Source organism: Loxodonta africana, unplaced genomic scaffold (assembly GCF_030014295.1).
Source record: "Loxodonta africana isolate mLoxAfr1 unplaced genomic scaffold, mLoxAfr1.hap2 scaffold_34, whole genome shotgun sequence".
Taxonomy (NCBI): Eukaryota; Metazoa; Chordata; class Mammalia; order Proboscidea; family Elephantidae; genus Loxodonta; species Loxodonta africana.
Window position 1 is genome coordinate 780 of NW_026975055.1, and position 72,089 is coordinate 72,868.

At 37.7% G+C, this 72,089-nt stretch overlaps 3 protein-coding genes and 1 pseudogene across 3 annotated transcripts; 1 reads left to right on the forward strand and 3 right to left on the reverse strand.

Annotated features, from left to right (window-relative positions):
* Positions 1 to 18,220: 18,220 nt before the first annotated feature.
* On the reverse strand, positions 18,221 to 24,040 carry LOC135229534 (olfactory receptor 4C6-like; annotated as a pseudogene).
* A 6,630-nt stretch (positions 24,041 to 30,670) lies between these two features.
* LOC135229530 (olfactory receptor 4C3D-like) lies at positions 30,671 to 32,671 on the reverse strand. Its single transcript, XM_064279044.1, has one exon. The coding sequence runs from the start codon at positions 31,937 to 31,939 to the stop codon at positions 31,013 to 31,015; it is 927 nt and encodes a 308-aa protein (XP_064135114.1). The 5' UTR covers positions 31,940 to 32,671; the 3' UTR covers positions 30,671 to 31,012.
* An 8,796-nt stretch (positions 32,672 to 41,467) lies between these two features.
* LOC135229537 (olfactory receptor 4C13-like) lies at positions 41,468 to 42,949 on the reverse strand. Its single transcript, XM_064279047.1, has one exon. It carries the CDS (start codon positions 42,394 to 42,396, stop codon positions 41,479 to 41,481), a length of 918 nt encoding a protein of 305 aa, XP_064135117.1. The 5' UTR covers positions 42,397 to 42,949; the 3' UTR covers positions 41,468 to 41,478.
* Positions 42,950 to 61,753: 18,804 nt separating this feature from the next.
* On the forward strand, positions 61,754 to 62,323 carry LOC135229519 (olfactory receptor 4A47-like). The gene has a single exon (XM_064279036.1). The coding sequence runs from the start codon at positions 61,754 to 61,756 to the stop codon at positions 62,321 to 62,323; it is 570 nt and encodes a 189-aa protein (XP_064135106.1).
* The last annotated feature ends 9,766 nt before the right edge of the window (positions 62,324 to 72,089 follow it).

The following is a 72,089-nucleotide window of genomic DNA, read 5'->3' on the forward strand; positions in this document are numbered from 1 at the left end:
CAGAGAATGTTCCCCATTGCTTCTCAACTGCTGTTTCTAATTTGCTGTCATGGAACAAAACACAGAGAAGCAAAGGTCTCCTCCTTTATTTCCAATTGGAATTTAAAAAGGTTTCCCTGAGAGGACATGAACCTGTAGAACTGCCTCTCAGTTGCCCCTGGGGATTTGAAAAATTTCAGTCAGCATGATTATCCCAGGCACTTTTACGTGGTTTGAAGTATTTAAGCATTGGCAGCATCCCGAGGTCCCAAATCAATTGGGAATTTTTTTTTTTTTAATCTCCTTCTTTCATACCTACTCCTGAGATTCTATGTGAAGATGTTTTCACTTCCCTTTATGTTGAGGAACATAACAATGTGTATACTGGAATAGAAACGCCTATGTTCTTACTAAATTCAAGACCTCAGTTCTGGAATAAGGCACAGCATCTATACATGAGGACAACATGTGCTGTTCTTGGGCTGGGGTAGCAATGAGTGCTTCTTAAGAAATAACATATTTCATATAGAAATATGCAAAACTATATAGACTAACCCAAATGTTATTTTTTTCTCTACATACCTGATCTTGATATTCCATGACTTTAAAACTATAAGCCTGATATCCGTCCCTGGGTGGTATAAATCTTTAATGCACACACCTGTTAACTGAAAAGATGGATGTAAAAGTCTACCTCGAGGTACCTCAGAACAAGGTCCTGGCCATCTGCTTCCAAAAAATTAGTACTTAAAAGCCCTATGAGGCATAGTTCTACTCTGACACACATGGGGTCCTCATGAGTCAGAATCAACTCGACAGTAATGGGTTTTGTTTGTTTGTTTGTTTAATATTTTCTTCTCTTCCCATGTTATATGAAAAGAATGAGTGACAGATCAGTTTGCTCTGATGAAATGTAGTATTGTGATTGAAGTTTGAAGGAAAACCTGGAGATGCCCCAACAGGCCGCTTCAGAAAGGGGCTAGACCAAACACTTTGTTACTCCATTCACTATTTAAACATTTTACTTTACCGACTTCTATGGCAATTCATACCTCACAAAGATGTAAAATTTAAGTGATTCATCAGAAAAGTTAAGGCCCAGAGGCACCTTCACATCAAGCACCTATGGGAACAAAGAACAAGGGTTGCTTTCTTTTTATTAAAATTTTAGAGGTTTACTCTGACCAGAAGAACTGGCTGACATGGGCCACATTCCTTGTGATTCAAGGACAGAAAGCCACAGACAGCTGCCTGATACAGGGCCTGGAATCTGTGGAAAGACTGGATGATCTTGTTAGGTACTGTCAAGATGGACACTCAGGGTAAAGGATGTCTTCCTTCACTCTCAACACCCTCAGTCAGAGCATAGACAGATGAGAGCTTGATAAGGCCCCCACAAAGGGCCCAAGGCCAAGGATCAGCAGGGGAATATTTTTATCCCAAAGCACTGAACTTGTGTCTCGAACTGAGCATTGTCAGCACCACTCTGGTAACCCAAAGTAGTGCAATCCTGTAGAAATAAATAAATAAAGATCCAGCCTGCTGAAGCCATTTGGATGCCAGACCATATACCTTGAACCGGGGTCCCAGTTGCAGGACCAGTCATAACTTGATAGGGGCTGAATAAGAGCTCCTGGAGGATTCTGGTTGACTCCATGGATGGGATAGAGTATGGAAGAGCAAGATGAAAAGTAGAAATGGTCAGGGGTCCATAGAGTCATGTCCAAGTTGGGATGTTGTACCCAGAAGGCACTACAGACTTCCCAGTCACAGGCACTGGAGAATGGTGGACATTTTGCAGCAGGCAATTCAAAGCATGCAAGCAGGGGCACGGTTCTGCTTGTCCAGGTCCAAGGGTAGTTTTATGTAAAATATCACTTCTTCAAATTTGTGAATACAAAATGAGATTGTAAGTCATTTAGAAAGTTCAGGGGAAGGAAAAGTATTCCAGACAGAAGGAATAGCCTATGGATGTGAAGGCCCTATGACAAGAGTATACCTGGCCAGCAAGCAGAACAGAAAAGGGTCACGTGGACTGAAGAATCAGTGAGAGGTCAGCCATGAGTGAGGAGTTCAGAGAGGTGGGAGGGTAGCAAGATTACTGCTGCCTGATCTTTAGCAATTGTAAGGTTTTAGCTTTTATCCTGAGCACCAGTGCAGTTGAGTAGAGTCATAATATGATCTGACTTATGTGTTTAAAGAATAACTCTAACTTTCTTGCTAAGGATAGAATTGGAGTATCGTGTACAAGTTAAAGCAGGGAGACTAAGTAAGAGGGACTTGCAATAATCGAGGTGAAAGAGGATGGTGGCTTGGAATTAAGTGACAGCTCTCAAAATGAAAAGAAGTTCTTGAATTTGAGATATAGGTTAAAGGTGAGAGGATTTCCTGATAGAGTGGATGTGGGCAAGGAGAAAAACAAATGAACCAAATGAGCCATAGGTAGAGATGGAGGATGACGTGAGTGGAGACTGCTGGGGAATTGGGTCAGAACAACCAGAAACACAGCTTTGGATTTATTCAGTTTAAGAAACCAACTTGTCATTTAGATGGAAATACCATAGAAGTAGTTGGACCTATAGATCTCAACCTCAAGGAAGAGGTCTGGGCTGGCAATATTAATTTGGGAACCTTGGTCATGTAAAGAGATTATGGAAAGAAAGAGGGAACAGATCAACTGGCTTAAATGATGTTAATGGATTTAATAAGATGAGAAATGAAAAACTGCTGTTAAATTTACCAATGCAGAGGTCTGTGGTGACCTTGAAGAGAGGATTTTCAAATAATTTTAATTATTGACATGTGACTGAAAGGATTTTAAAGAGAGGTGGGAGATGGGCATTATAGAGATCTCTTAGTTTTGCTGCAAAGGAGGGAGAATGAAATGGGGTATTAGATAAAAAGGAAGTAGAGTCAAAAATATTTTTAACGATGAGAGAGGTAACAGATTGCTTCTTTGACTATGTAACTCATTCAGTAGAGAGGGAAACATGGATGAAATAAGAGTCAGAAGAGATTCTTAGACAAGCATCCTTGTGTAAGCAGGGTGGAGATGAGGTACCATGTAAAAGTAAAGAGAGACTGCTTGTCTTTGGTAAGGGTCGCAGACACTTCATTTACAGTAGCAGTTAGAAGGCAGAATATAACTGATTGGATGCTGGCAGATTGATAGATATAGTTGTGGGAGTCTGGAAATTCTCTTTTGATGGTTTAAATTATTTCACTGAAATAGGGAGAAAGTACATCAATGCTTCCCATTAAGTTTGAAGCTTGTAGTAATTTTTTGCTCAGATACCTTTCTTCAAATGGAAGTATCCTTCAATTCCTACTTTGCTAAACCTCAGAGTCATGAACAGGTGAGAATTTTTCAAATTCTAATACAGAGGTAATCATATAATTTACCAGTTAGTATTAGTAACAACAAGTCTCCATAACAGAACAGTATGAACAAAATTTGTTTCAGATGCCAAGGTGTTCAAAAAAAAAAAAAAAAAGTCAGACATTGAGCTGTTAAAAAACATGTTTAATGGGTAAAGGCTATTTAATGTGAACTACTTTGGGGATCCTACAGAACTGTAAGAAATTTGTGAGAACAAATTAACAGGGAATATTACAACATTAATGAACAGAACAGCTCATAAATGTAATAGATGACGTAGATTCTGATATTACTTTATTTTTTTAGCAGTGACTTAAACAAGTTGGAAATTTATTTACCTCTTACATATAGGAAGTCTGAGCCAGGTATTATGGGGCTGCTATTTCAACTCCACAACATTAGGGTTTTAGGATCCTTCAGTCTTGCTTTTCCACTAACCTTAACACACATCCTCAATGTCCAAGACGGCTGCCTGAATTCCCACCACAATTCCACATTCACAGAATTACCATTTAATATACCACTTTCATTTACATTTTTTGGGCCATAATTTGTTCTCATGGTCACACCTAACTACATTGGATGCTGGGAAATGTCTTTTAGCTAGGAAGCAATATTTCTTAAAAAAAACAACAGCAGCAACAAAAAACAAACAAACAAAAAGACAATTGCCATCTCCTGAATTTGGACTCAAAAGGCCTCCAGATTTTTGATCTTTATAAGGAAAGGAGACTGCCACATCTTTCTGCTGTAGAGCAGGTGGTGCTTTCAAACCACCACTCTTTATGTCAGCAGCTGAGGGCTTACCTGCTATGCCACCAGGGCTGCTTGACTGGGATCAGGACCTTAAAAGTAAACTTTTTTTTTAAGTTAAAATAGTTTCAGGAAGTTCCTATTAATGATATTTAAGATTTTTTTTCTTCTTTCCATAAAGGTGTTTCAAAGTATGGTGTCAATGGCAAAAAGTTTAATAGATAATCTGAATCCTCTTTTGTAGTGATTTCTTTTCATTGCTATATTCTAGACAAACATAAAATTCAATTCTCCTTAGATTACCTATAAGGATACTGAGCTGCCAACTCCAAGATATGAGTGATCTGAGGGTGGTAATAGCATTTCCTGATCTACTCGTTAGTATTTTTCTATGGCAGTACGTTACGTTCTGCCTTACAAGTTCCAGCCCCTATAAAGTACTTGGTTACGTGCATTTTATTTCTTCCCACTTCAAATTTAAATTTTTAAGTTTTATTTTTCACCAGAAACCCAGCAATCTGGTCCATAATTTCCTCATGACATTTTTCACTTCCTTATTCCTGAAAGTATAAATCAAAGAATTGAGCAAGGGAGTTACGAAGGTGTAAACTATGGCCACCATCTTGTCGAAGGAGAAAGCAGATGGAGGTCGGGCATACACAATTATGCATGGGACAAAGAATAAAACCACAACAGCAATGTGAGATCCACAGGTGGAGAGAGCTTTCCACCGCCCTTCAGAGTTATGGGTTCTTAGCAAGAGCAAGATGACACAATAGGAGATGAGCAACAAGAAGAAGATTATGGTGCAGATAAGTCCACTACTGGCAACCACAAAAAGGCCAAGGATGTGAGTGTCAGTGCAGGTAAGCTTCAATAATGGGTACAAATCACATAGAAAGTGATCGATAACATTGGAGCCACAGAAGGGCAGCTGGAAAGTAAAGAGACTTTGTATCACAGAATGCAGGAAGCCCCCTGTCCAGGCTACCCCCATCAGGATACCACAGAACCTCCAGTTCATGATAGAGGGGTAGTGCAATGGCTTGCAAATGGCCACATAGCAGTCATAGGCCATGGCGGTGAGGATAATCACCTCCACTCCAGCAAAGAAGTGCTCAGCAAAGAGCTAGGTCATACAGCCCTTGAAGAAGATGGTTTTCTTCTCATAGAGGGAGTCCACAATCATCTTTGGTGCAAATGCAGAGGAATAGCAGGCATCCAGGAAGGACAGGAAGGCCAGAAAGAAGTACATGGGTGATCTCAGGAGTGTGGGGCTGCTGACAATGGTCACCACAACTAGCAAATTGGCCCCAACAGTTGCAATGTAGCAGAACAAAAATACAACAAATTCTATTTGTTGAACACTTGGATTCCATGAAGGACCCAAGAGGACGAACTCAGTTACAAAGCTTTGGTTTTGCATATTTCAGAGGAAAAGGTGGAAGCTAACACAGTGATCATATAGAATTTGAAATTATGAGAAAGATTTTTGTCTCAAACCAGTTGATGATATTAGTTATTAGTATAGTCATCGAATTTTTGGTGCGTCCATAATCAAAATTAGTTTAAGTGCTTCTGTTGTTTTTAAAAATACAAAATTAGAAATTTCTTGAGGCATCAGTCAGAACTGAGGTTAAACTCTTTAAAACAGTCAGGCTTTCAGTATGGGGGAAGGGAACCATTCACATGTGGTAGGGATGACAAATAGTTTTTAAAGTGGGTGCCAGCTTTGACTTGTTAGGTGTGGCTACCTAGAGTGAAATGTTGAGGAGGATTCTGAAGCACATCCAAGCTCTGAGGAAAGGAGGACTATAATGTATTAGTTATGCCTCCCATTGACATGGCATGGGAACCAGGATGACTTGCATGGGAAATGCATCTCTCTCCAGGAGACTGCCTTACCTACAAATAAAAGAACAGCTAACATGCATTTTAACAGGCAATTGGAAATCATGCCTACTCCCCCAAATATTTCTTTAAAAATCTGATCTGAACTGGGCCTTTAAGATGAATTAATTCATTTCTTATCAAAAATAAAGACCAACAGAAAATTCCCTAACTGTATGTTTAACAAAAATAAGGATGCATTCAGTTTTGGGTTGTCTTTGTTTTTGTTTTAGTCATCATTTTAAAATATAAACAGAAGCCGACAAAAATAATAAAACTCACTTCAAAGTGTTCTGTTGATGACTGAGTGAAATAATGCAAGGAAAAAAGCAATTGCTCAGTGTCTAGTGTCTAGGATACTGTCAATGTGAAGTCTTATTATCCCTATTTTACATTAGCTAAGTTATGGTTTGAGAGTTTAAGAAATTAACAAAAGGTAGATCTGGGATTTTCTGGTACCACAGCCAAAGTCCATTCCACTGGATCCATAAAGAAAGCAGTGAGAATGTTTCATTTCTGGGAGAACTTCAGAGTAAGGATGGCTTTTCTATGCTCACCACACACCTCTCAATGTTAAAACCTTCTGAGAAACTCCACATGATTTATAACCAGAAGGTATTGTCCCGACTCTATATATACACACATACGCATGAAATACATATACAAAGGGCAACAACCATAGAAGTAAAGAATAGAAACATGTTCAACATAAGCCAGTCTTTATTAATTCTTTAATTAATTAAGACTGTATTAATTCTTAACCAATTACTTAAAAAATGTGGCTCAATACGATCAAGTGCAAGTCCTCACGGTTTATTTGTTTCACAATTATATAACATTATTGTAAAATAGTTCATGCATTGCTTAACTAAGCATCTCCTAAGACTACGATGAGGGCTAATTCTGAAAATGTGAAGGTGTTGCTTATGGTAAAGAAGTGTTGCAGATTGTGGTTATTATTATCTCACTCAGTAAACCAGCTGCTTTCCCCATAGAAAGCATTTCCATGACTCAACCACATAATTACTTCAACTTCTGACTTCATTTTCCATAGGTAGACACAGCTTTGAAGGATGAGTGTGTCCTCCTTTATACCTATAACAGAAATTTATCACTCAAATCATTTAAGTAATTACATGTTTGCTAAAGAGATGAATAAAATACTTGCGGGGCTTATATCAGTAAATTGATTTTGTTGAATGCCACTTAGAATTGACAAATAAAATTAATGTCATCTGTTTGCTTTTAAACAGCCATTTTCCTTATGTTCCCAGGGACCTAGGCAATCCTAAATTGTGCCCGCACAGATAGCTCCATATCTAGCTGCAAGTGGTTACCCAGAAAACAAAACATAAAACAAACCCAAAAGGGTCATTGGGTCTGTCAACAAACATATATTAAAATATAAAGATTATCAGTAGAATAAAGGGTTAACCTAACCACAGAAGGCCATAACCACAACAGGCCAATTTGTTTCTCAGGATCCATAAGGCTTCAAACACTAAGAAATTGTACCAATGGGGTAAGACTGAGTGCTCTAACTTGTTCAATGGACTGAGGAAGTGCTTACCAAAAGTAAGTAACAATTTACCCCAGGAAGCGAGTTGGAGATCTACCCTATATCACAGGTAGCCCCCACCACAGAAAGCAATTATTATATGATAGAGCCAGGACCCCTGAGCCAACAGACCAAATTGTTAGAAAAGAGAAACAAGAAAATGCCTCCCAATCATGATCTTAGTTCTTTGTCTTTCCCTTAACCAACGATAGTCTGTAAGTCACTTATAGGTAATTATTCCAAGGATTGTAAAGAGCCAGTTGAATCTCCCTGACTCTTAATGAATCTGCACCTGTCAAAATTGTATAAAAAGCACTTATTGATTATCCTTCTTTGGATTTTGGTTTGTTTGTAGCCTGAGTGCTTACAGTCATTTTCCCTTTTTTGTTTTCTGATATGTCACAATAAAAAACTCTGTTGCAGAAGGCATTAGTGAAAGTTATCACTCTACAACAGATATAGGATACGACAGTGGTCAGTTTAGCCTAGGACAAAAGTAAGGGAGACAATGAAGTGAAATAAGTAAGAACATCAACTCCAGAGTCATACAGGCTTGGGTTCATATCCAAGCTCTTCTATTAAGTTATGCCTAATGAAACAAGTTACTTCAAATCCTTGTTTTCCACTTCTGAAAAGTGAGCTAATAAGAATGCCTATTGATAGAATCAGATAACACAATACACATAAATACATTCAACAGGAGATCAAGACCCCAGAGCACTGACACGGAGAAGAATTGTCAACATTTTTACTTACACTTAATTCTCCCGTAATCATGAACAGGGCCGACAAGTGCTTTTACTGATAAGCTCTTTCCCTTCTTCTTTTATTAATTTAAAAATGGAAATCATTTTACTTGGTCACAGTGTAGGTATGCCAATTTTTTTAATGCATAGAACTTTTGAATGACCTTTGTAATCCTTTAGTAGCTCTCTAACCCACATGAGTCTACGTCTACTTCAGGCAGCTTCTTTATACAAAGAAAATCAAGTCGTCTGTAAATTAATTGATGCCAATTTATATTAATGATTAAATAATTCTGAAAATGCAAAAAAGTGAATTATAAATCTCACCATATATCATGTTTTTTTGAAAATTCTGATGTTGCCAATCTCCTATTCTTTGTGGAGAAAAGTCCATTCAGTGGCTGGATAAAATGTGAATGCCACTTCCAAGTCTTATTTCTACATCTAAGAAAGAGAGAAAGTCTTACAGGCACACTAGGCAGAGAATGTTCACCACTGCTTCTCAAGTGCTGTTTCCAATTTGGTGTCATGGAACAAAACACAGAGAAGCAAAGGTTTCCTCCTTTATTTCCAACTGGAATTTAAAGAGGTTTCCCTGAGAGGACATGAACCTGTAGAACTGCCTCTCAGTTGCCTCTCGGGGGTTTGAAAAGTTTCAGTCAGCATGATTATCCGAGATACTTTTAGATGGTTTGAAATACTTAAGCATTGGCAGAATTGCGACGTCCCAAATCAATTGGGAATTTTTTTTTTAATCTTCTTCTTTTATAACTACCCCTGAGATTCTATGTGAAGATGTTTTCACTTCCCTTTTTGTTCCGGAATATAGCAATGTGTATGCTGGAATGGAAACCCCTATGTTCTTACGAAATGCAAGAGCTGAGTTCTGGAATAAGGCACAACATCTATCCATGAGGAGTCAAAAAAATATTTTTAACAATGAGAGCAGTAACACATTGCTTCTTTGATGATGTAACTGATTCAGTAGAGAGGGAAATAAGGATGAAATAATAGACAAAGGAGATTCTCAGACAAAAGTCCTGTGTAAGTGGTGAGGAGATGAAGTCACATGTAGAAGTATAGAAAGACTGGTTGTCTTTGGCAAGGGTCACAGATACTTCATTTACAGTAGCAGTTAAAAGGCAGCATATAAGTGAATGGATGCTCATAGACTGATAGATACAGTTGTGCGAGTCTCAGAAGCTTTCTTTTGATGACTTAAATTATCTCAGTGAAATAGAATGTTCATCTAGTGTTTCCAATTAAGTTTGATTTTTCTGGTAGTTTTTTAGGTGGATATCTTTTTTCAAATTAAACTATCTGTTTTCACTTTATTAAACATTTTTATCATGGGTAGCGGTGAATTTTTCAAATTTTAATATAGAGATAATCACGTATTTTACAAGCTAAGGTTAGGAAACCCAAATCCCTATAGGAATCCTGGTGGCACAGTAGTTAAGCATTTAGCTGCTGTCTTAGTTATCTAGTGCTGTTATTACAGAAATACCACAAGTTGATGGTTTTAGTAAACAGAAATTCTTTAACTCACAGTCTAGGAGACAAGAAATCTGAAATCAGGGCACCAGCTCCAGGGTAAGGCTTTCTCTTTCTGCCTGTTCTGGGGGAAGACCCTTGGCATCAATCTCCTCCTGGTCTAACAGCTTCTTAGCACAGGAACCCCAGGTCCAAAGGACGTGCTCCAATCCTCATTCTTCATTCTTGGTGGTGTGAGGTCCTCTTCCTCTCTGCTCTATTCCCTCTCTTATATCTCAAAAGAGATTGAATCAAGATACAGTCTAAACTTGTGGATTGAGTCCTATCTTACTAACATAACTGCCCCTAATCCCGCCTCCCCGCCCCGTGCACCTGTCAGTCTGTAGTATTGTGGGGGCCTCCATGTTGCTGTGATGCTGGAGGTTATGCCACCAGTATTCAAATACCAGCAGGGTCACGCATGGGGAACAGGTTCCAGCTGAGCTTCCAGGCTAAGACAAACTAGGAAGAAGAACTTGGTGGTCTACTTCCAAAAAGAATTAGCCAGTGAAAACCTTATGAATAGCAGCAGAACATTGTCTAATATAGTACCAGAAGATGAGTCCCTCAGGTTGGAAATCACTCAAAATACAACTAGGAAAGAGCTACCTCCTCAAAGCAGAGTCAACCTTAATGACAAAGATGGAGTCAAGGCTTCTAGACCTTCATTTGATGATGTGGCATGACTCAGAATGGGAAGAAACAGCTGCAAACATCCATTAATAATCCAAACATGGAATATGCACAGCATGGATCTAGGAAAATTAGAAATTGTCAAAAATTAAATGGAACACAAAAACATTGATATCCTAGGCACTAGTGAGCTGAAATGGACTAGTATTGGCTATATTTTGAATTGGACAATCATATGGTCTACTATGCTGGGAATGACAACTGGAAGAAGAATGGTGTTGCATTTATTGTCAAAAAGAACATTTCAAGATCTATCCTGAACTATAACGCTCTCGGTGATAGGATAATATCCATACACCTACCAGACCAGTTAATATGACTGTTCTTCAAATTTACCCACAAACCACTAAGGTCAAAGATGACGAAGTTAAAGATTTTTACCATCTTCTGCAGGCTGAAACTGATCAAACATGCATAGATAAATACTGATGATTGGAATGTGAAAGCTGGGAACAAAGAAGAAGGATCGGTAGCTGGAAAATATGGCCTTGGTGATAAATATGGTGTCAGGGATAGTGTGATAGAATTTTCAAGACAAATGACTTATTCATTGTAAATACCTTTTTTTTCAACAACATAAACAGTAACTATACACGTGGATCTCACCAGTGAAATACATGGGAACAAAATTGACTACATATGTGGAAAGAGATAATGGAAGAGCTCAATATCATCAGTCAGAACAAGGCCAGGAGCCAACTGTGGAACAGACAATCAATTGCTGATATGCAATTTCAAGTTCAAGTTGAAGCTGAAGAAAATTAGAACAAGTCCACGGGAGCCAAAGCATGACCTTGAGTATATTCCACCTGAATTTAGGGACCATCTCAAGAACAGATTTGACTCACTGAACACTAATGAACTAATATCAGACTAGCTGTGGAATGACATCAAGGACATCATACCTAAAGAAAGCAAAAAGTCATTAAAAAGACAGAAAAGAAATAAAAGACCAAAATGGATGTCAGAAGGGAGTCTGAAAGTTGCTCTTGAATGTTGAGTAGCTAAAGAGAAAGGAAGAAATGATGAAGTAAAAGAGCTGAACAGAGGACTTGAAAGGTTGATTATAGAAGACAAAGTAAAAAATTATAAAGATATGTGCAAAGATCTGGACATAGAAAGCCAAAAAGGAAGAATATGCTCAGCATTTCTCAAGCTGAAAGGACTGAAGAAAAACTTCAAGCCTTGAGTTGCAATATTGAAGGATTCTACAGGGAAAATAGTAAGCAATGCAGGAAGCATCAAATGAAGATGGATAGAATGCGCAGTCACTCTACCAAAAAGAACTGGTCTATGTTCAACTGTTTCAGGAGGTAGCATATGATCAGGAATAGATAGCACTGGAGGAAGAGGTCCAAGCTGCACTGAAGGCATTGGTAAAATCAAAGGTCCAGGAATTGAGGGAATACCAATCGAGATGTTTCAACAAATGGATGCAGTGCTGGAAGTGCTCATTCATCTATGCCAAGAAATCTGGAAGACAGTTAACTGGCCAAGTGACTAGAACAGATCCACATTTATGCCTATTCCAAAGAAAGCTGATACAACTGAATGCGGAACTTATTGAACAATATCATTAACATCACACGCAAGTAAAATTTTGCTGGAGAGCATTCAAAAGTGGCTTCAGCAGTACATTGACATAGAACGGCCAGAAATTCAAGCAGGATTCAGAAGAGAACATGGAACCAGGCACATTATTGCTGATGTCAGATGGGTCTTGGCTGAAAGCAGAGAATATCAGAAAGATATTTACCTGGGTTTTATTGACTATGCAAAGGAATTTGACTGTGTGGATCATACCAAATTATGGATAACATTTTGAGGAATGAAAATTCCAGAACACTTAATTGTGCTGATGAGGAACCTGTACATAGATCAAGAGTCAGTCCTTTGAATAGAACAAGGGGATATTGCTTGTTTTAAAGTCAGGAAAGGTGTGCCTCAGTTTTGTATCTTTTAACCATTCTTATTAAATCTGTATACTGAGCAAATGAAACAAGAAGCTGGACTATATGAAGAAGAAAGGGGCATCAGGACTGATGAAGACTCATTAACAACCCACAATTTGCAGATGACACAACCTTGCTTGTTAGCATGAAGGAATCTTGAAGCACTTACTGATGAATATCAGAGACCACAACCTTCAGTATGAATTGTGCCTCACCATAAAGAAAACAAAAATCCTTACAACTGAACCAATAAGCAACACCATGATAAATGGAGAAAAGATTGAAGTCAAGGATTTCGTTTTACTCGGATCCACAATCAACACCTGTGGAAGTAGCAGTCTTAGAAGCAAGGATGGCAAGACTATGTCTCACATACTTTGGACATATTATTAGGAGGGAGCAGTCTCTGGAGAAGGACACGAGGCTTAGTAAAGTAGAGGATCAGTGAAAAAGAGAAGACCCTCAACCAGATGGACTGACACCGTGGCTGCAACAATGGACTCAAACATAAGGATTTTGAGGATGGCGCAGGATTGGGCAGTGTTTCGTTCTGTTGTGCATAGGGTTGCTGTGAGTTGGAACTGACTCGAGGGCACCTAACAACAACAACAACTTGGAGGATGCATAAAAAAAAAAAACAGATAAAAATGTGTGAGATCTAAACGATAGGTAATATTACATGAATGGTCAGAACAACTCATGTAATAGAAGATGTAGATTCTGAGCCCACTTATTATTTTTTTTTTTAACAGTGACTTAAACGAGACAGAAATGTATTTTCCTCTTACATAAAGGAAGCCTAGGGGAAGTTGTATGGGGCTGGTATGGCAGCTCCACAACATCAGGATTACAGGCTCCTTCTGTTTTGCTTTTCTGCTAACCTTAACACACATCCTTATGATCCACCATCGCTGCTTGAAATTCCACCAAAATTCCACAGTCACAGAATTACCGTTTATACTATGACTTCCATTTACACTTCATTGGCCAGAACTTAGTCATGTGGCCACACCTAGATACATGGGTTGTTGGGAAATGTAGTCTTTCAGGTAGGCAGTAGTATGTCTTAAACAAACAAACAAAAAAGGACAAAACAAAACAAAACCTGTTGCCATCACATCGATTCTGACACATATCAACCCTATAGGACAGGGTAGAACTCCCCCTTCGGTTTCCAGGGTTGTGGTCTTTATAGAAGCCAACTGCCATATTTCTCTGCTGTGGAGCAGCTTTGCTTCATAGCCAAGCATTTAACCGTGGTGCCACCAGGTTTCCTTAGTTATGTGTCTGTGCTAGTACTATAAAAGGGAGTTCTATTACTAAAAGGGAAGAGAAGAACAGGTGTTATGGACTGAATTGTGTCCTCAGAAATAAGTGTTATAAATCCTAACCCCAATACCTGTGATCATAATCCAATTTGGGAATGTGTTTTCTTCGTTGTGTTACCGAGGCTGTATTAGCGTTTGCTAACCCGGATTAATCTGTTGCCCTCGAGAGGATTCTGACTCATAACGACCCTACAGGACAGAGTAGAACTGCTCCATAGAGTTTTCAAGGAGTGCTCAGTGGATTCAAACTGTCAACCTTTTGGTCAGCAGTCGTAGCTCTGAACCACTAAGCCATCAGAGTTTGCATTAACGCAGGGTATGTCTTAAATCAATTTCTTTTGAGATATAAAAGAACACATTGAGCAAGCAACAAAGCAAATAGTTGGGGGAAGATAAAAGCCATGCCACATGAGATGTCCAAGGAATAGAAGCTGAAAGACAAAATGACCTCCCTCTAGAGCCAGAAGAGAAAGCCTTCCCCCATAGCCAGCACCTTGAATTCAGAGTTCTATCATCCTAAATTGTGACAAAATAAATTTCTCTTTGTCAAAGCTGTCCACTTTTGGTATTTCTATTATAGCTGCAGCAGATAATTAAGTCAATAAGACTTCTGCCTCACCATGATTGCCTTAGACCAGAGATTGGCAAACTATACACTAAAGGCCAAATTTGGCTTTCCACCTACTTTAGTTATTTTTTCTTTCTTCCTTTTTTTTAATTGTGACAAGTATATTTATAACAAATCATTTGCCATGTCAACAATTTTTACACGTACAGTTCAGTGATATTTTTGTTGTGCAACAATCACTATTATCCATTTCTAAATATTTTCTTCATCCTTAACAGAAACTCTGTGCCCCCTAAGCAATGACTTCTCATTTTCCCCTCCTTTCTGCCCCTGATAACACTAATAAACTTTATACACTTGCCTATTTTGTAAATATTTCATATAAGTGGGATCACATAATATTTGTTCCTTTTGTAACTCACTTATTGCAATCAGCATAATGTTTTCCAGCTTCATCCATGTATCAGGACTTTACTTCTTTTTATGGTGAGTAATACTCTTCCTTATGTATGTAACACATTTAGTTTATCTATCTGAGCCTGCTTTTAACATTAGGAAAATTATCCAACAGATCAAAAATATTTAAGGTGAGGAATCTCATTTTGGTCCCTCCAGTTATTAAATTCTATAAATGAAATAAGAAAATGATCATCATAAGGTTCTTACACAGGCAGACATATCATGCTGTCACATACTTTTTCTTCTTCTTCGACATGGAGCAAGGCGAATAAGTATAAAACGAATCCAGGTATTTAATTCTAAAATATTGTAAGCAGACAGCAAACATTATATTCTACTATTTTTTTATAGGTATAACAAAAGTTAAATGGAAGCTATGTGCAAAGGTCTCGGTACTAAGTTTCTAGAGTCATCAATAAACCCACGAAAGATTTCTTTTTTAGTTGTTATTCCAATAGAGTCATGCTGATGTCCGTGTTCTTTTTGGACTTAACGGTTAAAAAATAATAGGACCCCGCTTAACAAGACCCTGCCTGGTTTCCATATCTCATCCTGTACCAGATTCCCCCTTACCCTCTGTGTACCAATTACCCAGATCTTAACTTCAGGTTAGTTGCTGCCTTAGGATTTCTGCATAAGCTTTTTTTTTTTTTGGCCTGGGATTCTTTACCCATTGATTTGTTTCATGCTCCTTCTATCTCATCATTCAGACCCTAATTTAGAAGCCACCTCTCAAAAAAGACCCGTGTCCACCTAAATAGAATGCCCTTCCAGTCACACGTATACCACTCTATTATAATTTACTAAGAGTCTGTTATCACTATATGACTTTATTATCATCTTACATATATTTTTGTCTCCTCTATTGGAATGTAAGCTCCAAGAGGAAAGCAAAGCTGATTGTCATATAGACCACTGTATACCCAACACAAACTCAGCAATTATACGTCAATAATGAATAAACCTGGTGGTTAAGAAAAATTGTTGGTGGTTGTTATAGCTAGATAACTACTGTACATATCAATTTTGTACTTAAAAATGTTGATTTAAATGCTGTACTTTGTTTCAAATACTATAACTGATCATTACAATTATTGTCATCATATATATCACATATATTTGTCTTAATAAGAAAATGATAACAATGTAAAATCATGCTATGACCTTTGACTTCCCATAGACCTAGTCAGGGGAGACCTTTAGAAAAGAAACAGTGTCTCTCTGGTGACAGCTTTTCCACAACAGGATCAGGGAGAAAATAAACAAACACCCTTTGTATTTAGAAACCCACATCTAGAAGATAACAGCAGGAATCATTCTCCCACAGTTAAAAATAAAATAGGACAATATCATTTCTCTTGTCCTATATCTGTTGCCGTCAAGTTGATTCTGACTGACAGCAACCTTAGAGGACAAAGTAGAATTGTCCCATAAGATTTGCTAGGCTGTAATCTTTATAGAAGCAGATTGCACATCTTTCTTCCCCAGAGGAGCTGGTGGATTTGAAACATCAACCCTTCAGTTAGCAGGTGAGTACTTAAGCAATGTGCCACCAGGACTTCTTTCTTGTCCAATAAAGAATGAATAACTTCATGACACAGGCACTGTCGTTGTTGTTTGTTGTTGTTAGGTGCCGTCAAATCAGTTCTGGCTCATAGCGACCATATGCACAACAGAACGAAACACCACCCAGTCCTGAGCCATCCTCACAATCGCTGTTATGCTTGAGCTCATTGTTGCAGCCGCTGTGTCAATCCACTTCATTGAAGGTCATCCTCTTTTCCACTGACCCTGTACTCTGCCAAGCATGATGTCCTTCTCCAGGGACTGATCCTTCCTGACAACATGTCCAAAGTATGTAAGACGCAGTCTCACCATCCTTGCTTCTAAGGAGCATTCTGGCTGTACTTCTTCTAAGACAGATTTGTTCGTTCTTTTGGCAGTCCATGGTATAGTCAATATTCTTTGCCAACACCACTTTTCAAAGGCGTCAATTCTTCTTTGGTCTTCCTTATTCACTGTCCAGCTTTCACATGCATATGATGCTATTGAAAATACCATGGCTTCGGTCAGGTGCAGCTTAGTCTTCAAGGTGACATCTTTGCTCTTCAACACTTTAAAGAGGTCCTTTGCAGCAGAGTTACCACGTGTCCGTCAGATTGTCATACTGTGGGCGCTTGCGTGTTGCTGTGATGCTGGAAGCTATGCCACCAGTATTCAGATTCCAGCAGGATCACCCATGGAGGACAGGTTTCAGTTGATCTTCCAAACTAAGACAGACTAGGAAGAAGGACTGGCAGTCTACTGAAAAGCATTAGCCGGTGAAAACCTTATGAATAACAGCGGACAAAGACACTAGATTCTAAAATCTCTTGACTCCTGCATGAGTGACTCTTAGTCTGTTTCTGTAAATGATAACAAAAGGCAGTGGAGAGTTAACCACATGGGGCAGCTCTACTCTCTCCTGTCGGGTTGCTATGAGTTGGAATAAACTCGACAACAATCAGTTTTTTTTTTTTTTTAGAGAGGCTTCCATATTAAATAGCACACCACTAAAAACTGAGATTATGCTTGCCTTCAAAAAGGACACTTTGTAGCACAAAAACCAGGAGAATTCTGAATTCTAACTCCTTAGCTTTTTATATGTATTTATCTTTCCCAATTTTTCCCAACCATTGAATTTAAAAAGATTAAAAATCAACAACTAAGTCTCTTTTAGACTGACATTTATTGAATAATATTTATTAAGCATCTGCTAGTTGACTAGAGGAGTCCCTTAGTGGTACAAAAGGTTAATGCTCTCTGCTATTAACCAAAAGTTTGATGTTTTAAGTCCACCCAGAGATGCCTCAGAAAAAAAAGGCCTGGCAATCAACTTCTGAAAAAAATCAGCCGTTGAAAACCCTACAGATCTCAGTTCTACTCCGACACACATAGGGCTGTCATGAGTCAGAATCAACTCCATGGCAACTAGTTAGCTAACTGGAAGCGTATGAACCACTAGGTTTACAACGTGAATGAATAAACACCACCCCTATCCTAACAATTACAATTTTGTGGAGAAAACAGAAAATAAAAACACACTTACTTATAAAGTTAAGTACAGTTTCTGCTTATTTATCGTTAAGGATATAAATGGGATGGAAAGCTAGAGAATAACTGAAATTACTAGAGACAAGACTTCTTGAGGAGGTGGGTGGTCATCTGAAAATGAAATTATATATATATATATGATTGAGGCAGATGAAGCATCTGGAGAAGGAGATGCCATCAGACAGAAGTGTGAGAACAAAAGCCATGAACTGGGAAAATGTCGAATTCTCCAAAAATCAGTTAAAAAAAAGAAGAAAAGACAAAGGGGGCTAGAGCCTTGTGAAAATGATGAAGTACAAAATGTACCGGAGAGGTAGGCAGCAATGTGGTTAGGCAGAGTACTGCAGTGTCTTGAGCAGATTTGTATGCTTAAAAGATGCCACTTAGTATTGTACATGCAAGAGATTTGATTGAATGGGGAGGATGAGACCTCACGGTACCTATAGGAGAAATTTGTTCTTGGCATGGAAGCTAGTGACAATCCAGGATTTGTTGCCTCTTCCAGAGTTTCTTCATAGCATTTTTCACCTCTGCGTTTCTCAGGGTGTACATCAAGGGATTTAACATGGGTGCAACAATGGTAAAAGACAGAGCCATTGCTTTGTCTATGGGATAAGTGGCCACAGGTCTCACATACAAGGAAATGCATGGCACAAAGAACAAGACAATCACTGTGAGGTGGGAGCCACAGAGGGAGAGGGCTTTGCGCCGCCCTTCAGAGTTGCAAGATTTTAGGGAGCAGACAATGACCACGTAGGAGGCAACGAGGATAAGGAAGATGGCCACACACACCACCCCACTGTTGAGGATGACCAAGAGGCCCAGCATGCACGTATCCATGCAGGCCAGTGTCAGAAATGGAAATAAATCACACTTAAAGTGATCAATGACATTGGGACCACAGAAGGGTATTTGGTACATGAAGAGAAGCTGTACTGTTGCATGCATGGACCCGCCTACCCAGGCCCCTCCCAGCAGCAGGCAGCACACCTGAGAAATCATGATAGTCATGTAGTGCAGGGGCTTACAGATGGCCACGTAGCGATCATAGGCCATCATGATGAGAAGGATGATTGACACCCCACCAAAGAAATGTTCTGCAAAAAGCTGGATCATGCAGCCTTCTAGGGAGATGGTAGTACTGTCAGAGAAGGAATCCACAATCATCTTGGGGGTTATGACAGAAGAATAGGTGGCATCCATGAGTGAAAAAGAAGTAAGGAAAAAATACATAGGTTACCTCAGACTCTGACTTGCAGTCATAGTTACCACAATGAGTAAGTTTCCCAGTACAGTGGCCACATACATGATTAGAAACACAGCAGAGAACATTTTCTGTAGCTCTGGGTTCTTTGTAAGACCCAAAAGAATGAATTCAGTCACATTGTCTTGATTTTCCATTTACTGTAGGCTGATGTAATCACACAACTATGAGCTGGAAAATCTGCAAGAGCAATTTTTTTTAATTATTGTAAAAATGTTATAATACAAATGCAACATTTGTCAATTCAATATTTTTCACATGTACAATTCACTGATAGCAATTACATCAATTGTGTTGTGCAACCGTTACCAATATTCGTTGCCAAATTTTCCATTCCATTAAGAGAAACTCAGTGCTTCCTAAGTAATGATTCTCCCTTTCATCCTCTCTCCTGTCCCTAGTAGCTACTGTTAAACTCTGATCTCTATGCATTTGCCTATTCTGGGTGTTTCATATTAGTCAAAGGATGTATAACATTTGTCCTTTGTAAAAGCAATATTATTACTTCTTTTTACTTTGCTTTAGGTGAAAGTTTACAGCTCAAGTCAAGTTCTCATTCAAAAATTTATACACATTTGCAAACCTCACAATATGACAGCAATATTATTTTTAATTGATGATCACCAGGTGTTAGGCATTTTTTGTGCCCCATCTCACACCCTCTTGACCTATCTTTCCAACCATTGCCCTCGCAGCCAGCTGTTCACAATTATAGCCTGACAGTAGCTTGATTCTACAAATTGATCCAACACTACCTCCTCTCACAGTCACATCTGTTGCTTTCTGTCCATGCACTTGCTACTTGAGATATTTTGGAGACCCTGATACATCATTCTCACACAAACACACACTTAGAAATATGAGGGATTTCACATTCCAGAGGGAAACTCTTGATCATTTGGATATAGGAGCCAGAAGATAAATGGTAACCAGCTCAACTCAACCTTGGGTTAACTTGCTTTCCTTCCCTCTTTCACTCTTCCCAGTTCCTCTATCCTGTTTCCCAGAATAAATCACCTACATACAAGCTCTTCTCTCAGCCTCTTCTTTGGGCCCAAGCTAGAACGCTGACCTTTAATAACTTGACATCCAAGAACTTGGGAATTTTCTTGTGAATTTTCATTCATTTATTTCACATATTTATTGAGCCCCTAAAATGTGCTATTTGGAAAGCCTACAAGACAGAGAGGCTATATCCCAAGGAATCTCTACTTATTAAGGCCTATCCTCTGCTCCTCCCACCCACATTTCTTTCTTTTCAAATTGGCTTAGTGTTGTCATTGTTATTATTAATATCATTATGTATTTATAATATTCAATGAGTCTTTACTATGTCTCAGGCAGTAGAATATCCTATGAGATATTTTTGTCATTTTAGAGTTAAGCTACTGAAGTTTAAAAAAAAAAAAAAACATTGCTATCAAGTTGATTCTAACTCATAACAACTCTGTAGGACACAGTAGAACTGCCCCATAGGGTTTCCAAGGAGCCTGGTGGATTTGAACTGCTGAACTTTTGGTTAGCATCTATAGCTCTTGGGGTGAAAAAAATGACATCAACGTCATCATACAACTAGTAAACACAGAAGCCAGATTTTTCTGGTTCTAAAATCATTTCCATTAACAAATTATATTGTATTTCTTACTCTAGTATCAAGTGCACAATACATGTGAACCACTGTTTCATGATATAATCTCACTTTTCTAATAATCCAATGAAATAGATATATTCTTCCTGTACTCACCAGAACATGCAACAAGTCTACTACAGTAAAGAACATGTTCTGCTTATATACATTAAGTATCTAGTCCTGAAGCTATAAATTACAATGACTGCCTGACTGCCCAATTGTTTCTAGTAATTTCCCAGATGTGCTGCTTACAGAAACTAAAACTTAGTTCTCTTTCTCTGTTCCAGGAAGACCCAGGTTCACAACGTGATAGACACCATCTCCACACATAAGCATAGTGTATATCATTCCTTCCATTCTTCCTTGGGAAGGGGGACTCTCAGATAGAACAAAGGGTTCTAAAGATGAGCCAAAGTATCAATAAATCAACCCATGTATTTTTTTTTTTAATTTATTACATGCTAGCAATGTGCTTGGTCTGCTTTTTGCATTATCTCATCTTTTTTTTTCATATCACACGAAATGGTGCTATCATGAATCCCATCTTGTGGATAAGGAAAATGAAGCTTAAAATTATTATCTTATCTATGATGAGTGTGGATTATGGATCCAAGTATCTTATTTCGAAGCACAAGTGCTTCACCGCTAGACTCTACCATTGAAGAAGTGATCAGCAGCCTCTATTAGCAAGATGCAATTGTTTCTGTAGCAAAGAACAAATGATATGGTAAAAGCACTGTTTCAGTAGGCAGCAAACTCCCCTTTACTAAGGGTACTTGAGAATAGGCTGTCTTTTCCTTGGCAGGAATGTACAAAGGGCTTTTCTTTAAATGGTGATATAAACTACATGTCCTCTAAATACTAAGAGTCCCATTCTTAGCATCACCCTTACCCCCTACTCAACAAAGTAAGCAACTTCCAGAAGACTCTTTTCAAATCTACAGTATATGGACCAACCCGGATTTCTTTCACCTTGAGCTCAAATAATTCAAAAGTTCTTGAATAGCTCTAATCAAATAGAAAGAACACATTCTTGGAAATCAGGATAGCTGAGTTTTATTCCACACTGTCTCTCTACTGCCTTAGGGTACCTTGTTAGGGTGCTTACCACATTGGGCCTCAGTTTCCTCCTCTGGAGTGTGACTTGATTTTGGCAGATGATGGAATCCTAGGAGTTCGAGGGCTACATCTCAGGACTCTATCCCTTTCAAACAGAGCAGCTCAGCTCATCTTCACTAAATGTTTACTCTTCCAAGTAAAATTTCCTTTGAGCCAATTTAGCACTTGAAATGTTTTAAAACAACACACACTGGAATAGATTAAAATGCTCCTCTGTTGAAATCTATTAATTTATCACTCTTCGACTTTGACTACTAGTGCACATCTAAACAGAGCCTGACGTTTATCACTCTCCCCCACAACTAGTCAACCTGCTATTTTTGTTCTTCTCCCTCCCACTGCAGTCAGACCCATCTCCTGCTACAAGAACACACACCTCAGCCAATTATTTTGTACCCTGGGAAAGGCCATGGATTCACAGTGAGCAGACTTAGTTTTCCATTCCAATCAGGCACTGGAGAAAACAGCTGCCCTCGAGTCAATTCCAACTCACAGGGACCCATGCGTGTCAGAGTAGAACCATGCTCCATAGGGTTTTTGGTGGCTAATGTTTTAGAAGTAGATCACCAGGCCTTTCTTCCAAGGCACTTCTGGGTGGACTTGAACCTCCAGTTTTTCAGGTAGCAACTAAGAGTGTTAACTGTTTACACCACCCAGGGACTCCATCAGGCTGCTTACTCACTTCTTAGTATCAACTTTCCTAACCTTCAAATCCTGCAAAAAATAAAAGAATGCAACAGTAAGTAAAGTCAACATGTGTCGTACTTACCACTTGAGGGTACATGATTTTCTCTTTTAATTCCCACAAAAACTGTATGATATACGAACTATTTTTTATCATTTTTTGAAATTCCAACCTGAATTTCTGTTGCAGCGAATGAGGCTTAGGAACTTGTGAAACTTGCTTAAAGCCTTTTGTCAGGTACTTGATTGAGTTCACAGCACAGGCTACCAGCCACTATGTTCTACAACCCTTCCAAGAATTTTATATTCTGCCTCACAATGCTGTAGTGAAGGTCAAAGGAAGTAAAAAGCATGAGATTCTTTGGAGTGCACTGTTCAAATATTCATGATTATTTTCCATTCATTTAAGTTACTGCTTCCTCTGCCCATGCCCTCGGCTGTCACCCCATCCATCATCATCCCTCCTTCATGCCTCACTCCTAATACCCCGTTCACCAGTCTTCATGAATATTTTGCTTGACATTTATGGTGTTTCTATTAGTCTGCCTTTCATACAACGCAGCAATGAACATCATTTTACAAATGTCTTTGTTTATTAGTTTGAATATTTTTATTGGAGAAATTCCTAGAAACATCATCATCGAGACCAGAGGCATATCTACGGAAAGTAGCGCCTAAGGAGATTAGTTTTAAGTTGCTGAATGATGTCTCACAACTAGAGATGTAAACTGCCCTTCCCTTCCTCCCCTCAAGTGGTGTCCAGGGCCTGTCTCATACTTGCCATACCCTAGTTATGCTTCTACCCTAGATGTGCTTCTAAAAATATGCACATTTTTAACTCTGATGGATTCTGTACCATTAAAACCCTTTGCCTTGGAGTTGATTTGGACTCATAGTGACCCTGCAGGGCAGAGTAGAACTGCCCCATAGGGTTTTCAAGGCTGTAATCATTACAGAAACAGACTGTTACATCTTCCTCCTTCAGAGCAGCTGGTGGGTTCGAGCCACGAGCCTTTCGGTTAGCAGCTGAGCACTTAACCACTGCGCCACAAGGGTTCCTTTCTATAGCATTACTCTCTCAAAGTTCTGTTTTATTCCCATCAGTAGTGTATTAAAGAGTCATTTCCCTGTATTCTTACTCACATTAGATATTCTCAATCTTGGTTATATTCAACAAATTATAGGGTGAAAAATAATATCTCATTTAATTCGCATTCATTCAATCATTCATTCAAAGAATTTCATTGATGACATAGGTTACAAACTGGTACCCAGAAAAAGCTGAGTGAAATACAATGTAACATCTGTGTAGAGATATACTGTCTATATACAACTATCCATATCAAACTAATAATAATAATAAATTGTTAAACACCTGCATTTTTGTACTTGGTTAGTTTTTGATATAACTATCTTATTTAATTCTCACATCTGGCAATGACAAGGCACACTTTATGACTGAGGAAGAGCAAAACAAACAAACTGCTCAAGGTTATACAGTTATTAAGTGACAAAGTCTGGATTTGAATCTATTCACCATTGCACTTTACATCTCTAGTCATGAAACATCATTCAGCAACTTAAAACTAATTGCCTTAGGCACTATTTTCTGTAGATACACCTCTGGTCTCGGTGATGATGTTTCTAGGAATTTCTCCAGTAAAAATATTCAAACTAGTAAACAAAGACATTTGTAAAATGATGTTCATTGCTGCAATGTATGAACTTTATAGGCGATGTATGTTTCCTCTGCCTGAATTTCTCACAGAGATAATTTCTCCCATGAAGTCCTGGAAAACAAGAAGAGGTTAGCAATGTGTTCAGTGAGTGCCTCTGGGTAGTCATTTTTAATGAGCAATCAGCAGCCCTGCTTTCTTGGGAAGGTATGTGCCCCAAGCATATACATCATGAATAAGGACTTTAAAAGGACTATTTCCGTCCGTAAGTCTTCCGAATACACCTTGCTTTTCTTGAGAGTCGAAGACTTGTTAGTGAAGACAGAATAATCTCCAGTTGTGCTTTTGTGTAGGATGGAAGTTACTATATGATTGTACATACAAAAATTAATATTTACTTGGAATTCTTCTGCAGAAAGGGAGGGTTATTCTTTCTTAACTTCTCCACCCTCTTCCTAAGCAAATCACCAGCATCACCCCCAACACAACACTACCACCACCCCTTCAGCAGGGATGCTCACAAATAGGTGTGTAAGTTTTTATATTGATTGAGAGATATATTTTAAAGATTTCAACTCACCATGACATTGATAATGAAAACCAGAAATCTGAAGTATCTTTTACTAAGTAAAAGAGAAAAAAATAAAAACACCATGTAAGTTTTTTCTCAGAGGCTATTACTAGAAAAATTAAGGTTAAAGAAATTGGTACAAAAGGAAACAAGATATATAGATATATATAGAGAGAGAGAGCACCCTGGTGGTGTAGTGGTTAAAGCACTCAAGTGCTAACCAAAAGATCAGGAGTTCAAACCCACCAAACACTCTGTGAGCAAAAGATGTTGCAGTCTGCTTCTGTAAAGATCGCAGCCTTGAAAACCCCATAGGGCAGTTCTACTCTGTCCTATAGGGTTGCTATGAGTCAAAATTGACTCAACGGCAATCAATATGTACATATATATACCATTGCTGTTGAGTTGATTCCGACACATAATGACCCTATAAGACAGAGTAGAACTGCCCCACAGGGTTTCCAAGGAACGGCTGATGGAGTCGAACTGCCAACATTTTGGTTAGCAGCCAAAAGCTTAACGAATGCACGACCAGGGCTATATATATATATATATATTAATGTATTAAGTATATCTAAACATATGAGAAAGAATAGAAGGAAAACAGAAAAAAAAATTTTTAAACTATCCTCATCACACCAAGTGTTCCCATTCCTTTCTACAAGCACATCTTTGAATCACGTATACACACTCTTTTATTTGCTAATATCCATATCTGGATAAAGGCCCAAATATTAAATTATGACATTTCTGTTTTGATAACGTGCCAAAAGTATTAAGGTAAATGAAGCTAAAAATTGTTGATAGCTCAAGGTTCTTACCCTGAGATCACAATTTGTGTAAACAGATCAAACAGGTGAATTATTAACACATTTTAGGTATAATTGTGCGTGTGTTTAGATGATTCAATTATTTCAACAATTTCAAAATAGCAACTTAAATTAACAGGAACATGTTTAATACTTAAGCTTTTAGGGCCATCTCCAAAGCTCAGTCTGGTGTCATCTCTGGCTTCTGAGAACCCAGCTAGTTACCCAATGATCTCGGCAGGTAGAGGGTAGAAGGCCGTTGAGATAAATATTCTAGGATCACGTCAGAGTAACTAAAGGTCTGACTCTGGCCAGAATTTACTCACATGAAGCTTCTTTTATAGAACAGCAAGAAATTAAGACATGTGAGAGTTTCAGCTTGGTTATTCCAAATGTAGAGGCAAGTAAATCAGGACCTGTACAAGCCAATAAATAGTCCTATTACTTAATGGGGAATTATTTTGATAGAACTCAATGGCAACAGGTAGAGTGTCTAATGATTTTCAAAAGAAATTTAAAACAGGTGCTCTAAGTGACAAGGACTTATATAGGAAAAAACCTTTGTGGTTGGCAGAGTAATTTAAATTTTCTCTAAATAGGAAAGATTGCCAAAAGACAGCCAGGAAAGCTATTTACAAAATCATTCAAGGGACTGTGCCTGCCATCTAGCTGTACTTTGAGCTTAATTTGAAAGGAGTTTCCAATCCACATCTTAGAAGAAGCATCATTAATAAGATACCTTCCTTTGGGTAATGGGCCTGTACTAAAAGAGGACAGAGTGCTATTTTCAAAAGCTGGAAATGCACCAACTTGCATCATTGGAATTGCATCCCTTTGAGGCTGAGTCTCTACTGACTAAGGAGCTGATCACCTTGCAGTGAATTCCCATTTAGCTCTCAGGGGTTGATCATCACTGGAACCAGACCAAGTTGATGATTCACAAGCACAAATACAGATCCTAGTATTAACCATTCGATTATTTACTCCAGGACTAAGCTCTGTCCTTAAATAACAGAATGACCACAACCATCTTTCTGCTTGATAATATAGATCCAAAAAAAAAAAAAAAGAAAAAAGAATACAACTTATTGGCCATCTAGCAGGGACCAGGACTGAATTTTTCTATGACCTAGCCTGATGATCTTTTCATCTTGTAACACTATCATTAAAATTATATCACATCTGACTTTGTGAATTCCAAAGTCAAGAAAGACCCTCTGTGCCTTGGGTTACTGGCACATTTCTATAATTACTTAGCATTTGATAGAATTTTTCCTTGATATTTTTAACATAATGCCTCAATTGCTTATAAGATTATGGCAGAATATATAATTATCTCATACAACAACTTTCTAATCGTCAATGGCAGCACACTGCTGGAACGAAGAAAGATGTTCTTGGATTATTCATTTTATATTTGAATGTTTATTGTAAGACTCATTGAGCCATATTTTCATCCCCTACTCTAGAAACAATATGAACAATTATTTTAAGGGCAAATAAAAAACATGGTGCAAGACTGGGTGTTTCATTCTGCTATGCGTAAGGTTGCTATGCATAGGAACTAGCTCCACAGCAAACAACGACAACAAAAAGCTGGTTAAAGACAAAAAAATAGTTTCTACTATTCAGGATTGAAAAAAGTATCTCAGCCAGGAAAAATAAGGATTAACTATCTCTTACTTCATAAGAAATTGTATTCTCAAATAACTTGTTTCCAATTTAGATATATTTCAGGTTATAGCTTTTATTCTTTTCTACCTTCATTAATAAAAAAGATACTAATACCCTACTTTTGCAACTTGTTCATTGGAGTTTACAACTTGGTAATTCATATATTTGACCTTGCACTTGGGAATTTGCAACTGTTTCATTGACATATTTGACCTTACACTTTGCAAGTCTCCTGAGAGGAAATTTTACAAAACATTATCCTCCCAGACGATGGACAACCTCTGCATTTGGATCATCTTTGCTAATCTACTACTATTACTCTACCTTCTCATCTAATGATTTATACATGGAGCCTTCTAACTAAGGTCCCTGAGTGGTGCAGATGGTTAAGCATTCAACTACGAGCAGGAAAGTTGGCCATTTGAACCCACCCAAAGGTTCCTTGGAAAACAGGCCTGGTGCTCTACTTTTGAAAGGTCACAACCTTGAAAACTCTATGAGGCAGTTCTACTCTTATACACATGGGTCATCATGAGTCAGAATCAACTCAATGGCAACAAACAACAAAGAGACATGCTTTTCCTTATCACAGACAGGTATATTATCTACCTATTTATGTATTTCATGTATCTCTGTGCTATATATGTACACACACACTTCAAACAACTACACAAATCTACATCCAGTTATTGTCTTTTGCATCACTCCTTAATAAAACTATTTTCTTCATTATACTTATTTCTAACAAACTTACATTATTCATTTATTTGTTTACTTGTTTATTACTCATCTAATCCTTACTGGAATTTAAGTTCCACACAAACACGACTCTTGTCTATAGTGTTCTACACTATATGCCCAGTCTTTGGAACTGTCTGGCACACTGTAAGCACTGAACAATATTTCTTGGATAAAAAAATTGGGCAAAATTTCCTAAACTTAATTGGCCATACGGCCATTTTTCAAGTAATATATTGCATATAACACAGTATGCAATAACACTGGGAAAAACCCTTAAGAAACAATATTTACCTTTTCAAGATTCTGCCTTCATGCCCAAGCAGAGTATCAATTCACCTGCATGGTTGAGTTGCTTATTTTTCCTCCAAACTTCTCTCTTACTTTTGGGTCACTTTCTTTTAAATTCAACAATTATTTATTCATTCCTTGAGTCCATCGAATCCCTCTTTTTAAGTACACATATTCTCTTGAAGGGTAGTACATTTATGGGAATGAGATCATTTTCTCTGGCACAGGAATCAAGAGAGTGTGAGTAACATGGGAAGCTGAAGTCAAGAAACAGATGAAGGGAAGATAGAGGCTCTCTCAAAAACAATGGACGAAAGCCTCAAGGACAATCTTTATAAGGAGCAGGTCTGTGTTTTGATATTTTTGCATCATGCCAGGAAGCATTGTGTGAAGTGAAAAGAATAAAGGAGACATAGTCTAAAAATTTGACAGTGTTGCTTAACCTCGTTGAGATTTGTTTTCTTCTTGTAGAAAATGGGGCAAAGGCCTACTAACAATATTGTTATTGCTAGGTGCTGTCAAGTTGGTTCTGACTTATAGCAATCCCATGCACAGCAGAACGAAACACTGCCTCACCCTGTGCCATCCTCACAATCATTCTAACAATACTTGTGACTAGAATTAAGAGAGTTTTAGTATATAAAGAACCTAACAAAGTATATGCCTCAAAATTGGCCTTCCACAATGGTTAGCTCACTACCCTCACTTAGATAATGACTAATATTCTCACTGATTAAACCAAAGTATCCTCACACAGAAGATCCAAATATGATTTATCTTATTCATTTTAGGATAAACTTTGCACACTTCCTTTAAGTAAATAGAGAAAAGATTGAAGTTGTCAAAGATTTCATTTTACTTGGATTCACAATCAACACCCATGGAAGCAGCGGTCAGGAAATCAAAAGACGCATTGCATTGGGTAAATTTGCTGCAAATAAACTCTTTAAAGTGTTGAAAAGCAAAGGTGTCACCTTGAAGACTAAAGGGCGCCTGATCCAAGCCATGGTATTTTCAATCACATCATATGCATGTGAAAACTAGACAGAGAATAACGAAAACCGAAGAAAAACTGACGCCTTTGAATTGTGGTGTTGGCAAAGAATGTTAAATATACCATGGACTGCCAAAAGAATGAACAAATCTGTCTTGGAAGAAGTACAGCTAGAATGCTCCTTAGAAGACAGGATGGCGAGACTGCATTTTACATACTTTGGACATGTTGTCAGGAGGGATCAGTCCCTGGAGAAGCATATCATGCTTGGTAAAGTAGAGGGTCAGCAGAAAAGAGAAAGACCCTCAACAATATGCATTGATACAGTGGCTGCAACAGTGGGCTCAAGCATAACAACAGTTGTAAGGATGGCGCAGGACCGGGTGGTGATTCGTTCTGTGGTACTTAGGGTAGCTATGAGTCAGAGCTGACTTGACAGCACCTAACAACAACATAGTAACATAGAACGACCTGCATAAAAAAGCATTATTGCTGGAAAATATTGCTACATGAGAAAAATATCTGCAACAAATTTGACGTAATTTTTCCTGGAGGACAAATTGAATCATTAGGACTGAAAGTAAATTCCTTATACAGAGACATAAACATACCACAGAAAGTATATTTTATTTGCAAAGAGAATATGACTGAGATATAGAAGTTCTGGATTTAAATTCTGTACCTGAGATCTTAGATGTCTGACCTGAGGCAACTAAATTAACTAAACTTCTTTTAGCTTCAATTTGCTTCTCTGTAAGGTGGGCACATACTGAAGCTACCAATTGAGTACATAGATGAAATGACCTAACATTCATTTAATGTAAATACATTTACAGAGCAATAGCTTTGGAACCTTACTGTAAATCTTTGTGTTGAGATTAAATTAAAAAAAAAAAAATGTTTACCTTCATTGTTTCAAATGGCTCCTCAAGTCTTGGTAAGAAAAAAAAGTCCTTTACAGTCATGAAAAACTGCATGCTACATCACATTTGAGAAAATAAGATCAAATTAAAGGTAAATTCAAAATGTCTGGCTTATATTTTGTGCTGAAAAAAATTTAGAAACATGATACAAATTGTTTCTTCTATTAGCGCCTCTTGTTTTTCTTGGTAGATTAGTGGTGAAAAACAACAACAAATCGGCAGTGGTTCTTTCATTCCCAGCTGTCTATCCTCCCCCCCCACTCCCATATATCCAAGAACTTCTTTTCTCTTTTTTGCTTACTGCAGGCAAAACCAAATACACACACACACACACAAAAAGAAGTCCTGAGACCAAGGTGCTGTGGAAAAGCCAATTTCACCCAAGTAACATACGATTGAAGAATTTCATAAAATAGTAGTGAGACTGGAGCAAAGTGTACTCTAGAATCACCGAACAAGGGACTTGCAGTCCTTTCTCTGATGTATATCCTGAATGTATGCACAATGAGCATTGGAATAAAGTACATGAAAAACTATCAAAAGCACCTATCAAAGGGCCTAACCACCATCAAATGCTCAATAAATGTTAGTTTCTGGGCCTTGTTTTGATCAGTGATCTGCAAAACTTGAAAATCCTCTTTCACAGTGTACCACAGATATGATCCTTCCTATCTATTTACATCATCACTTTCTGGCATAATGAACAGCCTAAGCTACCCTTGTCTTCAAAAAACTTCTCATGGCATTTTTTACCTCTGTGTTTCTCACTGTATAAATGATAGGGTTTAACATGGGGGTGAGAACTGCAAAAAAGACAGTTACCAACTTGTCCACTGGATAGGTGGTCACGGGACGCATGTAAGTGAATATACAGGGCACAAAGAAAAGTACAACTACAGTAAAATGGGAGCCACAGGTGGAGAGGGCTTTGTGCTGCCCTTCAGAGCCATGGGATTTCAGGGAGCACAGGATGACTATGTAGGAGATGAGTAGCATGGAAAAAATGAGCAAGCACATGGCCCCACTGTTGGCAGCCACCACCATTCCAGGTATATAGCTGTCTCTGCAGGCAAGCTTCAGCAGTGGGAAGAGGTCACACATGAAATGGTCAATGGTATTGGGACCGCAGAAGGGCAAGTTGATCACGAAGAGAATCTGCACTGTGGCATGAAGGATCCCACCAATCCAGGCCGCAACCACCAGGAGGTGGCAGAGTCCCTGTCGCATGATGGTAGTGTAGTATAGGGGCTTGCAGATGGCAACATAGTGGTCATAGGCCATGACAATGAGGAGGATGATTTCTGACCCTCCCAGGAAGTGTTCCACAAAGAGCTGAGCCAGGCAGCTGCCCAATGAGATGGTTCTCTTCTGGTAGAGCAGGTCAATGATCATTTTGGGGGTGGTGACGGAGGTGTAAGAGGCATCTATAAAGGACAAGTAGGTGAGAAAGAAGTACATGGGAGCCAAAAGTGTGGGGCTGAAGGAGATGGTGATGACAATAAGCAGATTGGTCAGCACAGTAAATAGGAAAATGTACAAAAAGACAATGAAAAGTATTTTCTGCAAGTGTGGATTCTGTGTGTGTCCCAGGAGAATAAATTCAGTCACATTGTTGGGAGGCATGAGACGATCCATTAAGGGAATGATGTCTTTCTGAGACCTGAATTACCTGCAAAAAGATAAAGAAAGATACCTAATTAATGGTGGAAGGGTTATAGTTTGAATTTCACAATATACAAATAGGGTAGTTGCCATAATTATGCAGCTTGTCCTTAGCACCCTTCACCACGGTAACTGGTTCAATTATTCTTTCCTGCTTCCTCCATGTGCTTTCTCCTTATTTTCAGAGACACCTAATCAACTATAAAGCATCTTCTATAGGGCAACAACTGATGTGTAATTTACTGAGAAAATACTCGGCAATATACATGAGGGGAACTGGATTCTCATCCGGCTTCTGCCTCCGTGTGACTTTGCTAAGTCCTTTCCCTACGCTTCTGAGCCCTCCTCTGCACCTGGGAGCTTAGTAATCGTAACTGTGAAATGTATCCTGGGAGCTTCTAAGTACTGCACACAGGTAAGAGTTATTCCTTCTTCCAGGAGAATTTGCATTCGAGCCCCCAGTTCTAACTGCAGAATGAAAGACATTATTGTCTCCTGGTCAAGAAATATCTATCATAAGGCGACAGATTAGGGAATTTTGTAACCAGTTGGAAACACCCACCACAAAACATATGCTCTTCATGTCTGTTTCCTTGCTGTGCCTACTAAAGTGTCAAAGAATGTCTGCAGTGTCTGGCACTTATCAAGTGATGAACGCTTGGTGAACTGACACTTTCTATACAACCCTGTGTAAGAATACACATGCTTTGCCAGTCTGTAAACCTAGGAACCCAAGTGCTCTCATCCTTCCACTCTGTTTATTACTACTCTCTATGAGAAAAATAAACTTTTGGAAGGTAGTTGCATTCCAGTTTGATGTTTCCAGCAAATTTTGTGGGGTGAGTTGAAAATATTAATTGGCTCTACGAAACAGCATATTACCAGATCATTGACTGTCAAGATAGTTATAATTTTGGCTCATTAATACTGTTTATTTTATAAAATTATATTGCAATGTAATTTAACTTAGTTCCACTCAGTAAAATTACAGCCTTAATAAAATCAGATAAAACGACCAACCAACCAAACCTCTTGGATAAGTTTTCAGCCCACGAAGCTCTATCAAGAAAAGGGAATCCTTATTTCCAAAGTTTTAAGAATAGAATTTTAAGTTGGAGAAGAGAAAGAAATATATTTTTGGTAAGATAAATAAAATATTGAATATATATGAATATATACATGCATATATATATAATATATGTACATACAAACCTATAAAATCTACTTATTACATGTTCACTCATTCAATAGATATTTATTAGACTCTCATTATGTGCATTAATATATGTGTTTGACTACATGAAGTCATGAAAAAAGTCCTTGTTACTGTTTTAGTGATACCTCTCCCTAGCACTTCATTAGCAAAGAGCAATGGCTCATCCATCCATGAGATGAATGATCCTCCTATGTCTTTTGTGCTCCTGCTATATGAATTCTTATGCCTTCTTCTCCCATCCTGCCCAGCAGGTCCATCATCCATCACTCTTAGTTACAAGATTTTGCATTATTTATAAAGCGAGGATAATCATCCCATATTTGGAAGCATAAAGTTCCCAGAGAAAAGAAAAGGGAAAATATAAAGTAAAATTTATTCTGTAAAAATTATGTATTTTCTTTTCAAAGATAATCAGGTAAAGGGCTTTTATTTTTTAATTAGCCAAGATGAAAATCTTACACCTATGTGAAAACACAGTGCAGCAGCTTCTCTGCAATTTCCTTATTGCGAAGTGGACTCCCCCCAAAAAAGTAAAATGTACATAATGGAAAAATAAGGCATTATGTATAAAAAGTAGTTTAAAAATAGAAATCACTGCCTTTTTTATTTGGTGCAATAATCTCCTAGGAATAATTTTTTTTTTTTTATGAATAAACCCTTGAAAACATTTTAAAAGGAGAAAAATTGTTATGTACAAATATGTTCAACACAATTATTAATAAACCAATAAAAAATAAAACTGTATGACATGTGCAGCATTAGAAAAACGGTGAGGCCAAATATTTTGCATTTCATGGAATGGTGTATAACTTTTAAAAGGGATTTTTTTTTTTTTTAAGAATTGTGTAATGTCATAGGAAAACTCTTCTCATCATTTAAGTGGGACAATTTGCATCTGAATTTGGACATCTAATTTGATTCTAACTAATTTAAATATATTTCAATTGAAAGAAAGGAAAATAATTTGAAATGTTGTTATTTGGTTGTGGGAGGTGGGGTGGAAGGTGACCATACAGTTTTAAGGTCCGTTTAAATCTGAGATTCTATAATTATATTCTTTTCTCAAAAAAAAAAAAAAAAAATTCTCACCTATGAACTTATCTGGCACAGCTTCCTGCCCAGGGCCCCAAGCCACTGTTAAATCACCCAGACAGAAATAAGAAATAAGTAAAGTTGTAAGATTTAAAGTGCCAATAGCTCAGCTACAATAAATCTCTTTGCTGATTTATAAATGGCACCTTTGAATAATGCCTTTCTCTTGAGGCTTAAAAATGTTACTACATATCCTATTTGCAGGCAACTTCTCTGAAGTTTCTTAGCTGTAGCTAATGAGACCTCAGGAGTATTTCATCATCATTAGCAGAACTTGCCAACCACCCAATTATTTCCAGTTACCTAACTGAACATCAGAGAACTTTTATAAGAATCCATCTTTAATTTTTAAATTCTTCCCTAAGTCTACAAGAAGAAAAATCACATGACAAGAGAAAAAAATGAGTTGACCACTTAAGAATAAATGAAAAGATATTAGAATCTGGATATTTTGATAACAAATTAGCTTAGTGGGCAGTTTCTAGGTGTTTGGCATTATATAAACAGCTGCTATCTTAGTTATCTAGTGCTGCTATAAAAGAAATGCCACAAGTGGAGAGCCTCAACAAAGAGAAATTTATTCTCTCCTAGTCTAGGAGGATAGAAGTCCAAATTCTGAGTGCCAATTCTAAGGTAAGGCTTTCTTTCTCTGTGGGTTCTGGAGGAAGCTCCTTATCATCAATCTTCCCGTAGTCTAGGAGCTTCTCTGTGCAGGAACCTCAGGTCCAAAGATTGCACTCTGCTCCTGGCATTGCTTTCTTGGTGGTATGAATTTCCCAGGTCTCTCTGCTCACTTCTTTCTTTTCTATCTCAAAAGAGATTGTCTCAAGACACAATCCAATCTTGTAGATTAAGTCCTGCCTCATTAACATAACTGCCACTAATCCCATCTCATTAATATCCTAGAGATAGGATTTAAAACACATAGGAAAATCACATTAGATGACAAAATGATGGACAATCACACAATACTGGGAGTCATGGCCTAGCCAAATTAATACACATTCAATTCAATCCATGATATTCCACACTTTGGCCCCAAAAACTTCATGTTCTCACCACACGTAAACCACATTCACCCCATTGTATCATAGCAAAAGTCTTAAGCCACTCCAAGTCCCAAGTCCAAAAATTCTTCCTCATTTGCGAAATCTAGAATAGAAGCTATCTGCTTCCAAAGTACAATGGTGGAACAGGCACAAATTAAACATTTCCATTACAAATGTAAGAAATTGGAAGGAAAGAAAGGATAATAGGCACCATGTAAGTCAGCAGAACACATTACATTTGCCCTTAAGGCTTTGAAAATAATCCTCTGTTCTCTGAGACCATTTACACAAAGGCCCTATCCTCCAGATCTAGCTATTGGCCATGCTTTCTGGATTCTGAGTGGAGGTCCCTCGGCCCTGGGCCTCTGTTCCACCTTCCAGGCCCACTGGGACAGCAACTCTGCTCCTTCAGCTTTAGGCACACCATTCTCCTAGTCCATCTGAGTGGTGACTCCACTCTTAGAAATACCAGGGGCCATGGCTCCACCCTCTGAGACCCCAGAGGTTGTGGCCATACCCTTTGAGACTGAGGCAGCTTGTTTTCCTGTGTTCCTTGTCTTTTCAGCTTCTGCCTCCTGGTTTCTTGTCCTCTCAGCCCCTAGGGCCTCACAACCCATATCTGCCCTGCTGGGGAAAGATTTCTAAAGCTCTGTAGCTCCACTGATAAGTATCTGGAGGCACCCCACACTGCCAAGAAGCCTACTGCCAAAGGCCGTCAGCTCTTGCACTTCGTGGGTGGGCTCCAGTGTCATCTCATGCTGGACTCCTTGTTCTGCCACTGCTGGTTCTCTGCCACTGCTTCTTGCCATCTGTGCCATCTCCAGTGTAACAGCTCTCTTCATTTTCCTCTGAATCCTCTATACATTCACTGTTTCAAAACTTCTTCCACATTTTAGGTATCTCTTAGAGCAGCACCCCACTCTTGGTACCAAATTCTTAGTTATCTATTGCTGCTATAACGGAAATACCACAAATGGGTGGCTTTAACAAAGAGAAATTCATTCTCTCACAATCTGGGAGGCTAGAAGGCCAAATTCAGGGTTCCAGCTCTAAGGGAAGACTTTCTCTGTCCTTGGGTTCTGGACAAAGGTCCTTGTCATCAATCTTCCTGTGGTCTAGGAGCTTCTCTGTGCAGGAATCACAGGTCCAAAGATGTGCTGTGCCTCTGGCTTTGCTTTCTTGGTGGTATGAGACCCCCATGTCTCTCTGCTCACCTCTGTCTTTTCTATCTCAAAAGAGGATGGCTCAAGACACAATCTAATCTTGTAGATTGAGTCCTGCCTCATTAACATAACTGCCATTAACCCCATCTCTTAACGTCATAGGGACAGGATTTACAACACATGGGAAAATCACATCAGATGACAAAATGGAGGAAAATCACACAATACTGGGAATCATGACCTATCCAAATTGATACACATGTTTTTGGGAAACACAATTCAATCCATGACATGTATGTAACTATCTGACTTTTTAATTCTTCGCTATAATATTTTGTGTCTTTATCAAGCTACCCTTTGTGTTGTTCATAATTTTTAAGTGTTGTATTCAGGTATGCAGGAAGAGACAGATATGATCCCTTCATACTGAGTACATTGTTAAGTACTTCCTCACAGCAGTTGATTCTCTAATCGCGGAATTAGACTAATATGATAATGAGGAAAAATTTCATATCTTGAATTATTTATACACAGAAGTAGTTGATACACTGAGCCATTTTCTGCAGCCTTTTAAATTGAGTCAAACATTAGCCCTATGTAATGGGAATGACACAGCTATCAATATTCACATTGTATAACCAGGAAAACTAAGACAGGGAATCAGAAAATTGACTGCCAAGGTAAAAGAAGAAACTAATCCTCCTGAATCCTGGTTCAGGATTCTTATTCTTAGATTATTGTTTTACAGCAGAAGTGTCATGGCACATTTATGTTGACATCCATTTTGAGTATATTACAAGTCACCTATTAAAAATAATAAAATGCCAATGTTTGAAAAATTACTTTTAAAAACAAAATAAATTCAGTTCAGAAACATTCCTATATGGGACCACATTTATTCACCTATGTTCAACTGTGCTGTTTAAATAAAAGGAAAAATAAATTGTGTTTAGCTTCTGAATTGGTTCAAGAGGGTACAGTCACTGTGAGCAGCATGTGTAGTGGGAGAAAAATAATTTAAGAAAGCTGTCTGTGCCCATGTGACTAAACTGATTTTGATTAAACATCTGACTATTATAGTGCTTGTCATGGCAGGTTCTATAGTTTGACAGGGGATGTGAAACTATACAAAGAACTCTAATGAATATGGATTTCCATCTGTGAAAATGTCTTCAACTTTGTCTTTCAACTCTGGAATGAAAGTACAGAATCAGAATTAGTCAAATTAACATGTACTTCCAAGGTCATTTTGCCCATTCTCCTAAAAGATTGAAATCCATTCACAGTGACCCATTAAATTGTCATCTAATCTCTACTAAGCAACTAAAGTGGTGAGGAGAGAGATTTCTTTAGACTCCCTTACACCTGTCTAGTCTAGTTCTGCGTGGCTTAGAGTAGTATGAAATAGAGAAAGGGCAGAGTCTACGGTTGTTGTTGTTAGTTGCCTTCAATTTGGCTCCAACTCATGGCAACCCTATGTGTAATGGAACAAAACACCATCCAGTCTTTCACCATCTTCAAAATCTTTGATATATTTAAAACCTTTTTTTGGCTATTGTGACAATCCATCTTATTGAGGGCTTCCCTTGTTTTCACTGACCCTCTACTTTACCAAAAAAGATGTCCTTTCTAGCAGTTGGTTTTTCCTGATGATGTGTTAAAAGTAAGCAATGAAAACTTTCATCATCTTTATTTCTAAGGAGCATTCTGATTGTATTTATTCTAAGACTGTTTTGTTTACTTTTCTTGCAGTCCAACGTATATTCAGTATTCTTCACCAACACCACAGTTTGAATACATCAATTCTTCCATGGAAAAAAAATTAGGTTTAAATCAGTCAGGGTTGGCTCTGAAGGTAATTTTTCAAAAGGGGTGTTCCTGAAGCTATACCAGAAAAGCTTGTTTCCAGAACACAATTCCAAGGAAAGAGTGGAAAAAACACTGGATAGACAGTAACATGGATTTTCAAACTGGAAGATAAATTAGAATAAAAACAGGAGAAATCAAATACGCATCAGATCACAGTTGGGAAGAAACCAGTTGAGCTACAGTTTCATGTTTGACAGATTTAGGGACTGATTCCACACCAAAAAGAAGTGGGACTGCCAAAGTGTTCATCTTACGGCCAACTTCATACATTTCAATCAGCAGAGGTCCATGTTTTCAAGGCAATAAAACCTTCAAGAGCAGAGGTCTTATCCTCAATTGTTTAGTCCAGGCCAAAGATCCTTTCATCAAAGGAAAACATCTCCTGAGCTGTTTACCAAAAATAGAAATGTTTAAGGTGGTGGGCTGTGGCCAACTCTTGGCCTGTAGAAATATAATTGCTTATGACTCTTCCAATTTTACTTCTTCCAAATGAAGTAGAATTAAATAAAACAATATTTAAGGAAATAAAAATGGAATGAACAGAATCAAAGAGCTTGGGAACACCTCCTAAGTTATCTAAGTAAACTACCTATAAATATAGGGAGACCTATATAAGATCATATAATGAAATGGGGGCACCCCAAAAAAAACCCACTGCCATCGCACAGTAAGGAAAAAAAAAACCAGTGTCTACTGATCCTGAAGCTGGTGTTCTTACCCTCCACTGTGTTTCACAGTCATAATATCTTGCTAATTATTGTTGCATCTTAGAATCCTCTGACTTCTCGAATAAAATGTATGATACCCATGAGGTGGGAGGCTAGAACACTATGTCAAAGTGTCCTATAAAGACATCTATGGCATACATTCATCTCGTGGTTGCAAACTTTGTTTTTTAAAAGAACCAAAACTTATTTGCAACAAAGTCTTATGAGTTAAGTAAGTTCTTTAGCTGAGAAATCTTCCCTTGACCAACTGAGGAGTAATGATTTCTCTTTTCTTGTACGCCTTATGCTTAAGCCATCTCTGGAAGCAGTTTGCAAAGAGAAGTCTCAGATATATACTTAATAATGTTAGATTCAAGTAACAACATAGTGAATTTTTAATAGTTAAATTGATATGTTACACAGTGTTTGGGGGGAAAAAAAGAACAGCACGTAATTACCACTAAGGAGCCATGGTGACCCAGTGATTAAGAGCTAAGTCTGTTAACCAAATGTCAGCAGTTTGAATCCACCAGCTGCTCCTTGGAAACCCTATGGGGCTCTTCTACTCTGTCCTATAGGATCTCTGTGACTCAGAATCAACTCAATGGCAATGGGTTTTTTGTTTTTTTCTTTGTTTAAATGATTTTAAACCTAACAAAATGTCACTTCCTATGACACATGGAGCCCTGGTGGAGTAGTGGTTAAGAGTTTGGCTGCTAAACAAAAGGTAAGTAGTTCAAATATATCAGTCTCTCTTTGGACTATAGGGTACTATAGGGTTGCTGTGTGTCAGAATCAACTTGATGGCAACAAGTATGACATAAAATTAAAAAATATATATTTAAAAAAAACAGACCATAACTAAGTATAACTAAGTACTAGCACAAAAGAATTATATGTATAATGAAAAAGTCACAGGATGTGAAGTGAGAATATTTGAGCTCAAGGCTGATTTATTTGTTCTATGATCTAATTATTTAAATTTTATGACCCACCTACTTTTTTTCCAGTAAAATAATAACATTAACTAAATTTCAATGTTATAGGGTCATTGTGACCACCAAAGGACACTTTAAAATTTCACTTAGGTTTAAATACAATGAATTTTTATTACTGACAGCTTTTACTTGTCAGAACAAGAAACCCACATAATTTTAAACATTGGTATATTGTCAGTGTGCTGAGAGAGTATTAGCAAGTATTTTCTTTCTAAACTGTATTCTGCACTGTCCTAGATACCAGTAGCCACTATGGGTTCTGAAGTAACAACAGCTTCCATGTGCAAGTCAGTTATACAACTCTGCAATTAGAGAAGAGAATTTGCAATTTGTAACAAAGCAAGAAAGGCTTCGATGTAAAATAAAGGCTGCCTTTGATCCTGATACAATTTGAAATGGTTGAAAGAATATGGGATTTGTAATTAGAACAAATGCAGATTCAAATAGCTCTGCCTCTGACCTTGGGCTGATTATTTAGCCCTTTTTAACTTAATTTTTATCACCTGTAAATCAGAATAATTGTTGCAAACTGCGATGTGAAGGATCACTTTTGTGTGGCCTCTCTAGCCGCGGTCTTGTAACCCCCAGCAGCACTCCGTGGTAGGATAATGGTGGTCCACCAAAGGGATTGGTCAGTTTTGCTCCCCAGCTGGGCTTGAAATGAGCCACATCAAATGGGGTAAAGAAGAGATCCCACTGCCACCAAAGATTAACAGCCAGAAGCCAGCACATCCTTTGGACCTGGGGTTCCTGTGCTAAGAAGCTCCTAGAAGAAAGAGACCAACAGAGACAACGAGCTATAACCCTGAAGATGGTGAGAAGTGGTGGGAAGAAAGAACTGACAGGTGAAGGCTTGGTGGGCTTCCTGGCCCATGAAGAAAGTTGAGTGCCTTTGGGTAGACGCCTAGGACCAGGGAGAGGTGTGCCTGTGAACACAGCTGGGAAGAGGCTGCCCTGATGGAAGAGCTGTATCTTGAATGTTCTTGGGCCTGAATTGTAACTGTTACTTCCCTAATAAACACCATAATCGTGAGTATTGTCTGTGAGTTCTGTGTGGCCATTGCAATGGATTACCGAACCCAGCAGAGAAGTAGAGAGTGTCATGCAGGGACAGTTGGTATCAAAATTAGTAAAGATGGCAGAGAAAGGAGTCATATCTGACTTCCGCAAGGAATCAGGCTTGGGCTGTTGGCTTTGATTCTCCTTTCCCCTTGTGAAGTTAGAGGAGGTCAGACACAACCTCCATGCCATTCTTGTGCAAAGGTTCTATGGCAGTTAGGTGATACAGGTGGGAAAGAGGTATATATATACATATATATATGCATATATATATATATATACGCACACACACACAAACCCACATATATATTAACATAAAAATGTAAAGATTATGATAGAAATAAAATCTTCATATTGGGTCATTTATTATCTGAAATTACATTTCTTTTCAGTAACATTTTGATGGCATTTTTTACTTCTGCATTCCTTACTGTGTAGATAATGAGATTTAACATGGGAGTGACAAGGGTATAGAATACAGTTATGGCTTTATCCATGGAGAAGGTGGCTACTGGTCGCATATACATAAAAATACAGGGCACAAAGAACAAGACAACAACAGTGATGTGGGAGGTACAGGTAGAGAGGGCCTTTTTCCTTCCTGCAGAGCTGTGAATCCTCAACGAATGCAGGATGAAGACATAGGATACCAACAACATTACAAAGGTAATCACAGACATTACCCCACCATTGGCAGCAATCAGGAGACCAAAAAGGAAATTGTCTGTGCAGGCAAGTTGTATCAGGGGGAAGACGTCACACGTGAAGTGATCCATAATGTTGGGGCCACAGAATGGGAGCCAGAAAGTGACAAGAATCTGTCCAATAGAGTGGACAAAACCCACTGTCCAAGACACCCCCACCAAAAGGCAGCATACATGGTGGTTCATGATGGTCACATAGTGCAGAGGACTACAGATGGCCACGTAACGGTCATAGGCCATGACCACAAGGAGGGCAACCTCAGAACCACCTAAGAAATGTTCAGTAAAGATCTGTGTCATGCAGCCACTGAAGGAGATGGTTTTTGTCTCAGAGAGCAAGTCAGCTAGCATTTTAGGAAGTATGGAAGAGGAGTAGCAGGCATCTATCAAAGATAAGAAGGCCAGGAAGAAATTCATTGGGGATTTCAATGCCTGACTGCAGATTATGGTGACCACAATGAGCAGGTTTCCTGAGACAGTGACAATGTAGGTGATAAGCAAAACAACAACTAGAATTCTCTGCATCTGAGGATTCTGTGTAAGTCCTATTAGAATTAAGTCAGTCACATTCATCCTGTTTTCTTCCGTTTCAGTGCTGATGATGAACACAGATATTGGGATTATCCTGTAAAGACAACATTTTTAAAGCAGGGTGATAAGCATTTCATATTTTGTGTTTTCAAATAAGACCAAAGCATTTTAATAAATAAACTCTTTTCCTTCATGGCATACAGGAAGAGAAAAAACATGCTTTTTCTATTTTACAAAAAGATTAGAACCATTGAGGCTGTCTAATCCAGCTTCTATTGATACTGGAATCCCATCTACAACATCTTGTGACAAGTGGTCACTGGGCATTTGCTGGAGGACATCGAGGCATAGGGACCTCATCACATTATAAATTCCTTCTCAGCCAGCAAGAAATGTTAGAGAACTCATATATGTGTGTGTGTGTGAATCCCTGGTGGTACAATGGCTAAGCACTCAGTTGCTAAACAAAATGTTGGCACTTCAAACCTACCAGTATTTCTGTGGGAGAAAAGACCTGACCATCTGCTCCCATAAAGATTTCAGCCTAGAATACCCTATGGGGCAGTTCTACTGTGTAAATTATGGTTGCTGTGTGTCAGAATCAATCACACAACACACAATTAAAATGACACACACACATATATACACACAAGTGTGTGTTTGTGTAATATATATATATATATATATATATATATATATATATATATATATATATATATATACATATCTGTATACAAGAAGCCCTGGTGGAGCAGTAGTTAAGAGGTATGGCTGCTAACCAACTACTGATTCTGGTTTCACACACTGTTGATACACAGATTAAGACCAAACCACCTGGCTCTTCCTTTCAAGAGCCCTTTAAATAAGCCACAGAGAAGCAAAGCTGTATCTGCCTTCTTCACCTCTTTATCCCCAGATCTACTTTAATGTTTGACTCAGAGTGGTAGTCAATAAATATTAAGAGTGCAAGCAAGTTGGAAGACAGTTTACTTATTTCTCCTGTGTTTTCTTTTTCCAAAATAGGAGTGTTCACCATCTTACCTAGAAAAACAATTAAATAAAGTGTTGGAAAGTGAGCTAGATATACTCCTCTCAGCCCTTCAGATCTATTCTCACTCTTCTCCTCCATGGTGGGCTTCCATGGTGTTCCTCAACGAGGCCTCCTTCTTCTCTGACCAACAGAAAGTGCTAGATAAATGTTAGGAGGACAGGGTGGGAAGAAAAGAATGTCAGGGTTTATTCTCCTGGGTCACTCCCGTGGTTTATCAGTAACAGGGTACCTTTAACTAGGGTTACAGCTCTTGTTGGGTGGATATCTCCTACTGTTATATTCCCTTTTGTAGTAATTTCTTCCCCTTATTCCCTCAGGCCTCCTGGTGGTAATGATTTCCTACTGGTAGCTAGCCCTGGCAAGCTTTATCATCACCCTTAATTAATTTCCTTCATACCTTGATAAATAATCTTCATTAAACTTTTTTTAATCTGCCTTTTTGAGCATGCTGTTTCCTGTTAGGACTCCAATGGATATGGAAAGTTTGTATTTTTTCTTGGTAAATAATAGAAATAATTGAAAAAAATTTAGGTTATTTAAAAATTATCTCTACTTCTTTTGATGTATAGCTGCTAAATAAATTTAACTTCCATGAGAAAAAAATTGTGAAAGACTTTGAAATATAAAAAGATTACTGGCTATCTTCAATGAAAAGCTATGTGTTGCCTATAGCACTCCCCTTGGGATTACATGATTCTGTGAGGATTATGCCTTTCACTGTCTTTGAGCTATTTTACAACTCTTCCAGTTATAGAAAACTGATAATGCAAATAATTCTTGTCCATAAAATTGAAAATATTGTCTGAAGAGGGTTCAATTGATTTCCCTCAGTTATTGTGGATAAAGTCAGTTTTGCATCTATTTGTAAATTCATGACACATCCCTGATTGAACAAATGTGCTACACTGGATTCTCCTTTAAATAGATCATAACATACTCCTGGTTCCCTCCTTAATTAATGTGTTAAATAAAAACTTTGTCATGTATTCATTTTATATTTGTATGAGAGCCATGATTTTATATTTTTTGGAAAAGTCTTTTGTCTTCTTGTATTAGAATTACTTAGAGAGAAAGCTGAAAAACTCTCAAAAATCCTGATTCTCTTTCTCTGTGTGTTATTGCATCATGGGTTTTTCTGTATTATTTTATTTGGGGGAGTTGTTTTAATTCATTTATAAAATCTCTTTTTGAGACTTTGAAATCAAATATAAACAATATATGATATTAAAGAATATTTTATCAGCCCCTCCAACTCTGTTCCCAAACAAAATTAGAGAAAATGAATGTCATGGATTTAATTATGTCCCTCCAAAAATGTGGCCCTTTTGGGCTGGGCCATGATTTCCAGTTTTGTGTGGTTGTCTTCCATTTTGTGATTGTAATTTTATGTTAAAGAGGATTAGGGTGCGATTGTAACAGCCTTACCCAGGTCACATTCCCGATCCAAAGTAAAGGGAGTTTCCCTGGCATGTGTTCTGCACCAGCTTTTAACTCTCAAGAGATAAAAAGGAAAGGGAAGCAAGCAGAGAGTTGGGGACCTCATACCACCAAGAAAACTGCAACTGGAGCAGAGTGCGTATCCTTTGGACCTGGTCCCTGTGCTTGAGAAGCTGCTCAACCAGGGGAAGATTGATGACAAGAAATCTTCCTCCAGAGCCAACAGAGAGAGAAAACTGGCCCCTGGAGCTGACACCCTGAATTTGGATTTGTAACCTACTAGACTGTGAGAGAATAAATTTCTCTTTGTTGAAGCCATCCACTTGTGGTATTTCTGTTATGGTAGCACCAGATGACTAAGATAATGAATATCCTTATTAATCAAAATAAAACCTGTGGCGTCTGGGGAGAGGTGGGGGAGAAGGATTACCTAATCAAATATAGTTTTGCGGTCCATTTAATAAGCCATTTACCAAATATTTATTAATCATCTATTATGTGCCCAACACTCTAGAAAGTTGAGAGATAGCAGTGAACAAACAGATAAAGTCTCTACACTCACGTAGCATACATTCTAGTAGGGGGAGACAGAAAATAAGCTAATAAAAAAGAAAGTAGATAGCATTTCAGATTGTAACATCTGCTATGGGGAATACTAAGCAGGGTAATGGATATTTGGAATCTGGGGGTGGGGTGCTGTTTTCTATAAGGTAGTCAGAAGAGGCTTCTTTGAAAAGGGAACATGTAAACTAGACTAACAAGAAGTGAAGAAGGATGTAAGAAGACATCTAAGGAAAGAACATTCCAGACCAAAAAAAAAATCAGTAAGTGAAAACACTCTGAGGAGGGAATGTGGTTGGCATCATTGTCTAAAGGAGATCAGTGTGGCTGGAGAGTAATGAACAAGGACTGATAAGTAGCAGGTCTGATAGGGCTTTGTAGATCATTTTAAGGGGTATTAATTTATTCTAAGTGAAAAACAAAGCCATTGAAAGGTTTTGCACAGCAAAATGGCATGGTCTGACTAAATCTTAGAAATGATTGTTCTGGCTATTGTGTGGGGAATAAACTATAGAGGGGCAATAGTAGAAGCAGGGAGATGATTAGTTAAGAGGCTATCATAATAATTCAGCAGAAACTTGATGGTGATTTGCACCAGGATGGGCGTAGTGGAGGTAGATGTATGATGATAGTAGCTTCAATACTACCCGCTGATGGACTTGATGTGGGGTGTCAGAAAGAAAGAAGGGTAAAAATTATTCCAAAGTTTTGGACTTCACCCCATGAAGGACATTGTTGACCTTTATTGAGATTACTTCATGTACAGATGCCATGATTAACGTGGCTAACGTTTACTTGGGTACCTTTGAACTGCCAGGCACATTTAATCCTTGTATCAACATTGAGTCATACATTGTTATTATCTTTATTTAGAAGATGAAATAACTAAGATAGAGGGTAAGGAAGTTTTTGGATGTTAGTCAGTAAGTTGTAACCCTAGTCTTACACTGAAATAAAGAGTTAGCAAAGGTAATTCTGTAAAATGTGTTTAACCTCTGAACCTCTCAACTATTTTCTGTCAAATGAGGACAACTAGCTTGAAGGGTGGCTGTGAGAGTGTCAAGACTACTAGCTCTGCAATTGGCCCAAAGTAGAGGCACAATCAATATCAACTACTTTTATTCTTACTGAAATTTTTAAGAGTAGAGTATGTTTACTGCCTGTGAAATTTTATAACATATGACTGTGACTATTAAAATTATATTGTTCCTAGCTCATCTAAAGACTTCACCAAAAGAGTAAAAAGACCACCTACAGACTGGGAAAGAATATTCAGCTATGACATCTCAGACCAGCACCTGATCTCTAAAATCTACATGATTCTGTCAAAACTCAACCACAAAAAGACAAACAACCCAATCAAGAAGTGGGCAAAGGATATGAACACACATTTCACTAAAGAAGATATTCAGGCAGCCAACAGATACATGAGAAAATGCTCCCGATCATTAGCCATTAGAGAAATGCAAATTAAAACTACGATGAGATTCCATCTCACACCAACTAGACTGGCATTAATCCAAAAAACACAAAATAATAAATGTTGGAGAGGCTGTGGAGAGATTGGAACTCTCGTACACTGCTGGTGGGAATGTAAAATGGTACAACCACTTTGGAAATCTATCTGGCGTTATATTAAACAGTTAGAAATAGAACTACCATACAACCCAGAAATCCCACTCCTCGGAATATATCCTAGAGAAACAAGAGCCTTCACACAAACAGATATATGCACACCCATGTTTATTGCAGCTCTGTTTACAATAGCAAAAAGCTGGAAGCAACCAAGATGTCCGTCAACGGATGAATGGGTAAATAAATTGTGGTATATTCACACAATGGAATACTACGCATCGATAAAGAACAGTGACGAATCTCTGAAACATTTCATAATATGGAGGAATCTGGAAGGCATTATGCTGAGCGAAATGAGTCAGAGGCAAAAGGACAAATATTGTATAAGACCACTATTATAAGATCTTGAGAAATAGAAAAAACGGAGAAGAACACATACTTTTGTGGTTACAAACGGGGGAGGGAGGGAGAGAGAGGGTTTTTTATTGATCAATCAGTAGATAAGAACTGCTTTGGGTGAAGGGAAAGACAACACTCAATACATGGAAGGTCAGCTCAATTGGACTGGACTAAAAGCAAAGAGGTTTCCGGGATAAAATGAATGCTTCAAAGGTCAGCGGAGCAGGGGCTGGGGTCTGGGGAACATGGTTTGAGGGGACTTCTAAGTCAATGGGCAAAATAATTCTATTATGAAAACATTCTGCATCCCACTTTGAAATGTGGCGTCTGGGGTCCTAAATGCCAACAAGCGGCCATCTAAGATACATCAATTCGTCTCAACCCACCTGGAGCAAAGGCAAAGGAAGAACACCAAGGTCACATGACAACTAAGAACCGAAGAGACAGAAAGGGCCACATGAACCAGAGACCTACATTATCCTGAGACCAGAAGAACTAGTTGGTGCCCGGCCACAATCGATGTCTGCCCTGTCAGGGAGCACAACAGACAACTCCTGAGGGAGCAGGAGACCAATTCGATACAGACCCCAAATTCTCATAAAAAGACCATACTTAATGGTCTGACTGCGACTAGAGGAATCCCGGAGGCAATGCTCCCCAGACCTTCTGATGGCACAGGACAGGAACCATCCCTGAAGACAACTCATCAGGCATGAAAAGGACTGGTCAGTGGGGGGGAGAGAGATGCTGATGAAGAGTGAGCTAATTAAATCAGGTGGACACTGGAGAGTGTGTTGGAAACTCTTGACTGGAGGGGGGATGGGAGGATAGAGAGAGAGGGAAGACGGCAAAATTGGCACGAAACGAGAGACTGAAAGGGCTGACTCAATGGGGGGAGAGCAAGTGGGAGAAGGGAGTAAGATGTATGTAAACTTACATGTGACAGACTGATTGGATTTGTAAATGTTCACTTGAAGCTTAATAAAAATTAATTAAAAAAAATTATATTGTTCTTTCTATGAGGCTGTATGTGTGCCACCCAAAAGCAACTACTTATAAAAAAAGATGAGGACACATTTTACTCTCATTTATCTGCAAGTTTTTTAAGAACCTAGCATGAGCCTTTTATTTTTTTTCTTCTTTATCAAAGTGATTGTAAGGTATTTCACACAGACACACACACACACACGCACGCACACACCACCGCCGCCACCACCACCACAAGCACCACCACTATCACCAGAATTAATGGTTAATTTTGGCTTTGAGTAGATAGAGGCAGAATCTGTCACACAATTAGTGTTTTAGTATGAAGGTGAAATCTAATTTTCTGACATCAATATATATTCTTACAAGGTTGTCACTCACTGATGCCCTCCCCTTCAATCCCACTTTTTTTTTTTCCTTATTGCTAATCATTCCCCAACCCCAAAAAGATCTCTGCTGTCCACTGGTCTCCATCCCTTTCTCATACCTTCTTCTTATCTTTACCTCCATTTTTCAGATCTCAGAGTGAGTTCTGAGGAAATTAAGGACTGAAGAAATTAGGCCTACTTTCCCCACAGGACATACAAAAACTTTTCATAAATTATAAAGTTCTGTACAAAGGTTAGGCATTATTATTACATGCATTGATCAAAAACTAATATTAAATGATTGCTTCTTATATTCTTATACGGTAGGCACTGTGCAAAGCACTTCACATAAATTACCTCTTTTAATTTTTTTTAAAGCACTATATATTATATATAGTAGGAAGGTTATTCTTTCTATTTTACATATGGAAAATTGAGACATAGAGTTAGCCTTTTACCCCAGAACATATGGTTAGTGAAGAGTAGGTCAGAAGATCTAATTCAGCTCTCTCTGGCCTCAAATCCTGCTCTTGACCTTGACCCCATGTTATCTCCCATGTAAGAACTTACCTAAGTAGTTAATATGATCCTTCTTTATTATTTGTTTATCAACAAAGGCCTTAAGAAGGCTCTCATCCTAACTTGTGGAGGCATAAAAATGGATTAAAAAAAAAACACTTAGGAATTTAAACTATGCCTATCTCTCTAAGTCCCCTGAGAATTTTCCATCTTCCTTCTCAGGAGAATTTAGAACAAGAATTTAGAACTACTTACATACTTCTTTGGGGCTCTGGTGGCACAGTGGTTAAGAGCTACAACTGTTAACCACAAGTTTGGGAGATCAAATCCACTAGCCACTCTTTGGAAACCCTACGGAGCAGTTCTACTCTGCCCTATAGAGTCACTATGAGTCGAAATAAACTCGAAGGCAATGGATATATACGTATTTGTTTAAGTCAGTTAGTAACGTATTACTACCCCTGTCCAAATAGTATTTCTAACCCACCCTAAATTCATCATTAAAAGTAAGTAGGCCCCTGAGTGACACAAACAATTATCATTTGACTACTAACCTAAAGGTTGGTGATTTGAACCCACCCAACAGCTCTACGGAAGATAGGCCTGATGACCTGCTTCTGTAAAGATTACAGCCAAGAAACCCCTATGAAGCAGTCCTACTCTGTAACACATGGGGTAACCATGAGGTGAAATCAGTACGATGGCAACAGGTTTGGTTTTGATTTTTTGGATAATATATGGAGCGCTTAGTATTTAAAATCCACTTTCACATTTAAACTCATATAACCCCATGTGTGTATTATTCCTGATTCACAGATGGGAAAGCCGAGGCTCAGAATGCTTCATTTCACTTGCACAGTGTGGTGTAACTACTGAGCAGTAGAACTAAAAGCCAGCTTATTCTGTTTCAGTTCCATTATGTGTTCTTTCTAACTTAAGAGTTCTCCAAAATCAGAAGTCTCTGAAAAGAGTTGGACCCTATTTCCTACTGAGCAGAGTAAAATCCTATTCATATGACATTATAACGAGAATTTTCTGAGAATTTAAGTACATACAGGCCAGAATGTGATTATATATAAATAAGGAGATAGATGATAGATGACAGATAGGTAGAATAAATGGATGAATAGATGGATGCATGGATGTATGGATGGATGGATAGATGGATGAATGGATTGGTTGGTCAGTAGCCTGGTCTGTCGATCGGTCGGTAGGTAAGTAGGTAGATAGATTCTTTTCATTTTGCAAATGAGGAAACTGAGACTGAGAGAAGAAACAGACATTTACAAAATTGCACATTCAGACTGTGGTAGACTAAGAATAAGTATTCAGATTTCCTGAGTCTCAACCTGTTCATCGTTTCCCTACATGGAATAGCTGATATTCTCACTTGTTACAGAGTAATTCAAACAAAAGGTATTGCTTTGTCTAATTGATCTATATAATTGCTTCAATAACTGTAATGGATTGAATCGTGTGCCCCCAAAATATGTGTCAACTTGGCTAAGCCATGATTTCCAGTATTGTGCAATTGCTCGCCATTTTGTCACCTGACATGATTTTCCTATGTGTTATAAATTCTATCTCTATAATGTGAATGAGTTGGGATTAGAGGCAATTACGTTAATGAGACAGGACTCAATCTACAAGATTAAGTGTGTTTTAAGCCAATCGCTTTTGAGATATAAAAGAGAGAAACGAACAGAGAGACAGAGGGACGTCATACCACCAAGAATGTAGTGCTAGGAGAAGAGTATGTCCCTTGCACCCGAGATTCCTGCACTGAGAAGCCCCTAGTCCAGAGGAAGTTTGATAATAAGGACCTTCTGACTGAGCAGACAGAGAGAAAAATCCTTCCCCTTGCACCAATGCCCCGAATTTGGACTTCTAGCCTCATAGACTGCGAGAGAATAAACTTCCGTTTGTTAAAGCCGTCCACTTGTGGTATTTCTGTTATAGCGGCACTAGATAATAAGACAGTTACCCACATTGGTTTCCAAACGATACCAGCCTTTTGGGAAATGAAGATGTTGAAAGATCATAAGCAAAAATAGACTTTGAATTTGTTCTAAAGAATTTATCATATAAAGACAAATCACAAAATGTAAAGATCAATGATATGGAATTTTTAACCTTCTATTTTCCACACGTATTAAATCTGTCTTTCCATCTTTTTCCAAGACAAGCAAGTAAATTAAATTTGAATGTGATAAGAATCACCCCCACATCCTTCAAATATCTTTGGTAACCTACAAACACAAAGTATATATTATGGAAAAGAATGGATAATTCAGAAAGTAGAATCAAAATCCCAAAGGTATTTTGGGAAAAGATGCATGGAAAAATCACTACCAGAAGTACGGGACAGATAACCAAGGACCTGGAAATAACATGCATATTTTTAAATAGGTTGTCAAAATTTCTATGGAACATCATTTCTGTTAATCTCTCATATTTCCCCTTTTTGAATGTAAGTGTGTTTAGAAGTTATCCCATAACTGTCAGAGTGTGCAGGAGGTGGGGGGCAGTGGGGATGAGGAAGCAGATAAGGTATCTCTAGTTCATAGGTCTTCAGACTGAATGGAACTACACCTCAGAGTCTCATCCACACTTGGACATGATTTAGAAGATAAGATACTGACCCTTAAGTCAGAACTCAATACTGTCATTGGATGAGGGTTGAGAGAGGAACCTTGTGAAAGGGGACAGTGAGTATATTTTTCTTGTGGAGGGGGTGTGCATTGTTGAGGCCAAAGGACATATTGTGGCATATTGTATTTCTACCACATTATATCCTGTTATATATGTTTTTCCAGAACATTGCCACTTCCTTCTCAAATGGTGGCATCTATGCCCTTTCTATTTGAACATGGAAGGGAATTTGTGACTCTGGGGACTAATAGGATATGACAGAAGTGATTCTATGTGACTTCCAAGGTTAGGTTAAAAAAAAAGACAATGCACTTCTACCTTGCTCACTCTCTTGGTACACATACTTTTAGAGCTCTGATTCACCATGTAAAAGTCTCCATGCTTGAGAGACTATATGGACAAACAACATAGAAATAGAGGGAGATGCCCAAACAGTGCCAGTTATTCCAGCCATCACTTTTCAAGACTTTCAAGACCAGGTACCAGATATATGATAAAGAAACCTGTTAGATGACCTCGTCCTCAATCACTTAACCTCATGAGAAACCATGAACCAGAAGTACCCAGCTAAGCTGCTTACAGATTCATGACCTGGAGAAACCATCTGAGATAATAAAGTGATTGTTGTTTTCAGCCACTAAATTTTGGAGCAATTTGTTACACAGCTATAGTACCTGAAACAATACAGTAATTTAAACACTATAGTGTTGGCTCATAGATAGACAGACCAATTGATGGAAATAGAAAGTCAAGAAACAGAACAATGGATCCATAGATATTTTATATGTAATAGTGATGGCATTGCAGGGTAGTAGGAAGTGGAATGGTTGTTCAATATATGGTGCTGGAAAAATCTAGTTAGCTATATTACCACCTCAAACACTACCTTAAAATTCAAGCTCTATATAGATTAAAGACATAAATGTGAAAAGCAAAGCTTTAAAACTTTTGAAGTAAATTATCTTTTTAACCTCCAAGCAGGAAAGAACTTTGAGAAGTAGTTTCATTGGCCTTTCCTTCTGAATCCAGCTTCCTAATCTCTGGATCACAGCTTAGATTGTCAATTCTTGATCTCAACTGGGTCCACTCCAATATCCAAAAGCCAGCTCCTCCAATTCCTCCAATGATTATGTAAGGTTTTAATTCTGTGTACTGAAACTGCACACACACATTTGTATGTGAATACATGTGGATCTGTTTCTGATCACACACGGGTTCGTATCTGCCTACTGAGATGACTATTTGACTAAACACAGGTCTATATCCATTTACACATGATGCTACAGTTTACCATACAATAGCATGTATCTGATCACATATGGCCTGTATTCAACCACACATGGTTTTTTATGTGACCTTACAAGGGTCTGTACTCAACCAGGTATGGATCTGTATCTAACCAAACACGGATTTAGCTATAACCAACCTCCCATATATCTGTATTCCATCCTTGGGTGGTGCAAGTGGTTTGTACTCAATGAATAACCTAAAGGTTGGTGATTTGAACACACCCAGCAGTACTGTGAAAGAAAGTCCTGTTGATCGGGTTCAGTAAAAATTACAGCCCCCCCCCCAAAAAAAAATCCTGTGTGGAAGTTCTACTTTGTAACAGATGGGATCATCATGAGTTGGAATCAATTCTACGGCAATGGGTTTGGTTTTTGGTTCTGGGCAAGGGAAAATTTTTGAGTTGGTCCGACGAGATGTAATTTGGAAGAATTAATTGGTATGGAATGTTTTATTTGAATAGTTTCCTAGTGTTTTCAGCTGTCGTTTGAATTACAGAGTAAGTGAAGCCCAAAGTGGAATTAAAAATCTTTCAGAAAAAAAAAAATTATTTCAGGATAAATTCATTTTAAGCCACCAGAATTTGTAGCCAGTTGTTCTTTGCAATTTCTCTACAACTGTGCATTGGTCCTTGGCCCTATTTTAAGAGCTTTCCTGCTATTTCTATACAGCATAGTCTCCTACCACATTAGTGACTTTGCTTGGCTTAGGGGAATATGTTGTTATTCTGGGCATAATTGTATGTCATTCATTTTAAATATTCAAGTGACCACTTCTGGGGGTTATGCCAAAGGCATTCTATTGTTTTTTGAGCCAATGCCTGGGTTTTTTGTTGTCATCTACATGACCCACTTTAATATTCCCTCAGAATACCCATAACGCCTTCCATAACAGCATTCTCTACCACTTCATTTCTTGACTGTCCATTTCTCAAGAGATTGTTTGCCTGACCAAATGGTGAGTGCATTAACCACAACCCATGAGTGTGTAAAGAGCCAGGCATAGCTCTGACTGTGAGAACCAAGTGCTTCCTACATGCTGAATATACTGCTCATACATCTGCGCACTGGGGAGAATGAACTTTGCCTTTTTTGACTAAGTTTGTACCATTCAGAGGGAGAATTTCAGCATATTTCTATATTGAATCACACCCTTGTATATGAGAACTTTCTTTTGAAAACAAAGTATCTTGTTTTTCTTTAGCAGGAAGAGAATATTGCATTCATATCTTTCAACAAGAGAAGTGGAAATCTTGCCAGAGTTTCCATTTTGTTTTGAAAATTATGCTTAGGAATATGATAGACTTGTCCGAGCCACATTCCTTGCCATATATCTGTATGTACTATCTCGTTTTTTTAAGGAGTTTTGTTATGTTGATCAGCCTCTTAGCAAATGAACCTCTGACATCACCCATGACATAAATGGCACTCATGATGTCATTTACTCACGTCTTTATGAGATCCCAGTGATCTTCTACTAGTTGTCTTTCAAATAGCATGCGTCTCGAAGCTCTATCAGGAAACTTTTGAATTCCACCTCCTAGTGTTGTTCATCACGAGGTGGCAGTATTAGGCTTCTGCCAATGTGTCTGTCTGCATATGTTCATAAAATAGACATTTCCAAAGTTATCTGAGCACTAGGATTATGGCTTTCTAATGCAAAAGCTGTACTAAGAAAAAAAGAAGACAAAAAACAGAATTGATACATCTTAATTGTGGTATTAGCAAAGGATAATTAACATGCCATGGACTGCCAGAAGAATGTAGTGAATTAGCTTAGAGTGTGCTCATGTCTAAATTTTATCTCACAAAATAGTGAGTATACTAAGTATATCCTTGGGAAAAAAATAAACATATATTTCACTTCTTTCTCTTTTTTTCCACATATAACTATGCCTAACATTTCTCTGATTCTAAAAGTTCATTTCAAAGAAGAATGATAATGGAAATTGTATTTAAATTTTGAAACAGTAATGACAGATTATAATGTAAAAATTAAATCAATTGACACTGGCTCAAAAAACACACTCATACACATAAATTAATCTAAATTCATATATACATTTAAGATCAGGGTGTTTCAGTTAGGTTGCTTTTGGTTGCAAATGACAGAAAACTCAACTAAAAACTTTTGAATATGAAGTATTTATTAATTGGACATCACAACTATAAACTTCAAGGTTATGGCAAGCTTCAGGGTTATTTGATAAAATGTATCAATTTTGTGTAAAGGAGCCATGCATGCAAGTAAAATTTTAGCTGGCTCAAAGTTAAAGTACCAGTTTGAAGTCCTAGTCAAGTTGAGTCTTGGTTCAACTGAGAATAAAGTGATTAAATTAAGACACATCCTCTTGGATTAGGAGTTAAATCTTTATGTTGCAACTATTGATGAAAGCAATTGTTGATTGTGTTTCAGAAATAGATCAGTATGGTTCCAGCTGACCTAGATGAACATTTATTCCTATCCAGAGCTGCAGAATTGTGCCTATCTGCCTTTTAAGAATTGGAAGGTAAATATCAGTCACTTAGCTAGTTCCAATGCTCTCTGCCTCTGAGCCGTAGAGTTTATTGTGTATACACGCTTTAACAGTCAGAGTAAGGCCTTTCTCTGCTAGGAATATGGTTAGGCAAGAGAATCTGGGGCTTGTTCTCCCTTCATTTTGAAATAAACATTATCTGCATTACCTAAAGATTTACTAATATAAACCTCATAATTTATTATTCAACTTATTTTAGAATTTTCTCTTCACATTACAGACTTTTCTCATTACTTGCTTGTCTGCTACTTTTTCTTGGCAAGACCCAAGGCTTTTTTCCTTTAGGGATTGTCTGGGGAGGAAAACTGTCCAGGAGAGGAAATTTCATATGAATTTGTTCCAAATATTCTAACAAACTAATTTATAATGAATTTGCATTGTCTTTCATTTAAAACAGTGATGATGTAAAAAGCCACACACTACGTCTGCATTTATAAATGGAAGAACTATTTCCTGACAGAATGACCCAAGAGATTTCTGAAAACTCCAATTCCTATCCAGGCTGGAGGCTCTCTTTAATTGGCATCTGGATCTGTAGATGTTTTCTTGTTATATTTTCTGTTAATACATATCTCTCATTGCTGGTAGGAATTTCTGGAAGTGCATGATTTTCTGAAGTGAAGTTGGAGAGATGTACGGGCATTCTTTAATGAGGAAAGAAATGGTCTTTGGATATGCTTTTTGAATGACTGAATTGCTGAAAAGTTCTGCTCCTATCTGTGAGAAAACTCTGTCTTTGACTTTTCCCGGAAGATAAATCCCAGCATTTGCCCTGTTAGGTACAGAATTAATGACTAGGGACATGAGTGTTACCCTAAATCCTCAGTCAAAGTAAAATACTTTTTGGTTGCTTCATCTTAATTGATTAAAAGGAGAAAAATTCAAATAACTAATATCAGTAACTTTTCCTTTTTTCTTTGTTTGTGTCACTAAATAACAGGCTTGGCCAGGTTAATTTCCATTAATTTGCCCAGTTTTTGCAGACTCATGCAAACATAGCATCTTCGTTGTTCTCTGAACACATTTTCCCAACAGGTAAGAACATTCATCTGTATACTATCTTTGTACTGTAAAAACTGACCAAAACCAAAATCAAGCCAAACCCTTTGTAGTCAAGTCAATCTTGATTCATAGCGACCCTATAGGACAGAGTAGAACTGCTCCCATAGAGTTTCCAAAAAGTGCCTGGTGGATTTGAACTACTGACCTTTTGGTTAGCAGCCGTAGCACTTAACTACTAACCACCAGGGTTTCCGTCCAAAAACTGACAATATTTTTAAATGTCTTCATATTCCAGGCATCCACTTTAGATACATATACACCTCCACATTTATCAAATATATATATATATATATATATATATATATATGATGAACAGCGTGTATGGAAGTATGAAAAGTGTAACCACTTGGAACTATTTCTAGATCCACTGAACACACATTGCCATGTGTTCTGTGTTTGCAGATAAGTACAGGAGATATCGGCAATTATTCTCAGTGAAAGAAGCCCTGATTTTCAGAAGCAAGGACAAGACCCAAGAGGTGAGTTTTTGAAATCTTTAATGGAAAACACTCATTATAAATTTACATGATATATTGAAACATAGCTAATGTCTTAAATATATTTCATTAGGTTAATTCTGAATTTGTAAAGTTAAGCAAGAGAAACACAAAAATTAATCAGAATATACATAGTTTATTTGGCTTTAGTATTTTAGCCTGATAGACATTTACTATCCATTTGCCAAATAACAAAAGAAACATGTGCATTAAAAATAAGTTGATAGATTTGTAATTTTGGTTCATAGGTAACATGATATATTAATAAATATTTATAATTAATTTAGATGTATTTGAACTAAATCAAATAACTAAGCCTGTTGCCATCCAATTGAGTTGATTCTAACTCATAGCAACCCTGTAGCATGGGGTAAAACTACAGGGTTTCCAGGGAGTGGCTGGTGGATTCGAACTGCTGACCTTTTGGTTAACAGCCAAGCTCTTAACCACTGAGCCACCAAGGCTTTGTATTTGAACTAACCCAGTAAAACCCAGTGCCTTCGAGTCGATTCCGACTCATAGCAACCCTATAGGTCAGAGTAGAACTGCCCCATAGAGTTTCCAAGGAGTGCCTGGTGGATTCGGACTGCCTACCCTTTGGTCAGCAGCCGTAGCTAGAGAATTTAAAACTATGTATTATATCAAGTCTGTCAGGGTATAAAGAACAAATGCCTGTTGTGTTTGGAAGCTTGATATGTGCTTTTATGTGTAAATATTTTACAATAATGACAACAACCTTATTAGGATATATACAAAAAGAAACAGGGGATCAGGAAATGCCTCCTCTACTGTAACTTAGAGAGACTTATAAAACTGTAATTGTAATGTACTACAGAGGTTATTTTTGTTACTATGGCATTTTAACTTCTATTTGTAAAAAGCAAAGGATTTTTTTTCTAGAAAGATGTTAACTTAGGCGTTTAAGTTGAAAGCCTACCCATACTTTTAGTTTTTATAGTATCAAATCTTTGAGGACTGAAACTATAGTGGATTCTTCACATACTCATTTTCTTTACATGTAATTTAGCTGGCCAGTAGAATATTTCAGTGAAATCCAGCATTAATTATTAATAAGATTAAGAACATTAGACTTTGCAGGTCAGTAGTTAAAAAGTAATTAGACATAAACTATCTTTACCATTATATTCTTCAACAGATGTGCCTTTATTAATCTACAGCTTCTAAAATGACAGAAATCCTGAACCACCCAGACATATAGAACTCTCATTACAGCTGGTTTCTAAAAGAAAGCTCAGAATTCTTCTGCACATGTTCCCGCCCCCGCCAAACCAAATCAATATAAATGAAATCAGCTTGTCTACATCTGAGGTTTAGTCATTCAGCAACTTTCTCCAACGATGAATAATCCTAAAGTTTGTGTTTATATCTATATATGTACTATTCACTCTTATTTGAATTTGTCCTTAACCATAAGAGCTATGGACTTTGAGGAGTCAATGTTCTTGTTCTTTTTGTTGTTTTTCCTTTTGAATTTTCTTTTCTTTTTCCTCTTTTGCTTCCCTTCCTTTCTTTTTTCTTCCCTTTCCTTCTCTTCTCCTCCCATCTTTCTTTTATCTTTTCGTCTTCTCTTCCTTTGCTTTCATTTTCTTTTCTTTTTTATTCTTTATTTTCTAGGAGGGTCTCTGTTTATTTACAATGGCTTCCCAGGAAGCCTCCTGAGTAAGTTCAGGAAGCCTCAGAGGTTGGCCTTCCAGCACTCTTTCACTAGAAGAAATCTTCCTGAAGAAGATTTGTTAAAAACACTATCCACACTTAACACATTAATATTACTCGTGTATAATTTACTGGGTATAATATTTCTCAAATATAATATCTCTGCTTCCTGATTTGATTCTCCTTTTCTTTCATTTTCTACTCTTCAGGTCTCCATCTGATGCATGGGTACAATCTTTTCCTTTTTTCTGCTTAACTTCCATCAATATACATAACATGACAGGTAGATATTACTACAGATATTCAGCAAAATGGATAATTCTTACAATGTACAGTTTTATCCTATGTCCAAAACTGGGTGTTCATGAATTATAGGTCTATAATATTCTTTTTATAAGTAATGTACATATTACTAAATGGACAAAGATCCAGATCATTTGTTTTGATCCGATGTCTATAGTGAAACATTCAAGAACAATAATAAAAGTTATGGTTTGTTGATTCTTTATCAGGTTCCAGGCAGTGATCTAGGTGCTGTACATGCAAAAAAAGAAACACACAACATTAAGAGATAGGTATTATTAGTATCCCCATTTTACAAATTCTGAAACTGAGCCACAAAGAGGTTTATTAAGTTGCCCAAGGTCACATAGATAGTAAGTGGTGAAGGTGGAATTCAAAAACTGTTTTTCCAGAGTTCACATTATTCTTCACTGCTATGTTCTCTCTAAGGATATCCTGGGCCTTAAATAGGTACACTGAGTGAGATACTTTAACCATTATTTGGTCACTGTAAAGGTCAAATCTCAACACTGGCTAGCATTTTTAAAGTCATAGTGATGAGCTTGGAGATTGTTGTTTAATTATAAATATGTAAATGGAAGTATACAGCAGAATAAAATTAGGTGGGTTTTCACTGAAAGTATCATAGACAGTTGAACTAGAAAGGATTCCAAGATTATCTAATTTAATCCTTTTACTTTCCAGTGAGGAAATTGAGACAGACTTGTGACTAAATTTAGAAAATGTCTACAACTCATACTTTCTTATGCTGAGTTTGGAATTTTCCTTTGAATATGCTCCTTTTGAAATCTGGGCATTGAAGTTCTAATTTTGACCACTCTCAGTGCCTAAGAAGCATATCTTTAAAACGCTGTTCCATTGTCTTCTACCTATCTTTACAGTGTCTGTTTTCTCCCCCAGTCACTACCCAGCTCACCCCCAACTGGTTTGAAAATACTGGCTGCTAAAGTACTAGTTGGTAACTTCAGTTCAAAAATATTTGCTGAAAATATAGATCATATTGCAAGGGTACTCATCACAAATACTACCAACTTAAAGTAACAACTCTATGCCAATAGAGCTTGGAAGTGTGTTAATAGTTGTAGGATAGGCAAAGAGGAAATGGAAAGCATTATGGACCCTTAAGAAGAGACCAACAATCCATGTCCAAATAATTGCTACAGGGAATATTGTGCTAAATAATTGATACATTTCAAATTCCAGCCTCTTCAAATTTAAGGATTCATGAAGATTGGACAACCTCTGAGGCAGGAGGGACTGAGCTTCTAATAGTGGAACATCATAATATTTAGTGAGATATTCCTGAAGAGGGGTTAATTTTGGTGCTATACAGATCATATTGTAAAGGTACTCACCACAAATAGTACCAACTCTAAGTACTGATTCTATGTAAATTTATTTATTTAGAGTTTATCTTCACCACCAGAGAATAAGTTTCTTGAGAGCAGAAATAATTTCCTTCATTGTCATTGCTGACTTCAGTGCCAAGCACTGTCATATTCTAAAAAAGGATTAACTGTTGGGTCTCTGACTGTTCTTCTCTATAGAAGATCCACTAACATTTAGAGATTTTAAAAAAAAAACAGTGCCTTTGAGTCGATTCTGACTCACAGCGACCCCATAGGACAGAGTAGAACTGCCCCATAGAGTTTCCAAGGGTCGCCTGGTGGATTCGAACTGCTGACCGTCTGGTTAGCAGCCGTAGCACTTAACCACTATGCCACCAGGGTTTCCACATTTAGAGATAGAACCTCTTATTTGTAGGTCCAATCCAGTCATCTGAGAAGTAGAATTGTTGAGAGAATTGGGATATTTGGAAGAGAAACCCAGTAAAAACAAACCTACTGCTGTCGAGTCAATTCCTACTCATAGCGACCCTATAAGACAGAGTAGAACTGCCCCACAGAGTTTCCAAAGAGTGCCTGGCAGATTCGAACTGCCGACCCTTTGGTTAGCAGCTATAGTACTTAACCACTATGGCACCCAGTAGACATTTCTAAATGTTTATTAAGTACAAACCACTGTAGAAGATTAATAGTGAAGAAGTGCTCCATTACCTAATGGGTATACTAATAATTGTGTTCATGATTTCATTACAGGTCTTTTTCTACTGAGCTCCCATCTCTGAAACAGGTCTTGTAGAAGAGTAATTGGGACACAGTAACAATGTAACAGATCTTGTCCTCCTGGGACTTACTCAGGATCCTGAGGGCCAAAAAGCGTTATTTGTCATGTTTTTGCTCATCTACATTGTAATGATGGTGGGCAACTTGCTCATTGTCATGACTGCTATTGTCAGCCCCTCCCTGGATTCCCCCATGTACTTCTTCGTTGCCTGTCACTCATGGATGCTGTTTTTTCCACTGCTGTTTCCCCTAAAATGATTGTAGACTTACTCTGTGATAAAAAGACTATTTCCTTCCCAGCTTGCATGGGCCAGCACTTTATAGAACATTTATTTGGTGGTGCTGAGGTCTTTCTTCTGGTGGCAATGGCCTATGACTGCTATGTTGCCATCTGTAAGCCACTGCATTACTTGATCATCATGAATCAACAGGTTTGCATTCTGTTGCTGGTGGTGGCCTGGGTTGGAGGTTTTTTGCACTCTGTGGTTCAACTTCTCTTTGTGTACAGCCTCCCGTTCTGTGGGCCCAACGTCATTGATCACTTCATGTGTGACATGTACCCGTTGTTGGAACTTGCTTGCTCTGACACCTGTTTTATAGGGCTCACTGTTGTTGCCAATGGTGGAGCCATCTGTATGCTAATTTTTATCCTTCTACTAATCTCCTATGGGGTCCTCCTAAGCTCCCTGAAGACTCACAGTCAGGAAGGGAGATGCAAAGCCCTGTCTACCTGCAACTCTCACATCACAGTAGTTGTCCTCTTTTTTGTTCCCTCTATTTTCTTGTATGTTAGAGCTGTTTCCAACTTTCCTGTTGACAAATCTATGACTGCAGTCTTCACGCTTATCACTCCAATGTTGAATCCTCTTATATACAGCTTGAGAAATTCTGAGATGAAAAATGCTATGAAAAAAAAATCTGGAATAGAAAATTAACCACAGGTAGACTAAGAATATGCTTCCACACTGAAAATATTATTGCTAATGCTAAAGCAAGAAATAGGAAATAAATTATCACAATGACTGCTTTAGTCAGTTCTATGGATTCTCTAGGTATACTTCTCTTTATTGATACAAAAAAAAAAAAAAAAAAAGGCATCCAAAATGTAGAATAAATTATTCTTCTAGGTTAGAATTAACCTAATAGAGTCATTCTGGAGGCTGGATGAACGGCATAGGTATTTTTCTTCTTATAAACAAAAATAAAACTAAGCTCACATTGCAAATTTATTTTTCTGAGTATATACTGAAACAGGACTTAGAAGAATTTTTTTTTCCTTCTCTTTTAAAAAGAGTAAAACAAGTTACTTTAGAAATTTTTCTATCACTGAATTTAATGAGAAAACATTTTGGCTAACACTTAGAACAAATTTCTGAGGCCAAGAGAGTGATGTAAAATTTTACTGTTCATTATCCTCTTAGCACAACAGCTTTTTTTAGCTGTACTTTGCATTTTGTGTTTAAAATTACTTCTGTAGTTCTGGCCAATGTCCATGTATTTTTAATTCTGCATATTTAAGTAGGACATGATATTGTGTTTTGTCTGAGACACCATGAGTGAGTAATTTTGATAGATGGGATGTGGTTGATGAAGAAAACTCATTTTAGTTCTTGATTAGAGGACAGATACTGTTTCAATTTGGGTATGAAAATCGCAATCTAAGTTATAAACATATTTTGCACATTCCTCATTAGTTATTATGTGCATTTTTTTTTGCAGTTCTTAAAAGAGTAGGTAGAGCTTCTGATTTTGTCTCCATAAAATTGAAGATACGGAAAGAAATGTGTTATGTCGCATAAACAGCATGTTCCCTAAAAGTTGTATTAAACTTAAATGCTTTTTACTTAAAGACTTAGTAATGATTTGTTTTGGCAAAAACAAAATTTTGTTTTTTCAACTTTACGTAAAAAAATAAGTTTTTCTCAGTCTACAGCCCGTCCAGGGACATCCCAAAGCCAGAAAGCAGGCAGAATTTTCTCAGTGTAACATGGATCTTTATCTATGCTTAACAAGAGTTTACTTTTCTAACTAAAAGAAAGATTTTAGAATTTTTCTTATTTTTAAATTTTACTGTGTAATTTTTCATGTGTATCCAACAACATATGCAATTGTTTGTAAATCTTGTAGCCTCTTACCTAGAATATTACCAATATCATTGAAACTGCCTGATTTCACTTCTCTGATGCCATTTCTCCACCCCTTCTCAGAAGTAATTCAATTCCTAGTTTTTTAATCATAGCTAAAAATAGTTTAACTATGAATGTATATATCCTTAATGTATATTTAGATTTCTTATTCCTTACTTTTATTAAAATTACATCATGTAGCTCATAGTTTTCTTAATCTTAACTTATATCACTTAATGTTTACTATTTAATATTTGATTATATATCTGCATGTCGCTCTTGTCCAATTATTTTTTCTGCTATATATTATTTAATTGTTTGAATATACCATAGGTTATGTATCCATCCCTGGTCAGTGCTCGTACAGATTGTTTCCAGTTATTGTTATCATAAGCAGTGTCATTGTGGATATTCTAAAAGAAATTATTTTGTGTTAAAAAGGGCACTTACATGTTCACTTTTACAGATGGTTGCAATTTTTTCCTGAAGTGGTATCCTCAGTTATACTCCTGCCACCAGAGTTGAACAGTTCCATTACTCTGTATACTTACCAACACCAGATATTGTAGATGCTTGATATTTTGGTCATTCAATGGGTATAAAGCTGTGATTTCACTGTGGTTTTAATTTTCATTTCTTATTTCTATTGAAGTTGAGCATGTTTTCATGTTTATTAGATGTCACTGTGTTCCCCTCTTCTATGACATATACTTATTCTTGCCTTTTGCCAGTTTTTCAATTGGATTGTCTTTCTGTTATTAAATTGTTTATGTATCCTGTGTACTAATTCTTAAATTTCAGTTAAAAGTAGTACAAAAGTCTTTTCCCTGTTTGTGTTTTTTCTTTTTACACTTTTATAATTTCATTTGAAAATACTTCTTAACGTAGTTAAATTTCTCAGTCTTTATGTATTAGGTTAACACTTCTATGTCTTACTTAAGATGTCCTCTAATATAAAACCAAAACTTGTTGGGGTTGAGTAGATTCGGACTCATAGCAACCCTATAGGACAAAGTAAAACTGCCCCCATACGGTTTCCAAAGAGTAACTGGTAGATTTGAACTGCCAACCTTTTGGTTAGTTGCCAAACTCTTAACTATTGTACCACGAGGGCTCCATCCTCTATTACAAGGACAGGAAAACATTCTACATTGTCTTCTAAAGATTTCAGAATTTTGAATTTTTAATATCTGATTTAAACTACTGAATATTTTATTTGTATAGTTAAACATGACAGCAGCACAGTAATCTATTCTTTCTGCCTTTTCCATCAGCATAGAATCCCCAAATAAAAAATGGGACTAATTCCATTTAAATGTAATGGAAGAAGAGCTGTGTTCATTGGCAGACACATTTCTTTCTTATCAACTAGGGCTTCCAAACATAGCTAGCTCAAAATTTTGAATACACAAAGCAGAAATACTTGAATATTAGACATAATAGTGACAAGGGCCACTCTGACCTCTATGTTTTGTTCACAAGCTTTTTATTCTGGCTACAGGAGAGATGGTCTTGGTTTAAGTATATACCGCATTCTGTGGGATAGCATACCAATGCTATTTTTGTTGTCTTTTGTTTTCCAGGCAGCACTATCATAGAGTATTCAGAACCAAATCCATAATTTTGTCATGTCTGATGGGTAATGGGAACATTAGTAAGACCAGTAAACTTCACGCATATTAGTAGATTGCTTTGCTATGAAATGTATTTCTTGGTCATAGATAATCTTTGGTGATACTTCATGGCAATGAATAAAAAGTTTCTTGGAAATCTACATACAGCAGAGCTAAAAAGAGAACATTATCTGTTCCTTGAAGACAAATCACTGCCTCTTTCATGATTGACTGGGTCTAATATAACAATAATAACAACCACTGGTCTGTCAGCTTGTTGTACTGTCATGGCTCATGTGTTGCTGTGATGAAAAATATGCCATCAGTATTTCAAATACCAGCAAGGTCACCCATGGCTGACAAGTTTCAGCAGAGCTTCCAGACTAAGACAGACTAGGAGGAAGAACCTGGCAATCTACTTCCAAAAAAAAAAAAAAGACCAGTGAAAACCTTATGAATAGCAACAGAACATTGTCTGATGTAGTGCTGGATGATGAGATCCTCAGGTTGGAAGGCTCTTAACATATAACTGGGGAAGAGCTGTCTCTTCAAAGTACAGCCAACTTTAATGACGTAGATGGAGTCAAGTTTTCAGGACCTTCATCTGCTGATGTGGCACAACTCAAAATGAGAAGAAACAGCTGCAAGCATCCCTTAGTAATGAGAACATGGAATGTATAAAGAATGAATGGAGGAAAACTGGAAATTCTCAAAAATGAAATGGAACGTTTGAAGGTTGATATCCTAGGCATTGGTGAACTGAAATGGACTGGTATTGGCCATTTTGAATCAGACAATCATATGGTCTACTATGCTCGGAATGACAAGTTGAAGAGAAATGGCATCACATTCACTGTCAAAAAGAACATTTCAAGATCTATCTATCCTGAAGAACAATGTTGTCAGTGATAGGGTAATAGTGATACACCTAAAAGGAAGACCAGCTAATACAACTATTATTCACATTTACACACAAACCACTAATGCCAAAGATCAAGAAATTGAAGATTCAGACTTCTGCAGTCTGAAATTGATCAAACATGCAATCAAGATGCATTGATAACTTTTGGTGATTGGGATGCAGAAGTTGGAAACAAGAAAGAACAAACAGTAATTGGAAAATATGGTCTTGGTCATAGAAATGATGTTGGAGATTGCAAGATAGAATTCTGTAAGACCAATGGCTTATTCATTGGAAACACCTTTTTTTAACAACATAAACGGTGACTATACAGGTGGACTTTACCAGATGGAATACACAGGAATCAAATTAGCTACATCTGTGGAGTGAGGCAATGAAGAAGCTCAATATCATCAGTCAGAACAACGACAGTGGCTGACTGAGGAACAGACCATCAATCAGTCATGTGTAAATTCAAATTGAAGCAGAAGAAAATTGAAACAAGCCCATGAGAGCCAAAGTACAACCTTGAGTATATCCCACCTGAATTTAGAGACTATTTCTCAAGACCAGATTTGATGCACTGAACACTAACGACCAAAGACTAGATGAGTTGTGGAATGACATCAACAACATTATACATGAAGAAAGGAAAAGGTAACTAAAAAGATGGTAAAGGAAGAAAACACCAAAATGTATGTCAGAAGAGGTCCTGAAATTTCCTCTTGAAGGCAGAACAGCTAAAGTATATGGGACAAATTATGAAGAAAAAGAGCTGAACAGAAGAGTTCAAAGGATGGATTGAGAAGGCAAAGTATTATGATGAAATGTGTAAAAACCTGCAAATAGAAAACCAAAAAGGAAGAACATGCTTAGCATTTCTCAAGCTGAAAAAAAAAATTAAGCCTTGATTTGCAATATTGAAGAAATCTATGGGAAAAATATTAAACAGTGCTGGCAGCATCTAAAGGAGATGGATGGACAGGAGAAAGATGTGGCAGTCTGCTTCCGTAAAGATTATAGCCTTGGAAACCCTGTAGGGCAGTTCTACTCTCTCCTATAGGGCCACTATGATTTGGAATTGACTCCATGACAATGAGTTTTTCTTTTTTATTTTTCTTTTTTTATTACTCCCTACTAAAGAAGGAGTCCTGGTGCAGCAACATTTAAGCACTAGGCTGCTAATCGATAGGTTGGTGGTTGGAACCTAGCTGCTGGCTCTGTAGGGGAAAGACCTGTCTCAATCCACTTCTGTAAAGATTACAGCCAGCTTAGGAGCAATGAGTTTGTGACAATTGTGGAGGAAAAACTCGCAAAAAGAGGAGGAGAATGGTTGCACAACTCAAAGAATATAACAAATGTAACTGAATTGTACATGTGGAAATTGTTGAATCAGTGTATATTCTGCTGTGTATATTATCAACAACAACAACAAAATAAAATAAACTACCGAAAAAAGAAGATGGAAGGAAAACAGTCATTGTACTAAAAGAATTGAAGTTCAACCACTTCAGCAGATAGCATATAATCAAGAACTGATGGTACTGAAGGAAGAAATCTAAGCTGTGCTGAAGGCTTTGGTGAAAAACAAGCCTCCAGGAATTGATGGAATACCAGTTGAGATGTATCAACAAATGGATGCAACCCTGGAAATTCTTCACAACTTCAATCTTTTCTCCATTATCATGATGTTGCTTATTGCTCCACATGTGAGGATTTTTGTTTTCTTTATGTTGAGGTGTAATCCATACGGAAACCCCAGTGCCGTAGTGGTTAAGTGTTATGGCTGCTAACCAAGAGGTCGGCAGTTCGAATCTGTCAGATGCTCCTTGGAAACTCTATTGGGCAGTCCTACCCTGTCCTATAGGGTCGCTATGAGTCAGAATCGACTTTAAGGTAGTGGATTTGCTTGTGTGGGTAATCCATACTGAAGGCTGTGACCTTCGATCTTCGTCAGTAAGTTCTTCAAGTCCTCTTCGCTTTCAGCAAGCAAGGTTGTGTAATCTGCATAATGTAGGTTGGTTCCTGGTTAAAATATAGAGCTCATAAAATGAAATAAAGAATATATAATGTTAAATTCAGCATTTTGAAGGATGTTCTGGAGCAAGCCTTCTTATTTTCAGCAGATCATGTCACAGATGTAGCCGCTCACATATAGAACTCAGCTTTAATACCAAAGTCTCATCATGGAGAGTGAAGCAAAAAACATGGGAAAATTATTGTGGGAGAAGATTCCAAGAACCCATTTTCTAAAGAACTGTTGTGTGCAAGGCTCTATGGAGAAACACTGTTGAGTAGGGCATCAAATTTTTGGCCTAGAGTTTCTGTTCTTCTCAAATTTATTATTGACCCTTTGGTTTGCAGGCTCTGACACCGAGTTCAACATCTTCAAAAGAAAACATGAAGAATGGGAACATTGTGACTGAGTTTGTCCTCCCTGTACTCACTCAATATCCTGAAGGGGGAAAAAGTTTCATTTGTCGCATTCTTACCCAGCTACATTGTGAAGGTAGTGGTCAATCTGCTCATCGTGGTGACAATCATAGCCAGCCAATCCCTGGGTTTCCCCATGTGTTGTTTTTTTTTTTCTTGCCTGTTTATCATTTATATAGACTGTGTATTCTACTTCTATTGCTCCCAAAATGATCATAGACATGCTCTACTAGAAAAAAAGTTCATTTCCTTCCATGCTTACACGGCACAAGTCTTTATAGATCATTTATTTGCTGGTGCTGAAGTTACTCTTCTGCTGGTATGGCGTATGACTAATATGTGGCCATCTGTAAACCTCTTCATTATTTGGTGGATATTTGTTCTCATGTTGATAATAGCCTGGATTGGAGGGTTTCTACACTCTTTGGTTCAATTCTCTTTATTTATCAGCCCCCTTTCTGTGGCCCCAAAGTCACTGACAGCTTTGTGTGTAATGTGTATTCCTTATTGAAACTTGCTTGCATGAACAGTTGTTTCTGTGATAGCCAATGGAGAGGCAATTTTAACTGTGATGATCTTCATCCTACTAGTCTTCTATGGGGCCATCTTACACTCCTTGAAAACTAATTGTTTGGAAGGGAAACACCTGTGCATCTCATATGACTGTGGTCTTTTTATTCTTTATTTTCTGTATCTTCCTGTATGCAAGGCCCACATCTCCCTTCCTACTGATATATTCGTGACTGTGGTTTTAGCTTTCATAACCCTATGTTGAACCATTTAATCTATCTGTACCCTGAGAAACTCAGAAATGAAAAATGCTGTGGGGAAACTTTGGAGTAAAAAAGTAACCTTAGTTGGAAGAGGGCTGTAGCCCTCACTCAGAACATGATATTCATTATTTCACAGAACCAAGGAGTGCTTTCACTATCAGTGATCCCAGTCTTTTTTTTTTTAATCATTTTTGTTGGATTCTTTAGACTGTTTATTTTAGACTTATATATAAATTATTCTTTATATAAGTAGAATATGTCATAGCCCTTAGAGAAAAAGAAAATTTCATAGGTTTAACCCCCTATATATTGAATCATACTGTGTTAATTTTCCTTTGCGGACAGCAATGTTTGGTTTTATTTCAAATTCTTATTTGTGAAGCATGGTGCCTTCCTGAAACATAAAAATGTGACCTAATCAAACATTTCTTTTAGTCCCAGACAGTGAGATTTTAAAATTAAAAATTAAGATTTTTAAAAAAGTTAACCTAACAAAAAAATAAGTGACTTTGTCAAATTAATTAAATTTACATGGCATATGTTCATAGATGAAGATAAATTCATAAGAAATGAAGTTTGTTAACTTTGTACTGTGATGAAGCAAGGATAACCAAGTAGTGTACGGTCGATTTTGTGAATTGTGACTCATTTTTGAACAGAAAAGTACTTCAACCCCATTTAGTATATCTAGTTAATCGACCTTCTCCAATAGTTGAAATACATGCTTAAAGTCATTCATATCACAGATAATTCAAAAACAGTTGCAGTGGTACATCCACAGGGAACTGCCGGAAATTCAAGGTGAATTCAGAAGAGGACATGAAATGAGGGATATCATCACTGATGTCAGATGGATTTTGCCTAAAACAAAGAACACCAGAAGGATGTTAACCAGTATTTTATTGAGTATAGAAAGGCAGAAAGGCATTTGTGTGGATCATAGCAAATTATGGAAAATATTGCAAAGAATGGGAATTGCAGAACACTTAATTGTGCTCTTATGGAACCTGTAAACAGATCCAGAGGCAGCTGTTTGAATAGAACAAGTGGATACAGTATGGTTTTAAAATCAGGAAAGGTGTGCATCAGGGTTGTATCCTTTCATCATACTTATTCAATCTGTATGCTGAGCAAATAATCCGAGAAACTGGACTATATGAAGAAGAATGTGGCATCTGGATAAATGGAAGATTCATTAATAATCTGAGATATGCAGATGATATAGCCTTGCTTGCTGAAACCCTGGTAGCATAGTGGTTAAGTGCTACAGCTGCTAACCAAAAGCTCAGCAGTTTGAATCTACCAGGCGCTCCTTGAAAACTCTATGGGGCAGTTCTGCTCTGTGTATAAGGTTGCTATGAGTTGGAATCCACTCGATGGCAATGGGTTTGGTTCTTGGTTTGGTTTTGCTGACAGCAAAGAGGACTTGAAGCACTTACTGATGAAAATCAAAGACTACACCCTTCAGTATTGATTGCATCTCTACATATAAAAAAAAATTCTCACAACTGGACCAATAAGAAACATCATGATAAACGGAGATAAGATTGAAGTTGTCAAGGATTTCATTTTACTTGGATCCACAATCAACCCCCTTGGAAGCAGCAGTCAAGAAATAAAATGAAGTATTCCATTGGAAACATCTGCTGCAAAAATCTCTTTAAAGTGTTTAAAGTAAAGATGTCACTTTGCGACTAATGAGTGCCTGGCTCAAGCCATGATATTTTCAATCACCTCATATACATGCAAAAGCTAGGCAACTAATAAGGAAGACTGAAGAAGAATTGATGTCTTTGAATTATGCTGTCGCTGAAAAATTATGAATGTACTATGAACTGCCAGAAGAATAAACAAGTTGTCCTGGAAGAAGAACAGGCAGAGTTCTCTGGAAGGGAGGATGGGAAGACTTTGCTTCCTGTACTTTGGACATGTTTTCCAGGAGGGACCAGTCCCTAGAGAAGAACATTGTGCTTGGTAAGATAGAAGGTCAATGAAAGAGAGGAAGACACTGGATGAAATGGATTGGTACAGTGGCTGCAACAATGAGCTCAAACATAGCAACAATTGTGGGGATGGTTAAGGACTGGGCAATGTTTACTTCTGTTGTACAAGGGTCACTATGAGGTGGAACCTACTCAATGGCACCTAACAACAACAACATATCACAGAGCAGTTTCAGGATCTGCCTCCATTAAACACTTTGAGTATACTTTTTTTTTTTCTTTTTAACACAATGTTATGGATTGGATTGAATTGGGCCATCTCCAAAATATGTATTGAAATTCTAACCCCCGTACTTGCATATATGATCCTGTTTAGAAATAGCAGTTTTATTTTGTTATGTTAATGAGGCTATACCAGTGTAGGGTGGATCTTAAACCTAATCTTGTCTGAGTTATTAAAAGACCAGAATATACACAGACACACAAACCATGTGAGGATTCTTTAAAAGCCAAAGAATGTCAGGGAGCCAAGGAATGCCCAGGGCTATTCACAAGCAAGGAATTGACACAGCCAGTACTTTAGATGGACTTTTAGCTTCCAGAAAAATGAGAAAATAAATTTCTTTTATTTAAGGCTACCTAGTTTTGGTATTTGACTCATAGCGACCCTATGCAATGCCCCATAGGGTTTCCGAGGAGCACCTGGGGGACTTGAACTGCTGACCATTTGGTTAGCAGCCATAGCACTTAGCCGCTAAGCCACCAGGGTTTCCAATTTGTGTCATAGCAAATAAAAATAATACCAAACCCACTGTCTTCGAGTCGATTCTGACTTGTAGTCACCCTATAGGACAGAGTAGAACTGCCCATAGGGTTTCCAAGGAATGCCTGGTGAATTGGAACCACCAAGCT

Coding starts and splice junctions, on each gene's coding strand:
- LOC135229530 (XM_064279044.1), bottom strand. CDS start 31,939: ATGGATCGTCTCATGCCTCCCAACAATGTGACTGAATTTATTCTCCTG.
- LOC135229537 (XM_064279047.1), bottom strand. CDS start 42,396: ATGAATGTGACTGACTTAATTCTAATAGGACTTACACAGAATCCTCAG.
- LOC135229519 (XM_064279036.1), top strand. CDS start 61,754: ATGGCCTATGACTGCTATGTTGCCATCTGTAAGCCACTGCATTACTTG.